The sequence below is a fragment of the Sorex fumeus genome, unplaced genomic scaffold (assembly GCF_029834395.1).
Source record: "Sorex fumeus unplaced genomic scaffold, SorFum_2.1 ptg000043l, whole genome shotgun sequence".
Taxonomy (NCBI): Eukaryota; Metazoa; Chordata; class Mammalia; order Eulipotyphla; family Soricidae; genus Sorex; species Sorex fumeus.
In genome coordinates this window covers 42877220-42948437 of record NW_026606100.1, presented here as the reverse complement: position 1 = coordinate 42948437, position 71218 = coordinate 42877220, and the positions used below count along the sequence as shown (strand labels likewise).

Sequence of the window (71218 nt, the reverse complement as noted above, 5' to 3'; positions counted from 1 at the left end):
GTTTTGCAGAAAACTGGGCATACGTGCATGGAAGGAAGTGGGCCATGAGCACTGAGTTGGCCGGATGCCACTGCGAACCTACTATTGCACATCAGTTCGGGTCTGTGGTCCCAAAGCCCACAGCTTTATTACCTAGACCTGCATTCTCCCCCAATTGTCCTCGATGTGAGCTCCCAAAGGGAGCACCTGCTATCTGCCCTCATCGTGTGACTTACACTCGGTCCTCGTGACATCAGTGGCTCAGGAACAAAGGGTCCTTTCTTTTCTGAGTTCTTCTCAGGTGCCACCCTCAATCTTGATCTGGTCCCTGAGGCATTGACTTCCCCTGCCCTGGGCTGCTGTCAGCAGGACTCACCGCCTTCTGGACACACCGGCTGAGAAACAGGGACACTTCCTCCAGGCTCCTGGGGACCAGGTCATTCACAGCCAACAGGTGATCTCCGTGGAAAAATATGCATCCCAGGTGCGCGGGGCCTTCCCACTGAGCCACACTGCAGAGGACAGAGAAATCCTGCCAGGGGGGAAGCCTTACTCGCTCGCTGGGTGCCCAGGACACCACGGGGACATGCACAGGGGTGCATCTCTCTCTGGCCCACCCCAAGTTTAGGGTCACTGGTTTCTTCAGAGAGCTGCCTTGTTCTATCTAGAACATTCTTTCCTCGATCCCTCCACTGGAGCCTGAGCTTCTGCCAAACCTGTTGCCAACCAGACCATCTCTACAAAGTTCTCCTAAATGTCACTCCCTTCACTTGAAATGAATGTAGTCTGTCTTGCTCAGAGCTTCTGTTGATACATGAGCAGCTCGCTCATTGTGTATTAAAGGAAAACACCTTTTATTTTTACTAGCTTGTGTGACTATTTTTCCCCCACTGAGCTATGATACTCTGGAAACATGCTATCATCTTTAAAGAAATCATAACTAGAAATAAAAGATGCTCAGTAAGTGCTCAGAGAAAGTGAACTACAGAATGACTCTACAAAGAAGAGCAAGTAAATAAATTAATTAACTAATGAGGGCCAAAGACTAGAGCAAAAACTTTGCATGTGGAAGCCCTGGGTTCAGTACAATCCCAGGCACCAGATGGTCTCTGAGTACAGCCGAGAGAGTCCCCAACAAGGAAAAATAAAGAATAAATGAATGAATAAGCAAACTGAGACACAGAAAATTCTATTGTTTCAGCCAAATATTTATATAAACTTATTGAATTGTGAGAAATTTAGGGGGAAAAAAGGAAGGTGTGGTTTGGTTCCTATTAGAGAATTTATTTGTTTATTTATTTATTGCTTTTTTGGGTCACATTCAGCGATGCACAGGGGTTACTCCTGGCTCTGCACTCAGGAATTACTCCTGGCGGTGCTCGACCACATGGGATGCTGGGAATCGAACCCGGGTCGGCCACATGCAAGACAAATTCACTACCCACTGTTCTATCACTCCATACCCGAGAATTTAAAGGACAAATGTGTTTTTGTGTGTGGTTTTGTTTGTTTTGGCTTTGTTTTTGTAAGATCACACCAATGGTACTCAGGGGCAACTCTTGGCTCTGTGCTCAAGGATTTTCCTCAGCAGTGCTTGGGGGACCATGCAATGCTGGGGATGGAATCCAGGTGTCCCACATGTAAATCAGGGGCTCTTCCCACTGAGCTACCTCTCTGACCATGACAAGTATCGTTTGTGCAGCAGTAACTTTTCTAATCTCCTTTGAGAAGTATTTACTTCACATTTAAGGGCTTTCTTTCCTTATAGAACAAAAATATTCTTCTACCAAAATGAATTGCAAAGTCTTTAAAAAAGACTGTAGATGCCAATAACCAGTAACCATCTTCTACATGATCTTTGTGTCCGAGTTCCTGCTGGGCAGTTTTTATTGCTGGGTCTGGAAGTGTATGATCCTCTATGCCTTTTGCTTTGGTATCTTTGATTCTTGGTGCAGGCGCTAACTTCACCAACAACCCATGTGCACTGCTCGGCAGCTGTCTTCTAGCACCATCAGTATTCCCACTTTCCCTCACTTTTAAGACATAAAGGAGCACAGTGCCACCAGCGGATCAACCTGTATCCATGGGGGCAAGTGCATCAGCAGCCTAAGGGTGCCTTCAGACTTTCTGAGAGCCCAAAATTGCTGTTGTGCCTCTGGCTATACCCCCAACAACTTGGGACTGAGTTTCCTGAGAAATTAAACAGCCAAAAGTTTGGTATATGGTTTGTGGTTTGTGGTTTCGGAGCCACAACCGCAAATCACCTCCTGCTCAGCTATATAAGCTTATTATCTACCTTGTTTCAGAAACCTATAAATAAATCTTGAAAGAGTTCAAAAGCTTCAGTTAATCATGAACCCACACGAGACTGAACAGACCAGGGTAAACTGGAGGGGTTGGGTCAACCTGGTGCCCACCGAAGCAGAGCCCCTGGCAGCCACTTGCTCCCACAATCAAAAATTGCCGCCATGCCCTCGGCTGGACTCCACTGTCTCAGGCTGGACCTCACCAAGATATTAACCTGTTGAAAATTCAGGTATGTGGGTTTGGTGACTGAAATCTTCAGGTTTTCTTGGGGTAGGGATGGGCTACCTCCCATCTCCTTGTATTTCCAGAAGCCTTGGCAGTCACAGCCACACCCCAAAGCTGCCACCCAGTTAAAAAAGCTACTCCAGCCTTATCTTCCCAATAAAAATACTGAAGGCCCTGAACAAACACGATGCCCTCTCAGTATTTGTGTTGCAAATCATGAATGCACAAAAGGAGAGAGAAAGAAGGAAAAGTGCCTGCCAGGCTGGGGCATATGGGGGTGTTGGGGGGGGGGGAGGGAGGGAAATAAGGGACATTGGTGGAGGGACGGGTGTTGAACCATTGTATGACTAAAACCCAATCATGAACAGCTTTGTAATGGTTTATGTCATGCATATGCAATTAAAAAATTTTTTTAAAGAAATAGAAAGATAGTTCAGTGGTTAGGGTGTTTGCTTGCCTTGTTACACAACTGACCCAGGTTCAATCTCTGGCAGCCCATTTGGTCCTCCAAAGCCACCAGAAATGATCCCTGAGTGCAGAGCCAAGGAGTAAACCCTGAACACCTCTGAGTGTGGTTAAAAAATAAATACAAAAATAAATAACTGTTTTCTGCATTTTTTGGTCTTCAGTTAGCTACTGCTGACTCTCTCACGTAACAAAACTCTGATTTCTGCTTAGTCAAAAACCTTTTTGGAAAATTGCAACTTAAAGTTTCAAGTTCTCGGGCCAGTCTTGCCATGCCGTTGTTTCAAGACCTAATTATTTTCTCTCTATATGCCAATCCCAAGGACAATCAATAACTCTCAAATCTTCGACCTACCATATCTGTCCTGCAGCTTCGACGAAAGAAAGACAATTGCTGATGTCAGCAATAGAAAGGTACACGTTCAGTTTCTCCACTTTGCTCTCATCGGTGATGTTACTGGGAAGAAGATGGGAATGAAAGTCAGATAGGGAGCTCTCTGGCCCTGAACTGGTGTGTGTGTCTGTGTGTGTGTGTGTGTGTGTGTGGTGTAAATATTTTTATTTAGTAAATATAGACAGAAGGGAAGAGGAGAGGAATGGAGGGGAGGGGAGGGGAGGGGAGGGGAGGGGAGGGGAGAGGAGAGGAGAGGAGAGGAGAGGAGAGGAGAGGAGAGGAGAGGAGAGGAGAGGAGAGGAGAGGAGAGGAGAGGAGAGGAGAGGAGAATAAAGGAAGGGAAGAGGAGATGAAGGAGGAGGGGAGGGGAGGTAGAGGAGGGAAGGAGAGGGAAGACAGGCAAGAGAAAGGCAGGGAAGAGTAGGGGAGAGGATAGGGTAGGGGAAAGAAGAGGAACATAAAAAGAAGGAAGAAAGTTACACATCACACACACAGAGACACACACACGCGTGCGCGCGTGCACATGCACCCCAGCTGGGATACAGGCAATTCCAGAATGGAGAGTTCCCATCAGTTAAAGGGAAAAGAGTGTACACCCAAAGTTCAGGGGTGAGTATAACTCCAAACTCCAAGATGGTGTGAACCTGAACTGCATCTTTCCAGGAGATTATGGCCTCCTGCATCAGAGGTGATATTTTCTAACAAGAAACCATGCAAAGCATTTGGAGAAGAACATGCAATTAAGATACTGAGAAGTCCTCATTCATGTTCTCATCAATCCTCTTGGGAAGTGACAGTGGATGGTGGCCAGTAAGAAGGGAAGGAAATGCGGATTAAGTTGATTATTCTGCTGGGATCATGACGGTATGTACGTTTCTCAACCAGAATGATTCCACAGAAGTGACAGTTAAAAATCAAGAAAATCTCAAGTGTTCTTGGCAGCCCTCCCAACCGAAACATTCCCCACTGGCTTTCCTGGGACTTGCATATCCATATCTGCTTAGGTCAGAGTGGTCAAAACCAGAAAGACAAGCAAATACCTCCCACATCCCTGCGGCAGCTGTGACTCTACTGCTGTCACTGGTCACTGCATCAGAAGGGAGCTGGTCAGATTCTTGGCTTACATGGAAATGTCTAGGAATGGGTTGGTAATGTGAAATCTGAGTAAGACCGGAAGCTTGCTTAGCTCTCTGGGACCATAAAGTTTTAAAAATGAGAACTTTACTTGATCAGTATTGACAACTGCACCACAGTTGGTGGGGCTGGCCCCTTTGTCTCTGCTTCGGGACTGGGAGGGCACAGATGCACATCTCTTCCTGAACCTTCTTCTTGCGGGTGAGATGGCTCAGGTCGAGTCTCTGGAAGGCTCTGGGTCTCCTCTTGGCTGCCAGCAGACTGACGGGCCTCGTCTTGGGAAAAACTAGGGTATAAGAAGTTTAAATAGGCTTTGTTTTAGCCTGTCTTGTTGCCCCATGTGTGTGGGGACAGGATTTAAGGAGCGAAGAGCTGTGTGAGAGCAAATTGTGTCTTGAGGTCTGTGCTGCCATCAGAGTCACAGTCACAGTTAGACTCAACTACAGCTCACTTTCCTGAAAATGGATCTGGAGGAAGTGAGTGTGAGAGATGAAATGCAAATTTGGAAACAATGCCCTCAGGAGACAGAAAATGGTCTAAGGGCTCTCTGCAAGTTTCCCCACCCTTTCTTTCTTTCTTTCTTTCTTTCTTTCTTTCTTTCTTTCTTTCTTCTTGTTATAATTTATTTTCAAATGGAATCATAGTGAGATACACAGTTACAAAGTTGTTTATTATTGGGTTTCAGTCATATAGTGTTCTAATGTCCCCAATGTTCCCAGTCAGTTTTCCTTCCACTCTGCCATGGCCTGTCCCTACCGCTATAGCAGGCACTTTTCTTCTCTGTCTCTCTGTCTCTGTCTCTGTCTCTGTCTCTCCTCCCCCCTCCCTCCCTCCCTCTCTCCTTCCTTCCCTCCCTCCCTCTCTCCCTCCCTCCCCACTTTTTCTTGTTTTGAGGTAACTGAATCATATATAGACTCGGTCTCTGGAAATGCTTTTTATTAATTATAGCCATGAGTTTAGTGAACTGACAAAATTGTTCTATAGCAGTATGTTAGCTAAAATTTGTGTTTGATACATAGCCACATGGGCTGGAGTGATAGCACAGCGGTAGGGCGTTCGCCTTACAAACGGCCAACATGGCCGACCCGAGTTCGATTCCTCCGCCCCTCTCGGAGAGCCCGGCAAGCTACCGAGAGTATCTCACCCGCACGACAGAGCCTGGCAAGCTCCCCGTGTCATATTTGATATGCCAAACACAGTAACAACAAAGTCTCCAATGGAGACGTTACTGGGCCCGCTCGAGCAAATCGACGATCAACGGGAGGGCCTTTACCTTTACCTTTACCTTACATAGCCACATTACTTACCAGGATTTCATTGACATGTAAATTGGTTCAAGTCTCCTTAAGATCTCTGGGCTATCAGGATTAATGGATTTATCAATGTCATTTTCAGCATGTATTTTATCCACCTAGAGACAAAAGGAATAGCATAAATCTGTAGGTCTACCAGTTAGCCAGGTCCCTTCCCTAAGGCTCTGGGTTCTAAAATAATAAGCACATTCACTGTCAGATAAGCAGTGTTTTCATTCAGAACACTGAACCCTAAACCATATACTTTCTAGCTGACTATAAGTCTGTTTTTGCCTCTGGATTCCACACATTCCTGATACAGTTTTTTCTTGTACTAATTTTCTATACACTTTTTAACATTTTATCCTGGAAACTTAAATACATAGGTTCTTTTCCCCCTATGCAGTGCTACTGCAGAATTTTATCACTTGGTTGGGTCAAATACTCAAAGCTGGCCCTGGAATGAGTGATTCTACTCCCAAGCATCTCATTGGTTCCTAGCAGTTGAAAATGTTCTAAAACAGTGCCTTTGGGAAGGTGTCGAAGAGTTTCTTGAAAGTAAAGAAATGTGGGCAATGGGTTACTCAAAAACTTGAAGGTGGGGCTGGAGCGATAGCACAGCCGGTAGGGCGTTTGCCTTGCACGTAGCCGACCTGGGTTCGGTTCCCAGCATCCCATATGGTCCCCTGAGCACCGCCAGGAATAATTCCTGAATGCAGAGCCAGGAGTAACCCCTGTGCATCGCTGGGTGTGATCCAAAAAGCAAAAAAAAAAAAAAAAACCTTAAAGGACTTTCTCACCAATTAATCATTAACCCATCATAGGACTCCTTCACATCAGTCAAGTTAATATTCTAAACTTCCAGCATCAAAGTGTCCCTCGTCCATTCTCATCCAAGCTTCCTCCCCCACTCTTCTGTCTCATGAAGTTATGTTCAGACCTGGCTGAGGTCCTACGTCCTCCTAAGACTGCCTCAGCTCCCACCCTCACTCCACCCCCATCTGTCTTTTCTTTGGAATTCTTCTTCTGTACACTCTTGTACCTGATTTTATCTTGTATCTTCTTCTTTTAGGTTAGTTTTATCTTTCTTTCTAGACTTTGCCTCTTATAAAATACGTAGCAAATGTCAGCATATAGTTAATGCTCAGAGCCTGACTGATTAGCTGAACCTTAATGAAAGAATAGTCATCTAGCCTGTAGGTCTGGAGACGCGAGAATAAAAGAAGATCCTGTGGTCAAGAGCTTGGGAGACACTGTGTCTTGTATGATGCGTGCTAAAGGCTCTGAGAATCAATTCTGAATTAAGAAGTTTATTAAACTTAATGAAACACAGTATTTCCAGAACTTGTGTGATCCCATATACTCCCAGTATCTGTCATTATCTGGTAGAAAACCAGCAATTAGGAAGCACTGTAACCCTCTAGACCCCTCACCATCTCATTCCTTTTGTCATGTTAACTCCATTTTCATTCTAGTTAATCATCCACCTCAAATACAGACCTGGGTAAATATTACTGGGAGATATTCTAAATTTTGCCACTTCTCTCAATTCAGAAGCCATCTTAGTCGCTGTGCGGCCTATAGAATGAAAGTAACTTGGAATGCAAGACCCATCATTCTGACTCCCACTCTTTCCTATTTTCCATCATGTTTAATCTAGTTACAACCAACTGACCTATTTACTGTATACATATCCAGTGCTATTTAGTCTCTAAGTTCTAATTCTCTCCAACAGGAAGAGAAAATTCGTATTTTTACTTTTCCTTCCATTGCTCTGTGACCAATGTTCTTGGTTAGTATTAGCATGTGGCAATAGACAACACTGTGGGCTCTGAAGGTACGTAAGATGTCAGGTCATTTATTATAACTCGCAGGTTAACTATAGCATGGTACCAAGCACACAGAAGGCAGTGGTGGATTTGGCTCCCAATAATCAATAGGTTGGTTAATATGCAGAATAATTGATCACCCAAAGTCCTTGGCTCAGATTATTCTTTCTGCTCATAAATTTGTTGACTCTGGAATTCAAAATTTCTTTGTCAAATAAATTAAAATATAATCTCTGTGGATATTCCCCTGGTTTTCTGTTTGGAAACCTTTCTTGCACTCCAGTTGTCTCATGTGCATGTTATAAGGATCTCTCTTCATCTCAGAACCTTTCAACACCTTGGATCATGGTTGGCTTCTATTCCAACATCAGCACTGGAAAGCACATCCCCTATGTCTGATTCACCTTTGTGTTCGAGCAGACCCCAGACTGGAGTCTCAGCAAGAGGGGATGGGAGGGGTTCAGTAAATATTTGTAGAAGAAAGACGTGATTAAAAAATGGAAGGGGTTACCTCTAAAGGAATGTTTCGAGGAATAGAATAATAATTCTCTTCTTCATTGTCTTGATCGGTCTTTGATAAGAATTCATATATTGGATAATCTTGTCTGGATTCCGGAGGACCTCCAGTTACATGCTAAATAAAAAATAAAAGTAGAGTTAATGTTTGTCTTTTTCTTTGCAAATGAAATTAAACTGTAAACTTTCTGGAAAATTCATAGTAAATGAATTGAATTGAAAAAATCAACGGTTCTCCCATGGTCTCCAAAAAGCCCATGTAATATGAACTTGCCTCTTGAATTTGGGTCATCATGAATACTGTAAAAATGTTTCTATTCCAGACTTTACTTTGGAGACCTGTAACTCTGAAGAAACAGATTTCTCCATTGGGTGGCATTTTAATCCTCGAAGCTTGGCCACAGTTTTTCATGCCATCTTTTTCCTATTTTCACCCTATGTCATCTGAGAAGAAGCCAATTATTCCAGAATCAAGATCCTGTATCTTTCCTCCTTTCATTCAATATTTCTTTTTGAATTTTAATCACTCACCTCTGTCATTTCCATAGCAATACAATTTTGCAGCATGGATCATATGATCATCTAAATTACAGACTTTAAGGTGATCCAGGTCCAACAGATCACTGCTTTCTCCCCCACCCAACAAGTATAAGACACTCTACTTGGGGAGTACTGTTTTTCATGGGAGAAAAATGATCATAATACAATTTAATCCTTCCAAAACAATGCTTTAGAGCAGGGGTTTTTGAAAAGACTCTAGATGTTCTCTAGAAAGCCACTGAAAGGAAGAGATTTGAAAACAGAGATATTGAGGCTGGAGTGATAGTATAGTGAATAGGATATTTGCCTTGCATTTGGGTGACCTGGGTTCAATTCCTGTCATCCCATATGGTACCCTGAACACCAGGAGTAGTTCTTGAGTGCAGAGCCAGGAGTAACCCCTGAGCATCGCTGGGTGTGACCCCAAAAGATAAATAAAAGATAAATAAATAAATAAAATAGATATATTTAAGTGTGTCTATTTTTCTAGCTCTAGACTCTTGGATCCAGGTCATGATGGGGTGAGAAAGGGTTTCCATATTATTCCATCATAACAACAACACCCTAAAGTGAATGGTACTCAAACAAAGCTGATTTTTAAAAAATCACTGAATTGTAATAGGGTATAAGTACAAGAGGACCAAGAGTGTTATGTAAGAGACCAGATCTCATAAGTGAAAAGCCAGAAGCATTTCCTGAAAACATTCATCTTTTCCACTCTGCGTGCTACCACCTTGCCCACAAACACGAAATGAGGTATCTGGCCTGGCATTTGACAGGCTACACAATGCTTTTAAAAGAGTTGGAGAGTTCCCAACTAGATAACACTGAAGGCAACACAGTGTTTAGATGTGTTTGCTATCCAGGGAGAAAGGAAAGCCAATGCTTACGGCTCTAGGGAACAAATAGTATTTGTGAGAGAATAAAAACCACACAGCCCATTTATAGCTAATATCCAAAGTTAAAAGGCTGTAAAACCAAAGAGGACCAAGAGGTGGGGAGTAAAGCTGTCACTCACTTTCAAGGGACAAAGAAGATTTTTTTGTTTTGTTCTGTTTTCTTAAATGTCTCTCTTTGGAAATAAAGATGAAGCCCCCCCCCCCCTCACTCTCATCTTGCTCTCTCTTCTCTCTCTTACACACACACACACACACACACACACACACACACACACTTTACACCGCACAAAGCAAGCTGGGTAAATGTAGGAAATGAATATGAATTCTGCCTTTGCTGGAGGGCCCTAATTGGGGTGTCAGGAAATTTAGTGGTGTCTGGGGAAACCTTTTATAGAGGTCATCTGCGTCCTGCATGTGCAAGAAAGGGAAAGGTTGCCAGACTTCTGTTTCCAGCAGTGAAGTTTGGTCTATCAGCCCAACATTACCAGTTGCATACGGAGGAGAAATCCCAAGATATTTGCTTATATCTGAGGCTAGAACACAAACTAAAAGGTATATCCGTGGTATGGAGAACACAAAATGCTGGATAAACGCTGAGACCACAAATCAGTGAGTAGGAGCCACAGGCTTGAGGAAGGGGCTCAACGTGTTGGTAAGACTTTTGAAGGATTAGCTGGCTCCCAGGCACGGCAACTGGTGAGAGGATGAGGAGGCACTCAGTACCTTGCCTGGAAGGCCACTTCTATACGAGTAGAATTTGGCACTGTCTGTCGAGTTCAAGGGACTTGGAGGGCTGAGAGGGGCTGACAAACACCTGTAGTTATCCATGGAGAATTCCTGCAGGTGAACAGGAAGAGGGAGGTTAGGAGGCCATTGGAGCACTTATCTAGAATGAAGCCACATCCTCAACACTGCTACCTCTAGTCTTACCCAACCAGCACTTTCTCACGACCTTATCTCCTTCCTGTTTCTAAGCAAAACTTTTGGTCTAGCCTTCATAGCCACCCTGAGTTCCTACTCTACTCTCCTCTGCTCTGTACCCCACCAGCTTGGGCTCTACTCTTTAGTCACATCTTGCCTTTTCCTCTCTTCCACCCTCTGCTTTTATGATAGTAAGGACTGGACACCCTAGAAAACCAGTCCAAATGATACCCAAAGACCAAAAGTTTCCTTTACAAACATGTGCCTTCAGAAAGAAGGTGAGATAATTAGCCCAGATTCTTACAAATGCAACCAACAACTTAAACTCCGAGCACTGCCCTTCAAGACACATTATATTGAACGTGGGAGAGAGATGGAAATCATTTTTACAGAACCCACCCTGACTTAGTCACTTGAAAGGTAGCTGTTAAGTACCTTGAATAGCAATAATGGAAAATATTATTTCAGCTACTATTTTTAAAAACTGCTACAGTTCACTTTGATTCCTCCTATCCCAATAATGCAAATCTGAACTAATTGCATTTTAGCTCCCTTGCAAAATACAAAAGTATTTATTCTTATAGTTAGCCACAAAAATAACAAATCTACCATTTCCTCACTTATTGATTACTTATATTCATGCCAATTGCTAAGGGAGGAAAAAGACACCATTGTTTCCTAGTGAAAGCAGGCATTTCTGATTACCCTGCTATTTTACTTGCTATAGTCACCTCTGTATTCTGGACTGCTGCTTTTAATTCCCAGCGGCTCACAGTTGACATGAAGGAGACCCACTCTTTAATCTTCTCCCTATGAAAAGAAATAAATTTTAAGTTGGCATTTGGCAGTCATGGGGCCTGAAAGCTTTTGGAGGCAGAGAAGGATTATTGTAGGAAGATCAAAACAGGTAATGGGAGCAGATACCAAGGAAATCAGATTTTTTTTCTTTTTGTCCTCAGCCAGCTCAAATGACACACTAACTTCTTATCACCTCCACAGTGAGGCATTTGTCCTCATGCCCACTTTGGGAGGAAAGTACCAAGAACTGGGGAGAAAAGAGTCAAAGGAGAAGGGATGTTGGCAGGCTTTGCTGCTTGAGCAGCTTCTTTCCACCTAGAGGTTGATGTGAAACATCAAGTTTCTGCAAGCTCCAGTGTTAGTGTTCACCAGCCCTCCTGTTAAGATTGCTTGCCCAGGTCAGCCTCTGTCCAACAAGCAGGCATCCTGAAGGAATCAATCCACCAGGCACCTGGGCTAACACCTGGAACTCCTCTTAAAGACAGAGGTGTCTTCTCAGATAGGCACAGTTCCTCCTCAGTACAGATGACTGGTGTTCCCGCTTGTCTATTGGATTCCTTCCCATGGAATGTTCTGGGATGATAGTAACTCATGACTTGAATTGCATCCCTCGTCCCTTCTCCCCAATTCATATACTGATCCACTGAGCCCTAGGACCCGAGAATGTGACTTCTATTGAAGTTGAGTGTATTTGTACACTGCAAGCGTAATTGGTTCAGGTGAGGTTACACCAACATAAATGGATTCCCGAATCCACAGGACTATGGACTCTAAGACATTTGGGTGCAGAGGCGCAGACACAGGCAGGATGTCGTGTGAACTCTGGGCTCATGCAGCCGCAAATTATTATGCTGCCAGCAGTTGTTAGAGGGAAGCTGGGAACAACTCTTCCCTAGCACCTGCAGAGAAAGTTGGCCCACTGAAGTAGCCTGAATGCGGACCCCTCATCCCCAGCACTAGGAGATGATGAATTTATTTCTATTCTCAGTCACCACAGGCAGACAGTTTGACTTTGCTATTGGTGGTCCTAGGAAACAAATACCATGACTTTTGAAGCTATTTCAACAACTATGAAGATTGCCAACCTGGTCTTCTAGATTGTGGCCAAGGTGTTCAGTTCATGGCAGTTTTCCTTTCGATAGTCTCAAAGTGGGTGCTTCCTTGTTTTTGTCTTGCATGCAGGACACACCCAGGGCTCCCTTATCACTTACCTGTCGTGGTTAATGAGGAAGTAGTCCCTCTTGGTGGTTCTGATGGACATTACCTCCTCAGGCTGGCAATGGAACATCTTCTGTACAGACTGCAGTTTCTCCTCATTACTTATGCCAACTTCTATAATGGAATTCCTGTTGGACAGAAAGTATTGGACATATGCGAATACAAACTTAGAATAAAAAATTATGAATGCCTTCTATTAGGATTCAGTTGGAATAAAACTAGAACTGTTTTCTCAATATTTTGAAGCTTGTTTTATAATTTTAGAAAATAAGCTACCGAGAGTATTGGATATGCCAGACACAGTAACAACAAAGTCTCCAATGGAGACGTTACTGGGCCCGCTCGAGCAAATCGACGATCAACGGGAGGGCCTTTACCTTTACCTCGAGCAAGTTTAGGGAGGGTTTGTCACTCCTTAGAAAGACTGTGTTCTATCTGAAATTTAAATCAAAAGCTTAAACCTGAATTGAATTCTTGGATCCACAAATTGGGTCTTCCAAGTACTTGGATATCAACTTATTTGGAGAAAGACAAAGGGAGCTAATATAAATGTTCTTAAAATATTTATTGGCTTATGAGTCAGAAATAGAGGGACAGACATAGAAAGATTGCATTCACCTGGGGAACATAAAGTAACAAAATAGGAGACTAATACCCAAGAATAGCCGAGATAAATACCAGGAGGTTTATTCCATGGCTTGGAGGCCAGCCTCACACTCTAGGGGTAAAGGCAGCTCAGATAGAAAAGGGAGCACCAAATAAAGGGTGCTGGGAAGATCCTCCCAGGATGGGAGATGCATGCTGAAAGTATACTATAGACCGAACATGATTGCCACTCAATTTCTCTTGCAAACCACAGCACCCAAAAGGAGAGGAAGAACAAAAGGGAGTGCCCTGCCACAGAGGCAGGGTAGGATGGGGGGGGGGGGTTGGGGGTGGGAGGGATACTGGGATTAGTGGTGGTGGAGAATGGGCACTGGTGGAGGATGGGTACTTGATCATTGTATAACTGAAACCCAAGCACAAAAATCTGTAAGTCTATAACTGTACCTCATGGTGTTTCACTAATAAAAATTTTAAAAAAAGAAAAAAGAAAAAGAATAAAAATAAACAATAACTTTAAAAAGTAAAAAAAAAATTCTTGGCTTTATGTAATGATAATTGCATTTGTTCTATCTCACCCATAAATTATTTTTGCTAACACCCGCAAAATTATGAATAGTCAGAATATGTATTAATTCACAATGTATTGATTATAATTTATATTATGATCTAAGCATTTAACCCTCTTTGTACTACATTTCACTACTATAACTTTTTTTAATCAACACATATTTATAAGTGTGGTCTTTGGACATTTCATTAATGATTTAAACTTCAATTTTCAATATAATTTATTAATACTTGACTTGCTTTTATTTGTTCCAATAGATAAAAGGGTTTCTCTGGTGAATACACACCCATCAATTTCAATCACACCTCGGTGATGATGGTCTTTGTAATAGGAAAGGCTGTAGCTATTACTCCCATTCTTGGACAGGACAAAAAACCGCTTCTTCCATGACGTCTGAAAAATTAAAATGTTTTGTATCTCAGTTAAATTTCAGAGGAAGAGCAAGTATTTAAAAAAAAAACACCAAAACCAAAAACATGAGGCTGGTGGGAGACCTCTTCAATCATGAAGAATACTTACTAAAGAAGTGAGAAGCCCGGGAGGTGGTGATTTAATAAAGAAATCTTGTTTGCAGACTTCATTTTCATTGTAAAATGCAAATTGTTTGCCTAATAAGAGAAAGCGAACAGGACTCAGCTTGCTGTTTGTCGTTTCTGAGAGGAGCAGCTTCACATGAAAGAAACACTGTTTATCTCTGGGAAAAGCTTCAAATTATTCAGCTATGGGAAAGGACAATTCAAATAGAGCAGGAAAAGAAGATGACACTGCCCCAGATGACAGTGGGGGGTTCTTAGTCATCTGCAGCTGGGACCTCCTTTCAGATGCCTCCAAGTGCCATCATTCAGCCCGGTCTGGTTTTTTGTTTCCAGAACAAGGCCTTGGATCTCTCCAGGGAGCAAAAGTTGGTGTCTGTGTCTATTGAAGTATCATACTCAGGAACCAGATGATTCAGCCTTGCTCTTTGGCTTGGCAAACAGAAGTGACACCACCTGCTACTGCAAATGAATTGGCAGAAGTGATTAAAGATTGCTCTCCAAGATGTTAACTGTGTCTCTTTACATCTAGAAATATGGGCAGTTTTGGGACTGGAGCCATAGTGCAGTAGGTAAGGCATTTGCCATGCATGCAGCCCACCTGGGTTCGACCCCCAGCATCCCATCTGGTTCCCCAGCACCAACAAGAGTAATTCCTGAGTGCAGGGAAGTATTAAGACATAGCTTAACCCATAGTCAGATCACTTGCCTTTCATGCAGCCAGTCCAGACTCTATCCCAGGCATCCTGTGTGGTTCCCTGAGCCCACTAGGAGTGATCCCTGAGTGCAGAGCCAGGAGAACCCTGAGCATCACTGGGTGTGGCTCAAAAACTCAAGAGAGAGAGGGGAGGGGGGAGGGAGACAGCATTTGGTCTGGCTTTCACAGTCAAGTTATTCTCCTAGTTTATCTGTGACTTTGGAAAAGATGGCCTTTATCAAAGAACTGGGCCTTCTTGCAGTGAAAATAGAATTAGGATTAGGCAGCACAGCTGAAGGTCATCATGTAGTATCCAGTAAATTCCTAGGTAGCTGTCTTCCGAGTCTCTCTTTCTCTTCTACAACTCTCTCTGCTTTCTGCCCACCCCCTTCTCCCCACCACTCCCGCCAAAAAGAAAAAGGAAAAGAAAACCAGAAGGAACCGACAGAACAAAATTCTAACTCCTTTGCTGAATAGTTATGTTGACTTAGGCAAATTTCTGGATTTATTTCCTGAACAAATACTTCCGCCCAGGTCTGAGAACTCTACCACTTAACAAATCACAGAAGCAGGTATTGAAAGGATCCTGTTCTTCCCAATAAATGTAATGCCACCCCAGAGCAAAGTCTGAGATTTATAGGAATACCAAAGATAGTTTCACCCAGCAATGTGAAGGTCTGCATGGTGACTGTCAATGATTGACAGACAGGTAGAGAGAGGTGACCAAACAAGACATGACGTGGTGAAAAGTCTCAGTCTACCCAAACTGGATTAGATTGGACATAGCTTTTGAGCATTAGTAGAGATGGTCATTAAAACAATCTCTTTGTCTATACATTAAAGAAGGTAGATAGAGATATGAGATATATGTTAAAAATATCCACTTAGATAGAGATGGAAAGAGAATTGATTCTGGGAGTGGGGGGGACTACAAAAGAATACCCCAGGTGAGACCAAGAGCAGTACTCTTGAAAGCCTAGAAAAGGGAACTGTCAAAATAAATGCAGTGACCCAAGCCCAAATCCAAAAGCATTACTAAGGCACCAATGCACAAGGGGATGATTTCAAGAGCTCTAATATCTAAATAATACAAGTCCCTAAGTGAGAGTGGAAGAAACAGAGATTATCTGAAGAAATAATGCTGAAATTGTTATACATTTAAACCAAACCTTAAACTGGGGCCAGAGAGATATGGTAGGGAAGCAAGGCACTCGATTTGTGTATAGTCAACCAGTCTTTTATTCCTGTTGGAAGTGACCACAGAAGTGACAATCACAGAGCTGATAATAGCCTGAGCACTGCTGGGTGTGACCCCTAAATAAATCAATAACAGGGAAAACAGACAACATTCCACCCCACAAAAAAAAACCAACTTAAGATTCAACCCAGTGATCCAAGCTGTTCAGAATCCTCAACTAAAATTCAAAAAGAAAACTATACCTAGGCATATTATAATCAAGTTGCTCATAATCAATGTTCAAGAAAACCCTTAAAAGGAAGCCAGAGGGGGGGGGAAAGACATAATGCCTACAGATGAGAAAGATAAGGGTGAAATAAACAAGGTAATCAAATGCAAACAAAATATAAACAATGCAAACAGAAACCAGGGCAACAACCTACATAAAGTACTGGGGGAGAACTGTCATTCTAGAATTCTATCTAGAATTCTAAATCTCTTTTTAAAAGAAGGCAATTTAAAGACATTTTCAGGTATACCAAAGTGGAAAGAATTCATCAGGAAATGTTCAAGACAGTCTTTCAGGCAGAGAAATGACAGTAGGAGGAAATGTGGGTTTGTCCAACTGTGTGAAGAACCCTGAAGCTGTAGCTGCAAAAACCAGTATGTGAACTGTTATTATTATTACTGAAAGCATTAAAAATTAATTAGCTGGAGATAAATACCAGGAGGTTTACTCCATGGCTTGGAGGCCAGCTTCACACTCTAGGGGTAAAGGCAGCCCAGATGTAGAAGGGAGCACTAAATGGGGGGTATTGGAAGGATCCCCCCAGGATGGGAGAAGCATGCTGAGACTAGACTCTAGACCGAACATGTTGCCACTCGATGCCTCTTTCGCAGGCCACAGCACCCAAAAGGAGAGAGAGAACAAAAGGGAGTACCATGCCACAGAGGCAGGGTGGGATGGGGGGATAAGGGCGGTGGGAGGGGTACTGGGATCAGTGGTGGTGGAAAATGGGCACTGGTGGAGGGATGGGTACTGGATCATTGTACAACGGAAACCCAAGCACAACAACTTGTAAGTCTACAACTGTACCTCATGGTGTTTCACTAGGTAAAGGTAAAGGTAAAGGCCCTCCCGTTGATCGTCGATTTGCTCGAGCGGGCCCAGTAACGTCTCCATTGGAGACTTTGTTGTTACTGTGTCTGGCATATCGAATACTCTCGGTAGCTTGCCGGGCTCTCCGAGAGGGGCGGAGGAATCGAACTCGGGTCGGCCATGTTGGCCGCTTGTAAGGCGAACGCCCTACCCGCTGTGCTATCGCTCCAGCCCTAATAAAAAAAAAAAAATTGGCTGTTTGAGCAAAAATAAAAGCAGTGTATTGTGCAACGTGGCACATATGTGTATGTAAAATGCATTGATGCAGAAATAAGAAAGTCAGGGAGTGGAGGCAGCAGGGAAGGAAATGCATTTTAATACATTTCTTATACTATATGAGGCTCTATATTTGACCCCTGGCATTGCATGACTCTCCAAGTACCTTTTGGCATGTCCATCACCCAGAAAATTCAGAACAGTTAATTGTCTTTTTCCTCAAATTTGTCTTCAAAGTAAAAGAGCATTACTAGTCAGCAGTTAAGAAATATAGGACCATACAAAAACTCATTGTAAATGTTCCTAGCAGCTTTATTTGTAAGAGTCAATGGTTGCGAGCCATCCAGATGTTCAACAAGTATCTGATGTTCAACTTAGTAATTCCTTCCTTGGAATATGACTTGGCAATACTCTTAGAGCATGCAAGTCAATCAATAAATCTTAAAAGAAATATGCTGAGTAAATGCATGCCATTTATGTAAAACTCCGGTGAGAACAATAGAAAGGGAGGAAGCAGGAAAGCTTTATCTTCACTATCAGAAAATTCTGGGGACTGAATCATACGGTCACTCTTATGGGATAGTCCCCAGGCTCATACAAATATTAAACTTCATGAAACTGTACTTCAACGCTACGCTGCTTAAGGTATGTCAGTTACACCACAATAAAAACTATTTTAAGGAAGTATAATGCATGTAAAAAGAAAATCTGGGGGCTGGAGCAATAGCACAGTGGGTAGGGCATTTGCCTTGCACGCGGCCAACCCAGGTTCAATTCCCAGCATCCCATATGGTCCCCTGAGCACCGCCACGGGTAATTCCTGAGCCCAGATCCAGGAGTAACCCCTGTGCATTGCTGGGTGTGACCCCCAGAAAAATTTAAAAAAAGAAAATCTGATCATAGTCCTCCTGTACTGCCATGGGAAATTAAAGTATGGCAATGGGATAGCACAGTACTTCTGTAGCTCTCTCCTCTCCTCTCCTCTCCTCTCCCTTCCCTTCCTTCCCTTCCTTCCCTCCTTCCTTTCCCCTCCACTTTCCACCCTTCCCCTCTCCAGAGCCATACTCCCTTTCTCTAGCTCCTGCCTCTAACCCACGCCATTGCTTCCATTCATGCCTTTTCTTCCAGGAGACTTCTCCATCTCTTTGAAAGTCCCACATGTCCTCTAGGATGGAACTCAAAAGCCTTCCTCACAAATCCCTCAGGATTCCAAACACTTGCATGTTTTATCTCTTTCAGAGACTATGAAATGTTTCTCTACATTCTGTTTCCTCTAACAGTCTGACTGTATGAGCTTATCTTTAGTATCTCAATAAAATGATAAGCTCAAGGAGAACAATAACTCCTGTATTTATCTATGAATCTTCAATAATGTGATGCACAGAGACTCAATGGGAATAGGTGCTCTGAATAAGTATGCAGAAACAATTTGCTTTTGAATTGAATAATTTGATTTCTAAGTGATTTCATCCCCAAACCTTGATACCTCTCGCGACTCAAATGGGCTATGTGAACATGAGCAAAATTATTTCAATAATATGACCCCTAAAATAAGCCCTACTAACAATTTAGGCAGTGAGCTAGTAGGAAAAATTTTACATAAAATTAAGAAAACATTCTCCCATCTTCTCTGGACCAATGTGTTTAATACCATCTCCAAAGAACACATGGAGCATTTGGTCCACGAAAATCGTTAAGTGTCCAATTTCTAGAGAGATGAGAAATAAAAATGAGCAACATTCTCTACAACCCGAGTCTTTTTGTTGTTGTTTGTCTTGTTTTGTTTTGGGGAGGCCAGACCTGGCAACGCTCAGGGTTTACTCTCGGCTCTAGACCCTAGGATCAGTCTTGGCAGGCTCAGGGGATCATCTAGGTTGTCTGGAATCAAACCCAGGTAGGTCGTGAGCAAGGCAAGTGCTCTACCCACTGCACTATCTCTCTGGCCCCCATACCCCAAATCTCTGCCCCAAATGCCACCCATGATCCCCGCTAAGGCCGCTTTCTGTGTCTTGTTTAACTTGATGGGACTGGTCATTTTTAATCAAAGATTTTTCCTGCTACAAGTCTGCCCTGTTACCTGGACTCTTCAGCGGGCTGTGTTCCATGATGAAGGCCTCTTCTTCTCACCTGTCAAAAAGAAGGAGGCATTGGTGAGTCCTCCAACAGCCAGGTGCCTTCACTGGGCATGCTCAATCAGCAGGTGTCAGGGGCACCAAGATAGGAGTCTCTGTCTCCCCCGTTCTGTCTGCTCCTGATGTTGCTGGTAGCCTTGGAGCGTTGAAAGCACCAGGGCTGACGGCACTCACCTGCAGCACTTCTGAGGAGGTGATGCCAGGCTGCTCTTCAATCTCACGACTCCTGCTCCATACATGGGTCTGAGCAGAGAGCTGTAGGCAAGGGTCCCAGGGGAGGAGAGACTGGAGCAGGGCAGAGGGCAGAGGGTGTTGGATCAAAAAGGCAGCCGAGCAAGTAACTGTGGCAAGAGAAAGCCCACAATAAGCCCTTCTTGGGTCCAGGAAGTGGCATTCTCCTGCAGGAACCTTTGGAGCCAGCACCAGGGCACGCCCCTGCTGAGAACTGGCTCAAGGTTACAGGGTACTGGAGGCTGAGTAATGCAGGGAAAGCGTCAGAGAGTCCGAGGCCCTCTAGAGCCGTGAGGGACCCCACAGCGTAAAAAGCCACTGGTGGGGGAGGGGGGGCTAACACCAATTTTCCCCTAAATGAGAGTTAAAATAGAAGGCTGTCTGGGCAAGGGCTGATTAGCACCTTCCTGGTGGATTCATAAGTATCTCCACTATAGGGGGTTCCACCTGCTGCCGCCATTTCTTGGCTCCAGACTTCTCCCAGTGAACCTCACAGCACCCCTCTGATTTGGGCTATTTTCCATGGAAAGTCCAAAGGTGAATACCACAAGTTGTCACCATCTTTTTCTGGTGGTTTGTCAGAAGCACATGGAGCAACTTGGAGCTGGGGGTGTGTGTGTCGGGGGGAGGGGGAGGGGAATTCTCTTGACCTCACACCTTCTCTTGTCAGAGAAAGGTTTGCTCTGTGGAGATGTGGAGCTTTGGTTTGAACCAATGACAAATCAACCCAATGGCTGGGAAGGCCACTCTGTGGTGCTGGGGGGCACACTCTGGAAAAGGGGTGCACTGCCTGACCCGGATGGGAAGGCCCACTCCTGCCCATGTGGGCTGTGATGTCGTGTCCCTGGGAGTCCCTGGAATGGTTTGCTGATCCTTGGGAAGACCAAGTGCATGAGGAAAAAGAAGAAAATCTCCCCCAAACCTTGACCACCCTCCAAAGCATGAGCAAACTAAAAAAAAAAAAAAAAAAAAAGAAAATTCTCTCCCAAGATGTTTGCATCTAAGGGATGACATTTATTCCAATCTCAGGGATTTCACTGTGTGAAGCAAAATCGAGGATGATGGTCTTCAGTGTGTTCCAGCCCTCTCCCATCCATTCCTGTCAGGACAGTCTCCCCACCACTACCCAATGGCTGGGAAGGCCGCTCTGTGGTGCTGGGGGGCACACTCTGGAAAAGGGGTGCACTGCTTAACCCGCATGGGAAGGCCCACTCCTGCCCATGTGGGCTGTGATGTATTCAGACACATTTTATAAATTCAAATAGTCACTCGATCAAGAGTGATAAAAAAGTTTTTGGCCTCTCTCTCTCTCACTGTCTCTTTCAATTGAATCACCATGAGATACAGTTACAAAACTTCCGTGTTTGAGTTTCAGTTATATAATGATTGGACACTCACTCCTCCACCAGTGCACATTTTCCACCACCAATGTTCCTGGTGTTATCTGCCCCAACCTTTCCAACTTTCCACCTGCCTCCATGGCAGAAAAATTTTCCCATATTCTCTCTCTACTTTCAGGCATTATGGTTTGTGTAATACAGATACTGAGAGGCATTGGCATACTGTGTCAGGGTCAGGGTCACAGAACTGTCTTAGGATATGACTTGTTTTACAAGGAGAAACTGCATCTGAGAGAGGAAAAATGAGGTGCCTCAAACCAGGATCCCTGGCAGAGCCCCGCCACAGTCCCACATGAGGCTTGTGAACAGCTTTGGCAGCACTCTGTACACTGAGGGTGAATGCGTTTCGGGGACAGAGATAGACTTCAACATCTGGTAAAGGCCCCAGAGTCACAAGGAAGGGCTCTTGCTCTTTCTTTTTCTATCCTGGTTAGATGAGGAGACAGATGAGGCCACTGGAGCAGTGATTTGGATAACTACAATCTGGAGCAAGTTTCAACTCTAGCGGGATTGAGAGATGACTTTATCCAAGAGAAGAGGTGCATGAAAACACCTCCTTTCACCTCTGTTTCTTCACCTGTACAATGAAATTGGTACATTACCGCCCTCCTAGATTTGCTGCAGTTTCCCTTGATGACCAGCTTTCAGTATCTGATCATATAGGTGCTCCACAAATACTTTGTATGAGGTCATTTTCAGCTCAGTGAGTCTATGATTCTATGACTGTGTGCTTCTATTTATTCTGTGACTAGTATTTACTGAGTACCTTCTATACTCAAGGTAACTCGAAGCAAAAATGTTCATAATAGATTTCATACCTATGTATGTGTGAGTTTCAAAGAAAAGTGCAGGACTTGAGCGTTTGGTGGCTGCGTGTCGTTCCCCTGGCCAGCCCACTGCAATGGATAGACTAAGGACTGGGAAATGGAGAAACAGGGCCACAGGCTGGCTGGTAGTCTGTTTATTTCTCTCTCCTCCCCAGTGTAGTTCAATCTCTCCCCTTACAGCACAATTGTAGTCGTCTTTTTGGTCATGGTCCCAGTCATCATAGTTCCCTCACCCTTGTCTCCTTATAGTCTTCCTAGTCCTTGTCTAGTCTTTGTCCGGTCCCTTCATCGGGACCTTCCTTTAAGAGGTGTTAGGATTAAATACAAGCTGTGTTGCAGAGGCAAACCCACAGGAAGTTCCTGATTACTTCCTTGGCATGATTTTACTCTTGCCCCAAGATGAAATGGAAGGGGTAGTCTCAGGAAAGTCCTGGGCTTTCCTTCATCTTGGGACTCGGCAAAGAACCGCCTTCAGCATTCAGGTGTGTAGCGACGACTAAAAAACTTTAAAATAAAAAATATGTTTTAAAGCAAACAAGTGAAAAGCAATCCTGCAAGACTTTTGACCTAGTCCCTTTGAAGCCGGTGGGTGGCTTATGTGAGTCAGAGAAGAGAGACAGTCACTTTCTCCCGATCTGCCTCTGACACCCCAGGACTGGCTGGGAAGGTTAGGACTGATAAAGTCTGTGATACGCCCCTGCACGCACATCACAGGCCAGAGTCCTGCCAGCTCTACTATACCTGACATCCTCTTGGTCTTCTCTGCATGGGAGTTGATTGCTACCACCTGATTTCTCGGGGAGCTTTGGATTCTAGCTGGAGCAAGGAATTGCTCTTTGCAGGAAAGAAAAGTCAGCCCTAGGTCTTACCCAGGTTTTTCAGGTTTTTGCTCTATATCACAGAAAAGAATTTCAGGAGTAGACAAGCAGTGAAGTGAAAACAGATTTTATTTGGAGGATTTGAGGAAGGTGAAGGAGTAAGAGTAACGCCTTCCAAAGAGAATGTGGGCTTCTCTAAAGATGAAGAGAGTCTCAGTACACATCCTGAGAGGGGAGATGTGGGAGCCGCATGTGCTTGGCCACGTGGACACAAGCAGCACAGGGGCTCGGGCAACAAATGTGCACACTTCCTTTGTTTAAGATGGCTTTTATGGATTTTTTTTCCTTATATGCCCCACGTGGGGCTTTCTAGCTAGGTAAGAGTCCTTTGTTAGGGTGGTTGCCAAGGGGGTAGTGTTGGGAGTGATTGATGGAAATTCCTTTCCTGGCTTTTGTTTTTGCTGGAGCTTCTCTTGGGGAGTGGGTGGGGTTCAGCCTTCTCTGTGTCTCTTGGCACCAGGTTAAGGTCTTATCAGTCCTTAGTTCTTGTGCTCACAACGCGGGTTCTGATGGCCTTAGGACTAGGTGGTCTTACTACTCCCTAGGAATTCCATTGTCACGAGGGCCTTTTTCTGTCTACCTGACTGCCTGCATCACCTTGACTCCTACTGAGAACAGACAGCACCAGCCTAGCCTGAACAATTCCTTTACTCCCACCAGTCAATAGCCCTGCAATGTCCTCCTGGGACGGTGGGAGAGATCTCTTTGTGTCAGACAAAGAAACAGACGTCTAGTTTCTTCAACATGTTTGCATGTGCCAAGGGGATCCGGGAAAATTGCTGGTTTATCTATAATGGAGCTGTCACGAGGGTGGCATGAGACTGACTATTTGGCACAGCCACCCAACTCTTAAAAACAGACAGAACCTTGGGAATGACCATTCTTAGATCAAACTGGGAGGCATCTGACCATTTTTCATTTCTATTACAAATTGAGGGGAGAAAGAGGAAGTAGCTGATGGTTTTGATTTATTCTCTTACCTTCACCTTGACAACTCAGTTGGGCTTTATCAGGGATTGATTGGCTGTGGCTGGTTTTGTGAGTTCTCTGAGTCCTATTTTTTCTCTGCAAAATGAGAAGATCATGCTTTTCTCAGGGACTTTTTTTTATAAGATTGCAAATATTAAAAGTGCATACCAAAATGCTCGGAACATGGCAAGCATTTTATAAAGGTCATTTCTTCTGTTTGTATCCAAGGAGATGACAGGTTGAGGTTCCTTTATTTGGTAGGTCTTACTAGACTGCAGACATGCGGAAATGATGGCATTTTACTTCCCAAACAGGACAGGTTTTGCTTGATTTAGAAGAAATAAATTTTTGGAATGTATTTCCTTGAATGCTTCTTTAGTTCATCTTTTGACTTCACTTTGGGCCAATATTAGTAATATAGGCAGATGTCTCTATTGTAATAACTGGTATTTCTAAAAAAATCTGTGCTGATCACTATTGATCTAGGGACTATAATGTCATAGATAACCCCATCATCATAACTCAGACAATTAACCAAAAAGATGAAGAGAGCAAATTATATTCTGTATTTCTTTGGAAGAGATCTCTGAAGGATTTTTGGAAGGAATCTCTGATTCCTGTACTGAGGGATTTTTAAATTTATCCCCCTCAGTTAATCCACCATCAATATGATGTAGGCAGGTAGGTAGACAAGGAAGGGCCCCATGGCAATGAAATTTTTAGGCAGAATAAAATCAATAGCACAAAGACTGCAAACACTAGAACCAAGGCTTGATAAGACCTTAACCTGGCGCTAAGAGACCCAGAGAAGGCTGGACCCCTTCCCTCACCCCCTACCCCCCCTAAAAGAAGCTCCAGCAGGAATCAAAGGCCAAGGAATGGAATTTCAAAGTTATTGACCACTCCCAACTCTACCCCCTTGGCAACCACCCCAGCAAAAGATTCTTACCTAGCTAGAAAGCCCCATGTGGTCTTAAAGACACTTTAAACAAAGGAAGTATGTACATATGCTTCCTGAGCCCATGTGCTGCTTGTGCCCAAGTGGCCAAGCACATGTGATGCCTGAGCACGTGTCACATGTATCTTCCCTCTTGAGATATATGCTGGGGCTTTCTCTGTCTCTGGAGAAATCCGTGTTCTCTCTTAAAAGCATTACTCTTTCTCTCCTTGGCTCTCCCTTCTTCCCTTTCCTAAAAGCTTCCAAGTAAAATCTGTTTTTACTTCACTGCCTGTCTACTCCTGAGGTTCCTTTCTGTGAATAGAACAGAACCTGAAAAAACTAGGTAAGGCCTAGGGCAGCTTCTCTCTCCTGCAAAGAACAATTCCTTACTCCAGCCTGAGTCCCTGGCTCCTGAGAAATCAGGTGGTGGAGATACTCCCATGCTGAGAAGGCCAAGGGGATGTCAAGCGTGGCTTGACCATCACCTAATAGAGCTAGCGAGGCTCTGGCCTGTAGCGTGCAGTGGCTTATTGCAGACTACAACAGTCCTCACCTTCCCAGTTGGTCCTGGGGTGGCAGAGGCGGATCAGGAAGAAGTGACTACTTCCTCTCTGTCTCACATAAGCCACCAGTGAGAACACACTGACTTCTTATCCATCACATATTTGGATTTCTATTCAATACTTGCCCATTCTCTCCCATCTTGTTCTAGGATTTGGGAGATAATATGGTATATTTTTCCAATAATATCACAAAACTCTTTGAGAAAGAATATAATATATCCTAAAGATTACTTGGACAACTCTTTCTATTATAGATGACACTATCATATAAAAATCTTTCAAGCAATCCAAAATTCACACAAACATGCACTGAACTTATGAAAACACTCCTTTGAAATGCAACCACTTTCCTTTATTGCCTCCAGCAACTTATAAACAAGGTATCGGTGGTGACATGCCTTTCATCAAAATTAATGAGCTAGTTATTTGAAATATCAAATTGGCTATTTCATGATTTTGCTATCATGAGAGTTCCTTTATCTCTGCTGCGTTTTAACTAAAACACGACTTCACAGCGCATATTGTAGTCTAAGATTGCCCAAGAACAAAATCAACAAGAAACCCTTTAGATTGCATTGTTGGCACAAGAGTCAATCTATTTCCTATCACCTATTTCATAATCTGAATCATCTGAAGCTTATAAAGAGAATGAACTTAAATAGCAGCTTATGTGATTGTATACGATTCTCTCCTGTTGCTTAATTTGAAAATCAATATATAGTTAGGATTTCTTTTGGCTTCACGTGGAAGGAACACTCAGCAGTAGTGGCTCATAATTCATAATACAGTAAGGTGTCAGGAGTGAAGCAGATCTAAAACTGGTTTGATGACTCAGTGCTATTAGAACATTTGTGTTTTTGTATCTGATTGCCTCTTGGTCTTTTCTGTAAGGTCATTCATTGAGAGGTGCCAAAGACAACAGTGCTTTTGTAAAACAGTCCCTGGAGTAACAGGAAAGGCTGTGAGAAAAGGGGGCAGTGGTTCTCTTTAATTATCTTCTGCTTCAGAAGATGCTTTTAACTTTAAGGACACTTTTAACATAAAGGTCTGAAGAATGTTTCTTATATATAACTGACAAATAAAGTGTGTGTCCCTGGAAAATCAACACTGGCCAAGAGGAAATGAGATTTCCTGGACTGGTTCAGGTCATTCACATTCATTTTTCTGGCCAGTTGAACAAAACCAGGGTACCATTAGGTAGGAAGTAGGGAGTTATCTGTGGCAGGTAGATGTCACCATCTGGCTCCTACCTGCCCCCATGATCATCTCTCCAAACTCTTGGCACACTGGGCACTCTGGCTATTGGATACATCCTTTTTCTTCCTTCTCTCTGGTTCACTCTTCTCTCACTTCATCTAGCTAACTTACCCACTGTCATTCAATATCACTTCTCAGTCAATGCCAGGGTCTCTTATAAAACATTATCTTGGTGCTGGGTTGATTTTAGAGCTCATTTTTCCATTAATACTTTTACGCTTATCTGACTAATTGGTTAACTCTATCTCTTCCACAAGATTGTAAATTCTTTCAGGATTGATACTATAATCTTAATTATATTAATTCTGTTAACCTTCGTACCTCTGGCAACTGACTTAAATGCTTATTTCATTATTTATGTATGTATGCTTACCATATGTAAAATGTTATAGCACTGTCCTCCCCCTGTTCATCGATTTGCTCCAGCGGGCCCAGTAACTTCTCCATTGTGACACTTGTTGTTACTGTGTTTGGCATATCGAATATGTCACGGGTAGCTTGCCAGGCTTTGCCGTGTGGGTGAGATACTCTCGGTAGATTGCCAGGCTCTCCAAGACAGGCAGAGGAATTGAACCCAGCTTGGCCGGGCTGGCTGCACACAAGGCAAACACCCTACTGCTGTGCTGTAAAATGTTATATGTGTCACGGTCACGGTCCTCCTGCTGTTCATCAATTTGCTCAAGCGGGCCCAGTAACAGCTCCATCGTGAGACTTGTTGTTACTGTGTTTGGCATATTGAATATGCCACGGGTAGCTTGCCAGGCTCTGCCGTGCGGGCGAGATACTCTTGGTAGCTTGCCGGGCTCTCCGAGAAGGGCAGAGGAATCAAACTTGGGTCGGCCACATTGGCTGTGTGCAAGGCAAACGCCCTACCCGCTGTGCTTTTGCTCCAGCCCCGTAATATGTGCATATTACAGCAAATCCATAATTGAGAGATAATTATTTTCTAAGAGTTAATATTTGGCCCGGGAGACCTGGAGACAAGGGGTCTTAAGATTTTTCAATGGTAAGCACTTCTACTTAGTTTTCTAACTCATACCCAGAGCCACAATTTGTACCCAGTAATAAATCCATCCCACTTTGTCTCTGCTAACTTTTTTATTTGGTGTGTGGATTGTAATCAGTTTTGTATGGAGCTGAAGGCCAGGAGAGCAAGGACACCGAGTTTATGCCCTTCTTTAGTTCAGCTTCTGGAAGATCTTGGGCTTGTTCTTTTCCCCCCTGGGGTAGATGCGTGGGTCCAGATGACATCCAGAACTAAAACAGACCACCTACTTAGGACTCATAAGAATCCTTCTTTCACTGATTTCTGCTGTTGAACATTTACATTTGTGCTCTGTTTCTTTCTGCTCTCACACAATTCTTGTGTGGGAGGCTTGGAAGGTATTATTTTCCCTTATCACAACCAAGAACAAAAGCCAGCTGGTAAGAAGTTGGTGTCTGGTAAGTTTCCACTGAAAGTAGCCAGAGCTAACGGTCATGGCACCAGAGCACATGGAACTAATCCAGAGCCCAGCAGCTTATGGCAGAAATGTGAATGGACTATGCGTTAAACTCTGGTGCCGTGCCCTCCCCCCACCCCTGGGAGGGAAAGGGTGCCTGTCTCTTCTACCTCCTTCCCCCCCACACACACCTCCCTGGCAGCACAGTGGCTGCCCGCCTCAGAGCTTATTGGAAAGCCAGGTATGAGCCAGCGGTGATGGGGCAACTGAAGCCACATGGGAAGGGGGGGTGGAACCAGCTCGTCCTTCATGCCCAACTGAGGCCATGAGTTGCCCCCCAACTAGTGGCTCTCCGGCATAGTCATGGCACCAGAAGCACAAAAACCAATCTCATAATTATCCGGGTCTTGGCAGAAATCCCTTCAGACATAATTAATAAAGTATCAGAAATCCCAAATTGCGTGGCTGCAATAGGCATCATAGGGTTTTCATAGGCAGCAATAGAAAACAAATTATTTCACAATGCCTTTTCAGCAGTTCTGATTGTTGGGGGGAAATTCCAAACAATAATGGCGCATCTTTTGTTGAAATAATGAATGTATTCAAAGTAGAAAGAGAGTTAAGTAGAAATCATCTGCCTCGTAGGAATCAGGAGGAGTGGAAGGGGGGTATATTTGGGTTCTTGATGGTGAAAAATAATTACTGGTGAGGGGACGGGTGTTTGATCATTGCATGACTGAGACTTAAACCTGAACGGTTTGTAACTTTTCTCACGGTGATTCAATAAATAAATAATAAATAAATAAATAAAGATGTCAGAATATTCACACACAAAAAAGTAGCCAGAACTAAATTCAACTGGAAAACTCTATGGTAGAGTTAATCCATCCAAGGGTAAGAGAGATGTGGTATTTATACACCATTTCCTGCCACCCATCTGGCAACTTATATTTTTCATACTTCTGCTGTGTCTTCCACACCAGGGGCTGAAGAGGGGTCTCAGGAGGCCAGAAGGACCCTCAAGCAAAGTCACGTGGGTGCTGGAACTTGGCAGAAGGCAGTGCATGGAAGTGACCAGTGTGAGGGAGTATATTTGAGTGGCCATCCCCAGCAGCTACTCAAATCTCCTTGGACTAGATGTTCTTGTCACTTTCACCTGCAAACAAGTCTGTGGAATGTAGTGTTCCAGGTAAGATTCTGCTACTTGGACCTCAGTCAAGATTTGAAGATATGGTGGTAAAAATATGGCTAGTGAAACAATGCCCAAGCACCCAACCCCACCCAACCACCCAACCCCACCCCTGGCCAAAAAACCCCAAAAAAGACATTCACATCTTGATCCCTGAAATGCATGACTGTGTTACCTCACAGTCACAGGAACAAAGAACTTTGCAGGTGTGAACAAGTACACAGATGTTTCCATGAGAAGATTATCCTGGTTTATCCGGGAGGGTCTGATGTAATTACAAGGGACCTAATTAAAGAGCACAGGAAGTCAGAAGAGAACAAAGACATTATGCAGCTAACTTAGAAGAGGGAAGAAGGGGCCAAGGGCCAAAGGATGTAGGCTACCTGTAGAAATCAGAAAAGGCAAGAACATAGATTCTGCCCAGAGTGTCCAGAAGGAATGCCACCATATCAACACCCTGCTTTAGATGTCTAATCACCCCAGCACTAAGAAAACAGATTCAATAAGCTTACTAACTTGGTGACCATCTATTTCGGCAGTGATTGAAAACTAACACAAAGAGATTGGGTGTTGGATAGGTGAATGTCAGGGTCTCTGGCAAATGTCTATGAGGCAGCTCAACTTGTGCAAAAAAAATCTTGAATGTTCTCCCCTTTCCAATCTCAGGAATTGGAAAAGCAAGCCACTTCCCAATCTCAGGAATCAGCATCAGTTTTTTACCAGCTTGGGCATAATGCTTGGAGTCAGCCTCACCCGCTAACCTTTTCACTCTGGCTATGAATTCTGCTGTCTCTGCCGACGAGCTCAAGGACCAAATCCAAACCCATCTCAAAGTGTCTGCAGCCCCTCTAGTCTCCTTCACTCACTCCCCCCACTCAACACTAGCTTCTTAAACTATGGGTCTCTAAATGTGTGTGTGCGCACATGCGTGAGTGCATGCGTGCATGTGAGTGTGTGTGTGAGTGCGAGTATAGATGAGTGTGTGTATGTATGTATGTGAGTGAGTGTGAATGTGTGTGTATGTATGTGAGTGTGTGTAAATGTGTGCATGTGTGTGTGTGCATATGTGTGTGTATGTTGCTGTGTGTGTGAGAGAGTTCGTGTGTATGTGTATGTGGAAGGGCCACAAAAAAAACAGGAACAGTCAAAGGTCTCTTTTTACTGCAATGACACACGCAATGACAAAACTTAATTCGAAATCATCACGAATCCCAGGTGCCTCTGGCAACATGCACCTAGAGCATAAAGGGTTGTAAATGAAAAGCAAAAGCCCTGCCTGAGACCTTCCTGCCATAACTACCTACCTGGGCTCCATGCTTGGGTTCTCTCTCTATCCATCTCCAGAGTATCTTTCACCATTGTTCACTCAGGTCTGTGGCCTGGCAGCTTGAATTTGGATTTCCATTGAGAGCTAATGAGATCTCAGGAGTTTGTTAGTGATGGTGGCGACAGGGCCTGCCTGGCCCTCACTTTCCTCCTTCCCCCAGCGTCCTGCACCATAGTACCAGCTTCTTCATCTTTCTCAAACATGCCCGAGTTTCGGGCTGCTGCTGTGGGGCCTTTGTATTTGCAGCTTCTATCTAGAATCTTTCTGCTTACAGAGCCCTCTCCCTCACTTGACTTAAGTTTCTTCTCAGCTAAAGCCTTGCCCAGCCATTCTGCTGCACTTAACCTGCCTCTCCCTCCCGTCCCTTTTCTGAACTCATATCTTGCTTTCTCTTTCTTTCCATAATGCTTCTCACTAAATGGAATCGGATTATTCATCCTCTCCACTAAAATAAAAACTCCACTAAGACTCATATTTTTTGATACTTGCTCTATTCCCAGTGTCAACTGCACAGTCCAATTAATTAATATTTGTTGGTTAAAAAAATATATGCAGATGCTTACATATTACAACATATAAAAAGGAAATCTACAAAAAAAATATATGTTTGAATTAATACTGATCCATACATGGTTAATTTCTCTTCAGGCTGTATCCCAGGTTGTCAAGACATGCTATGGCTTCTCACGTAGGTGTACTTTAACCAGAACACAAATGAGTGCACTTTGCATCACCACCCACGGATTCTCTGTCTTTACGGAGACAAATTGGCCTCCAGCTCCCACGATTCCTGGCATACATTAGAAGAGTCTTTGTGAAGTGAAGCGACTATGATTTCACTGACAAGACCATCCTCCATGGTTGCTCTTTCACTCACAAACAGATCGCTTCACCTCCAAAGAGAGTGACCCCATTCCCCTTGGGAATGTAGCTGTCAGGTGCTGGATGCTTATTGGAAATTCTTACCTGCAATCCACGCCACACACACTGTTCTAAGCTCCTACCTTCACCTCCTGAGTTTTGTGGGATTTCATTGGTTACACCCAGCAGTGCTCAGGGATCATTCCTGGTGATGTTGGTCCCCTTGCCCCCCATATGTGGCTCTGGGGATCAAACTTGCCACATGCAAGGCAAGTGCCTTAGCCCTATGCTATCTCTCTAGTTCCAGCCTCCTGACTTTTAAAATAACCATCCTGTGGATGGGAGACAGTACGTGGTTGGCACGAGCCTAGCCCGGGGTTTCATCCCTGGTTCCACATGATCTCCCAAGCACTGCTGGGTCCTGAAGCCCTCTGAGAACCACCCAGGGTGACCTTGGAGCTTTCAGCACCATCGTGGAGGCCCAGGTAATGCCTGGCACCATAGGCTCTGGCAACATCACACCCTTAGACCCTTGCTGTAACCACCAGCCTGTTTGGGCAAGAATCACCAGTGGATTCTGCTGAGCATCACATGAGACAGCCTCTGCCCAAAGACAAAGTAAGACCGCCATCCTCCCTTGATCTTGGGGTTCACAGATGCTTTTAAGGTGCTTTTACATAGCTGGCTATACCTGTCTTTGCAAAGTTTTCTCCTTTTTCCTTTTCTCCTTATGCTCATCTCGCTATGGAGTGTACCTGGCCCTTAGGGCCTTCTCTAGGCTCTGACCTCCTAATATGCTCCACTTACCCATGGTCAGGAACCTTCTACCACCATTTCCTCACCTGCCACACACTGCAACCATATGGAGAGGCATAGCCCTCAGTTTCCTCAGAAGCCCCGATGGAATGGACTGACCACAACCTGGCCATTAGGTGGGCAAAGCTCTCCAGAAACCTGCAGGTGTCCCTGAACGGGATGATCGGGGCCGACACCACATTCAGGCCTCACATGAGGTTCTTTAAAAACCCCCTTATAAGTATTTTGGAAGGTGCCTCAGAATTTTCTGTGCATATTCTTAAATTCACAAAGAGCAGCGTTCACTTTACGAATCCAAGTTTGGCATAACACTTTTTTATTTTTAATTGACTTCAGAGTCCTTTGGAGTTGGCAGGTCCCTTCACATCCCATCCTTGTCCCTCTGTACCCTTTGAGGGGCCCAATGCGGGCATAGACTCAGCTGAGGGCTGAAGGTATGGTCTTAAGAACTGGTGGAAAACAAACAAAAACAAAGCAGTAACAAATAAAACAAGAGCAAACAAATGACCCTACAAAAACAGCCTGCAATGTTCAATTAAAATTCTAGGTAAACAAATCCCCTAAAGTCTAAGATGTACCTTGTGATATTGGGGACATATTTAACCTAAAAAAGCTGTAACTGGGCCTTTGCATTGAACTGGACACCTGTATTTCAGCTGAGCCCCCAGAAGTTCTGCTCTTTCCTTGCCTTCCCAGGAGCTGGGCAGGTCAGCTCCTGGACACAGCCATGTTCTCCCTCTCCTCTCGATGGAAAACCATTTCCTCTGAGTCTATCCTGTAGATTAGAATCCACCTACTCTTTTGTTACCTACCTTCCCAATATCCTTTCTGCAGTCGGAAATATTTGCTATGTCAAACTGGTTTGAAAAACACAATCCAAACTTTACTCTGGGATTCTGTGTGCCAGGCATTTGCTAGTAGCTTGGCTCTCTCTTACTTGTGCTTCTCAAGACCCTTGGAGCTAGAACCATTGTGTAGGTACCAGTCAGTGTAGGGCTCTTTCCATTTTAAGATGGAGAGATAGAGGATTTGGGAGTGTGACAGATTTCTCAGATCCTACAACTTAGAAGCACCCATGCTGGGTTCAGAATGGGGCAGCTTGCTCTGGAAATTTAAAATTTTGGGGGTCACACCTGGCGATGCTCAGGGTTACTCCTGGCTCTGCACTCAGGAATTATTCTTGGCAGTGCTCAGAGGACCATATGGGGATTGAACCCTGGTCGGCTTTGTACAAGGCAAATGCCCTACCCGCATTACCATCACTCCGGCCCAGCTCTGGGGACACTTTGCTTTTCATTACAAAATCTTTGTTTACAACTAGCTTGCTAGGAAAACAAGACAGTGTTCAGCCTCATGGCACTGTTATTTGAATTTTCCAACTTTTTTCCATTTAGAATTTTTCACTGTCGCCCACTTACTCCTGAAGTGTCTGGGGCTGGAAGCACCCTTGAATAAACTTTTGCCATGCCATCTGGGTGGCCCAAGAGATTGAAAGTGTTGACATACAGTAATCCATACGATGCAGGCTTATTTTTGGAAACTTTATTTTTAACCCTGAAAAAAAAATTTAAAAAAAGATGTCGCTTACAAGACTCTTGAAGAAAGACTTCAGCAGCTCATACCAGCAAAGTAAACACCAAATCAACCCACGGACAATGTTCCTCAAATATGTTTGCTGAGGCTAAGGGGCAAATAGTTTGTGCTGAATCTGAACAACCCCCACCAATGTAATGTGTCGAAGAGGCTTTTTCCCCCCCAAGTGTTTCATATCTTTTTGGGTATAAACGATCCCCATGCCTTAGCAATTTATAAATATTTGTGCAATTAATATATGCTGCAAATGTCTCCAGAGGAAAGCAGGCTTGATAACGCCAAGCAAAATTGTAATTAGCAGCACCAAAGAAAAAGAATTTGTCTCTTTCATCTCCGTGCTTAAAAACTGTCAGCACTTCAGACAGCTGGAAACTTCAGAGGAGATAATTTGCAGAAGCTGATTTTGCTAAGCTTTTAAGAGATGGCCCTAGACCCTAGTATAAAAAAACATCTTGACTTGGGAATGAGTTTTCCTTCCCTGTTTCATATCCATTTAGTTCCCTGGAATTATGAAAGGTGCCATAGAATTCCTTTATAGGATGTCTGCAGCACTGCTAAAGGAAACGTTTTCCATAGCAGGACCTGCCGAGTACTGAGAGAGCAGGAGGACAGGATTGTGCCATACTTGTCTCGAAATGATTGTTTGAGTTATTCCAGAGGAAGGCAGAAGCCTTGGGCCTGCTGACGGCAGTTAGAGAAGTGGGTGCACCTGGCCCTTCACGGCCAGCTCTTTGCTGATCTGTACTGCCCCCAACACTTCCCAGCCATCCTCAAAGAGGTACCCTGCACTGGAAGTTCCGGATTCAGCATCTTCAAGTGCCAGAACATGAGTTTTTTAGCTTTGAGCATATCTGTACCTTATTAATATGGGAGGTAGGAAGGCTAGTTAATATGGGGGCAGGAAGGCTAATCAGGTATGGTGGTCTGAATATTGGTGTTCCCCTGCACTTCCAAGTTCATTTGTTGAGAGATTGGGAGGGAGTATTTGCGTTTAGGGATCATACCCCGTGTTACTCAGGATTCAATCTCAGAAGTTCTGGGGGCCATGGGGGTTCCAGGGATTGAGTTCAACCTCCAGCATGAACTCCAGCCTATTGAATGGTCTCTCTGGGTGCCTGTGTTAGCTTAACCACCAAATGGGGTGATATTAGCAGGTAGGGCCTTTGAGGGGGCAAGTAGGTCATGAGAATGACGCCCTCAGGAAGAATTCATGTCTTATGACAGGGACCCCCTGCTTTTGCTTGCCATTTCCCATCTCAGGATACTCAATGGCCATCTAGAAACCATGATATGAACCCTCAGCAGACTTGAAACCCACCTTGGGCTTTTACCTTGGACTTCCCAGCTTGGGAGACATCAGTGTAGACTATGAGATTTCCCAGTCCATGGTGATTTGTTCTAGGATTCCAAGGGGGTTAGGATCCCAGGTGGACCTGCAGGAGAGGATGGGGCTGACTGCGAATGGTCCTTCCCAGCTCTCTGACGCAGACTTACTCCTCGGGCTTCTCTGAAGGGCCCTTACTAAGAGTGAGAGCAGGTTTCCCAGCACTCTGTAGTCAGGTTTGATCAGCATGTAGATTCCTAGTCTCTACCTGAACATGCTACACTATAAGAGGGGTAGGGATGCAGGAATCTGCTTCATGAACAGACCGCCAAGAATTCTTTTTTTTAAAAAAAAAATTATGAATCACCATGAGATACAGTTACAGACTTAAGAACTTTTGTGATTACATTTTAGTCATACAATGATTGAGTAACCATCCCTCCATCAGTGTCCATTCTCTACCACCAATATTCCCAGTATCCCTCCCACCACCCTCCCTATTCTTCCCTGCCTCTGTGGCAGGCACATTCCCTTTTACTCTCTCTCTCTCTCTCTCTCTCTCTCTCTCTCTCTCTCCTTTTGGGTGTTATGGTTTGCAATACAGGTACTAAGTGGCCATCATGTTCAGTCCATAGTCTCCTTTCAGCACACATCTCCCATCCTGAGCGAGCCCTCTAAGTATTATTTACTTGGTGATTCCTTCTCTATCTCAGCTGCATTTTCCCCCAGTATGTGAGGCTGGCTTTCAAGCCATAGAGCGATCCTCCTGGCCCTTATCTCTACTATCCTTGCCCAGAATTCTTAACACACCCTAAATCTTGAACATCCCCCAAGGAACTATGAAATGAGCTTCATTTCCCCTTCTCTGCTGTCTCCTCTCATTCTAACTTGGCTGTTGAAATGAAAGAGAAGTGGGTAGTTCCTCTGAAAACCACTCAAGAAGAGCGATGGCCCCTTATCCTAGAAGCAGCCCTGTTCCTTAACTAGAGTGGTTTGTCTTCTTACTCTGGGGTAAGGCCTCACTCCCCTTCTTGCACCACACCTGACACATAGGACTCATGTTTTTCTTTTTCATTTTTATTTGTTTGGGGGCCACACCCAGCAGTACTAATGGGTTACTTCTGGTTTCACACTCAGGACTTAGTCCTGGCAGTGCTTGGTGGACCGTTTGGGATTCCAGGGTCTGAACCCAGTCAGCTAAGTGTAAGGCAAACACCCTACCTGTTGTACCATTGCTCTGGCCCCTGTGTGGTTGGCTGCATAAAGTTGATCTTTAGGGTGATGTAGGATAACATTGGTTTGTTGTTTCTCCCTGGCAGCAGGGAGATTAGGTTTATTGGGTTACACCCATCACAGTGTTCCTGAGGCACTCCCATTCCTGTGTGTTTATCTTTAACCTTTTCTCTGTGCTCTGCTTCCCCAACTGGTCAATCACTTTTATTCCCAAATCAGACTGCTAATTTGTATTTGTAATTGGAATACTGCTTTTCTCCTTCCCTTATGTTCTTTTGTGTAGTTTACTTCAGAGCAATGTCCTTTTTGTATAGACACAGGAAGACAGTGCTACGCTTTTGTAACTTGGGAATTAATTGACTCTGAATAATACTCATTCCTGGGCATCTGTTTTCTCGATTTAAGCCTCATTTACCCTTCGTACCTAGCACTCCAAAAGCAGGTTCCTGACGAGGGGCTGGATGGACGCAGGGCAAGCTGTGAGCTACCCTGGCAGCGAAACAGGCCAGGTCAAGTACCATAATACTTAACTATAAGTTAAGAGCATGGTCATGGACAAATTCTGTCATGATCCGAAGAGTAACAACTGCATTAGGACCCTGCTAGTGTTAGGAAAGACTAATCTGGCCTGAGCACTGTAGGCTGGGATCCATAGTGAGATGTCCCCAGGAGCGTCACCCTACAAGCTTAATGTACCTCTTACTGTGTCCATACAAAATGACTAATATTAAGAAGTAGAATTAAGATGAATGTTTAAATGGTTGTTGGACTAAGGGAAGGAAAAACACACCCTTAGACAGTATTTGACCCTTGAATGAATCTCCTGGCTGCAGGGGATCTTTAGAAAAGCTTACCCGGAAGGAAGAGCCTTTACATATGTTGATTGTGCTGCCTCACCTGTGTGGTTGCTTCTCCCAATGCTTGGAGGTTGGGGTGAGACAGAGACTGCAAGATGGAGCAAGGAGAGACTAGCATGGGGGACAGGAGAGATGGGAATGAGGGGCAGTGTGAGACTGGCATGGGGAACTCAGTGAGACTGGAACAGGCGCGTGGGGAGAATGGAATAAACGGCAACTGATCACCAACCACTTTGGTGACTCTGCTCCCTCCTTCATGCGTCTGTTGGTGGCAGTCGCAGGCCTGGGTGAGGGAAACGGCTCATGGCCACCAACCACACATGGTGGGTGAGAGAGACACTACTTCTGCCTGCTGTCCTCATTTATTTTGTGACTACACAGGTAAGTCCTGAACTTCTGGGAGACTTCACTTTGAAAGACAGACCTAGGAGACAGACCTGTTCCTTGAGGTAGAGTGAGTGGAGAGTCCAAGGGTGCACCTCCATTCTACCATCACCGCCACCATTACCAATTCTCATCATCACGGTGACTCCACTTTCTCCTCCTTATAATCATCATAATCTTTGATGAGCAACCCTTTACTGTTTTGTGTCACAGGTTGTGAGAAGTACTTCACAAACGTGTTCTCATCTTGTCTTCAGACTACTATCTTCATGTTGAGATAAGAAAACTGAACAATAGGCTAAGGTTACCTGAGTATTCAATAGTTTACCGGTGGGACATTGGTTAGAACTCAGAGCCAAATTTATAAATACTGATTATTCAAAGCACCGTCTTCCTATCCTGGATCCTGAAAAAAAAAAAGATTGATGTGCTGATTGCAATATGCCTTAAACAATGCTTAATATAGAACTAGCAATTCAGATCAAGCCTGGCAGATTGTTGACACGTCCCTCTTCCAAATCCATACTAAACCTCATGTCATCTACACTGGGTTAGATCATCAAAACTCTAGTGTTTGACCTTCTATATCTGCACTCATAAATCCATATGCCACCCACATGTAAATGCTTTGACATAGCTTGGTTTTAAATGCTTAGAGACAATATATCAGAAAACTGTAGTGTGCCATAAATATTTATAGTGTCCTATAAACCAAAACTTATGCAAAGTCTATTCCTCACATTTGGCTTTGCGCTTTCAAATGTTGATCGTGTATTTTCAGAGGGCTATTCAGGCATGAACCTCCCAGCTAATGGAGTTTCCATGTCCACATTAGCACTGTGGTGGTGCCTGGGACTTCCAAACAAGCCTCTGGTGTCTTTGTGTTAATAATTCTTAAATCAAAAAGACTTCTTTGCCATGTGACCCCAAAGACCGGAGCTCAAAGACCCTGAGCTCTATCGAAGACTGTTTAATGGGCCTGAGGATACCTTGGCCGAGAAAGGGAATCATTTCTCTTGATGTCCTCTGGGTCTGTGGACAGGTGGAGAGATACGTTCTGTGGCTTTAACGCAAAACAGCTGCCAATACAAACATACAAGGACTGGTTCCTTTAATCCTGCTCTGTTTATGAGGATGTTTTAAAGGCTGCGATTCCTATTTGCTGACACTTGGAGAACATAAAACAATCATATCATCTCACTCGGCACAAAGCTCATTTAAAATGTAGAGGACCAAAACTCCTGGTACTAATCTCGGTCACTCTTGGGTGTTAGTCTCATATTTTGTTACTTTGTGTTCCCCAGATGAATGCAATCTTTCTATGTCTATCCCTCTCTTTCTGACTTATTTCGCTTAACACGATACTTTCCATGTAGTACCACTTGTATGTAAATTTCATGATTTAGTCTTTTCTAACAGCTACATAGTACTCCATTGTGTAGATGTACCAAAGTTTCTTTAACCAGTTATCTGTTCTCGGGCACTCAGTTTTTTTCCAGATTCTGGCTATTGTAAAGAGTGCTACAATGAACAAACAAGTGCAGATGTCACTTCGACTATACTTTTTTGCCTCTCTGGGATATATTCCCAGGAGTGGTATTGCTGGGTCAAATGGGAGCTCAGTTTCTAATTTTTTGATAATCGTTCATACTGTTTTCCAAAAGGGCTGAACCAGTCGGCATTCCCACCAGCAGTGAAGGAGGGTCCCTTTCTCACCACATCTGCTCCAGCACCGGTTGCTTTTGTTCTTGTGGATGTGGGCCAGTCTCTGTGGTATGAAATGATATCTCATTGTGGTTTAGATCTGCATCTCCCTGGTGATTAATGATGTGGAGCATTTTCTCGTGTGCCTTTTAGCCATTCGGATTTCTTCTTTGAGAAAGTTTCTGTTTTTTTCATCGCCCCATTTTTTTGATGGGGTTGGATGTTTTCTTCTTGTGGAGTTCAACAAGTACTTTGTATATCCTTGATATCAACCCCTTGTCATTCTTTCGCTAACTTTTTCAGTATCTACTACATGGTCTGACCTATGTTCAGAGTCAATGAGAAGATGAACATGTAAGCAATTGGCCCTAGGGTCAGAGATACAGTACAATGGGAAACACACACACACACACACACACACACACACACACACACACACACACTCTGGGAGACTGACATGGCCTGAGGATACCTTGCATGTGGCTGATCCTGGTTTGATCCCTGGCACCACATGGTACCCTGAGTACTGCCAGATGTGGGCTGGGTCATCCCTGTCACTGCAGGAACTGAGCAGAATCATATCTTTGGGCCCTCACATTGAGCAGGGCCCCAATTAGCTATTAATTGACAGGTGAAGTTTCCTGAAACTGCTTGGGAGTGCCCCCATGTCCACTCTCCCCGCTAAATCCAATTGGTCTTGACCCTCCACAGCGAGATAAACTTATAATGTGCCCATCGACTCCTCTGCAGATAAAGTTCAATTGCAAATGCAAATTCTTTCCTTTTTTTTGGGGGGGGGGGTCACACCGGCCATGCTCAGGAGTTATTTCCGGCTCTGACCTCAGGAATTACTCTCGGTGCTCAGGGAATCATATGTGAATCCGGGGATGGAACCCAGGTTGGCCACAGCAAGGAAAAAGACTGACCCACTGTACTATACCGCCCTGCGCCTCAAGTGTGGATTTTTATCAAGTGGTTTTGGGTGGGGATTGAGATTCTGCATTTCTGAGAAGCACCCAGGAGAGGCCAGGATGCCTGTGCTCACTCACTGGACTATGATACAGGGAACTTTTGGGTCTGGGGGCCACATTGCTTCAGAAGTTATTGAGCCCAGATCTTAGAACCCTTGTCAAGTCAAAGGCACAGGTGAATTCTGCTATTAGCACGTGACCACAGTGCCTCCCCCTGGCCTGCTGTGGGCCAGAGAAGCACTGCAAGAGGAAAATAGAGGAGGAAAATTGTGTTCCTCAGAAGACAGGATGCAATCTCTAGTTACCTTGTTGAGGAAGAGGCCACAGAACATTCCAGATGTAGAGCTGCAAGACAGGATGGATCAGAGACCTGAACACTAATGCCCAGTCCTTGCAGAGCACCCTGCCCTTTCACTTCCTGCAGGTTTAAAGCAGGAGCATACACAGAGCCCCACATCTCTGGAGATCTGTTTGAGGTCTGTGTAAACATCCTAGAGCAGGAGGATTTATGGAAATTCAGCACAAGACCAAGTTCCAGTCAGGATCTACAGCTGTAAAGGGATTGATTCACAGCCAACACTCCAAACGGGCGAGAGGTCTGGGAGAAAAAAGCTGGAGAGAAACTACAGTGCAGGGGCCAGGAAAAAGTCTCCCGGAGTTTGGACGAACAAAGGTCAAAAAGCTGAAGCTTACAGGAGGGAGCAGGCACATGCTGGCTTGGAATAGATTTCAGAGCAAGGCAGTGCAAGGATAAGTGTGTGTGTGTGTGTGTGTGTGTGTGTGTGTGTGTGTGTCTTTTTCCCCAGCCACACCTGGTGCTCAGGGCTGACTTGTGGCTCTGTTCTCAGGAATCACTCCCGGTGAGGCTTGGAGGCCATATGAGACATCTTGGACTGGTCAAAGGTTGGCAGTGTGCAAGCCAATCACCATTGCTCTCGCCCCGGGCTGGGGCTCTCGTTAACCGTGATGAGTATTTCTGCCCTAAGGGACATCAGGAAATACTTGTTATTGTAAGTGAATATGATTCTCTGAGGCACTGCTCAGAGAATCAGAAAACCCAATCCTGATACATGGGGATCCTTTCTCACTTGAAGGAAGCTTACGAGGCCAATAACTCAAGGACGATTATTTCCAACAATCACGATCACGCAGGCACGTTTATCTCTTAGGTAAGAGACCTGTTTTCCAGGGAACAGCCTGTGAATTCTGGGAGTAGAAGAGATGTGTGTTGATTCTTGATTCATGTTCACCACTTAAAATTGTGAACATTTAGTGCATTTCAGATGGCAGGAAACCAGAGACAAGTCTAAGAAACTGGTCCTAAATTCATCTTATCGAAAAATACTTGCAAATACTTGCATGCTCTCTAGTTTTGTTGTCTAATTAATGATGTTTTTAGAAAAAGGTCCAATCACAACCTGTTTTCTTTATGTAAGCTCCACTTTCTCATGAGGCTTTTTTTTTTTTGGCTCTGTTTTTTGGGCCATACCCAGTTGTGCTCAGGGCTTACTCCTGGCTCTGCGCTCAGGAATCACTCAAGTCAGTGCTCAGGAGACTATATGGGATGCCGGGAACTTAAACCTGGGTTGGCAGTATGCAAGGCATGCGTCCTGCTTGCTGTACTATCTCTCTAGCCCTCCAAGGGACATTTCAAAAATCAGTGTTCCAGCTTCAAAAGCAACATGCATTACGTTTAGAGCAAATCAGGAAGATCAATTCTTATCCTGTTTTCTCATTTTCCCGTTATCATAAAAAGAATTTTGAAAGAAAGGCAAACAGAGGGCTTCATGCGTTAAAATTAAACAACCACCTTTTAATTTTAAAGTATAAATATTTTATACACCAGTTACTGGGGAAAAAAAATAAAGTAGCGATTTATCCAGATTTCAAATACCCACCTTGAAAACGAAGCACAAATTTTTTTGCCATATACACTTTCCCCCACGTATGGAATCAGAGGTAACGGAGTTTTTATTCAGAATAAGGCTTGGAATAATTTTTAAGGCTCCTGGTATTTTTAAAAATTTGGTAAGACATTATTTTGCATGTAGAAGGCCAAGTGTAGAGTCCCTGACAGCTCCATGAATAAACGACAGAATGGATGAATAACGGTCAAGGGGAGTAGCACCATGCAGATTCACATTATTATTTACATTCCATCCATCTCTCCCCAGCCCCTGCCTCTCAAGCCTTTGCTCTGCTCTGCACCGCGGGAAGCCACATGTCCCCGGGGTCTTGCCCTCTGCCAGGTGGTTCTAGACAATGAGGTACCACGGGGAGCTTGAGGGCCAGAAGCAGCGATTCCTCCCCAACTGCCTAACCTGCACAGTTAGGCAACAGTTCTGTCCAGCTCCTGCACCCAGGGAACCACACTCCAGAGCAACACCAGGTGCTAAGGGTTGCCTGTTATTGGGTGTTTCATTCCCCGTGTTAAGGCAAGTCGCTCTATTCAATCTCCTCCACTGAAACACCGAGAATGGTTTCTTCTGCAGTCCTGGTTGATCTTCCACGACTCACTGATTCCCTACTGACACCCCCTCCGCCCCTCCATCTTATTGAGTTTTCATGCACAGGAATCTGCCCTCAGCCAATGACCAACCATTCAAAGTTCACGCAATAGTCACCTTCAGGCAGATGAAGGCCACTTTTTATTAAGCCCTGAATACTCTTTGTCAGGTGCAGATCAGACTCTGCCTGTAAACCAGCAAGAGCACTGTTGGTAGTGAACACGGCCAAGAGTCATCTACAGAGGTCATGTATGTTGTATGTGCTAAGCAGGACATCAAGGAGAAAGAAACACACTGGAAATGAGTTTGAGAAGAACACCAGAAAGGTGTCACGTGGATTACAGTATAAGGAAATAAGAATCTCTGAAAAACCAAAGGCAGCACCAGAAAGTTTCTTTCCTGTTGAACCAGCACAGTCCCAGAAACTAAAATTAAATTAAAGGCTCTTAAATTCCTAGAAGGTTTCCTAGCATTCCAAAACAGCCCCCCAAGGATCTGATTCGTCAACAACGGATCCCTCCACAGCGTGCCGGTTTTAAGGTGCCTTCCCGAAGTAGAGCTCCTTAGTGAGCATGGAGACCACCGAGGGAATCTGCTTCTTCTCGTCGTAGTACGGGTTGCTGTTCCTAGACTCGAAGTTCCTGGCCACCATGTTGTTGACTCTGGTGAGGATCTGCATGATCTCCAGTTTCTTCCCATACTCCTGCAGGATGGTGCAGAGGGCCTGCACGAACCAGGAGCCCTGGCCTGGGTTCCGCCATGAGTAGTAGCCTTCAGCGGGGGAGAAAGGAGAGCACCGTCAGCTGGCCTGGCTGCTAGGAAACGGGTCGGGGCTGTCTCAGACCGTCTCACTGAGGACTGCTGGCCAGCTCCCAGGGAATGTCGCACAGGAAGGGAGGGAAGGCGGGAGAGTGGGGGAGAGAGAGTGGGGGAGAGAGATGGGGAGGGAGAGGAAGGGCAAGAGAGAGGGGTTAGGGAGAAAGTGGGAAGGGAGGAAGAAAGAGGGGAAGAGCAGAGAGGAGGAGGAGGGAGAGGGAAGGTGGGAGAGAGAGGGGAGTGGAGACAGAATGGGGGGCAGAGAGGAAGGGGGCACTGCAGGGGAAGGGGAAGGCGCTCTGTGCTCAGGGGTCACTTTCCAAAACTGGCCACCAACAAGGCCAAGCGCCTGAACCCCTGCATTGCCTCTGCAGCCGGGAGTGGAGGCTTTGGTGGAGGTCATCAACTTTCGATAAGGCCACAGGGTGGGGCCTGATCCCAAGTTCCTAGTGTTCTTCGAAGGGAAACGTCAGGCTTTCCTTGAGGACAGCGGGCAAGGGGCTGGGCCACAAGGCCAAGACACAGACCCTCGCCCAGAACCAGAGCAGAAGCACCGTGACCTTGGGCTTCCCAACGCCCAGCACCACGAGACACACACACACACACACACACACACACACACACACACACACACACACACGTCTGTCCCCAGTCGGTGGCCCTGTGAGAGCAGCCAGAGCTGGGCTGTGCCCTGGGAACACGGCCCATGTTTACACACCTGTTTCATGCGGAGCAGAGAGCTTCCGGTGTGGGAGTGCTCCCTCTCACAAAATCCAACATCCACCCAGAGCTCTGTGTGTGTGTGTGTGTGTGTGTGTGTGTGTGTGTGTGTGTGTGTGTTCCCAAACACAGCAACCTGTTCATGGACATCAATACCTTCGACATCAATCCCCGAGGATCACTGACAGGAGAGGAGTCTCAGCTAAGGAAGGGCTTTCCCCAGAACTGACTCAGACCAGAAGTGACGGACAGGTTGGCTCAAGGCTGGCTTACTGGGGAAGTGGGTTCCAGGGTACAGGTTGCTGTGTGAAGGGACCCTGCTCTGAGCTATAACTCAGTTGTGGACAGAAATGTGACCTTGGGCACGGCACTCGAGTTGGAAAAAAATAATTGCATTTTTCCATGTATAACATAACAGGCTGGAGCAATAGCCCAGCGGGTAAGGCGTTTGCCTTGCACGTGGCCGACATGGCTGACCAGGGTTCGATTCCTCCACCCGTCTCAGAGAGGCCCGCAATACTACCGAGAGTATTCAATATGCCAAAAATCGTAACAACAAGCCTCACAATTTGTTGTGAGATGTTACTGGTGCCCGCTCGAGCAAATCAATGAACAATGGGAGGACAGTGCTACAGTGCTAACATAGCAGGGTAGCAGGAACACCTCTCTCCCTACACAACTGCTGAAAGGACAGTGAAACAAGGCAAAGACACAGACACACACGCATGCACGCACACACTTAGACACGCACACGTACACATGCACACACTCACACATGCACACTAATACATTCACACACATGTACACGTGCACACGCACACACACACATTCTCTCTCTCACACATACACACACACACACACACACACACACTCCCAATTATAAAGTGTCATAGAAATATCTGTTCTTACAATTCTCAATAATAACAGTACTCAGGAATGAGAGAACTCTGCTTTCGCAGGTCCAATCTTATTCTAAGAGCCCTAGAAAGAGCAGTGTCCATGCCCCAAGCGGAATCACAGACAGAGATGTTAGCCCAGGAGAGGGGTCAGGCGTTGAGGCCTGCCGTGAAAGGAGGGGACCAGAGCCCAGGAAGGCAGAGTCAGTCCTGACATTCTGGAAAGAGCCAGTACCGAAGCACAGTGCCCCGCTCCCCAGAGGAAAGATACTCCCAGCCCGGATGGGAACCTGTCCTCCGGAAGTGGGATAAGACTTGGGCCAGGGTATGCCGCTCCCCCTACCCTGCAAACCAGAGTGGGAAGACCAAGAAGGAGAAACTGCAGACAGGGAAAGGTCTAGAATTTTCCCGGCCGGACCCACTTGACACTGCAGCAACAGCAAACGGACACAGCCCACTCCCGCCCCTGGCTGGTCCCCCACCCAATTGTCTCCACACCTGGCACTGTGGAGTAGGCGTAGAGGAAGTCGGCCTCCAGGGGCAGCCGGCACCGGGGCGTCGGTTCTTCATAGACAGTTCCCGAGTCAGGCTGGATCCCATCATCAAGCTCTGTGCCCCGGCAGGCCTAGGGAGAGGGGCAGGGAAATGAGGGGGCGCTCGCACGGCAGTTGGCAGTCGCCGGCGACTCAGAGATAACGGGGGACTCCGGGAGTGGATGAATCTCACGTGAAACGAGCAAGCCCTGCATCTCCGAGTGTTAGGATGTCTTAAAAACGCCCCCGTACCTGGGACCCATTGCAGATCTCCGAGGCTGTGCAGCGATGAGTTGGAAACCCTAGGCCTGCCCGTCTCCGCCTTCAAACAACGGGCACGGAGACCCTTCCGCCCCCCACTTGTGATCGACTGCAGTGGCTCGGGGGGAGGGAGTACCTGAATGAAGAAAAGTTTGGGCTTCTCCACAAGTGTCCTGCACCTGTCTCCTCTGAAACAGGATGTCAGCTCCTTGATGGGGATCTTGTCATCGGTCCCAAAAATGATGTTCTCTTCTCCGTGGCTGAGGAAGATGCAGGCGAAGCAGGCTGAATTCCTGTGGTCCTCTCCGGCCACTGCAGGAAAGCAACGGGACCAGGGGGAAGTCAGGGGCCTGTCCTGTGGGGCTTCAGCGGCCTGACACTCCAGCCCCGCTGCTCACACTGACCAATAGGAAGATGGGGGGGCAGTAGAAGTAGAACGGCCACTCCTTCCACCCCACAACGGGCCAGAGACGGGAGATGAGGAGAGAGAAACTACAGACGGGGAGAAGTCTGGAATCTTCACTCCGTCTGCCTCCAGAACGGGGCTCCCTCAAAAGGAAAAAGAGCCCCAAGTGGGAAAGGGTTCCAGCAACTTCTTGGGGGTGACAGCAGTCCATGCCGGGGGCCGAGGGGTGTGGGCCCCACTGTCTGTTAGATGGGTGACCCAGGGTCAGTTCTTGGGACCTGCTTGTGTCCGGGCTTCCTGCCTGTAAATGGGCGAGAATGCCCTGCACGGAGCCAGAATCCGGGCACACTCAGGGAAGCCAGGGCTGAAAGGACTGCTCAGTGGCTGGAAGCTACCAGAAGCGTGTGGCCGTGGAGGGCAGGTGAGACGGAGAAGGGACCAGGAGGGCAGTAATAGTTGGAAAAGATCACGCTGGACAAGAACAGAGTGTTAAAATTAGGTAAAGGAATACACATGATAATTTTTCAGTATCCGTATTGCAAACCACAGTGCCCAAAAACGGGGGTGGTGGGGGAGAGAGAGTCAGTCCCTACCACAGAGGCAGGCAGGGGGTGGTTTGTGGGGTGGAGGGGGGCAATGAAGGGGACCTGGGGATACTGGTGCTGGGAAATATGCACTGGTGGAAGGATGGGTGTCAGAATTCTGTATGACTAAAACCTAATCACGAAGAGCTTTGTAAGGGTCTATCTCACAGTGATTCATTTAAAAAAAAACTATTTAAAAAAAAATATCGCTGGAGCGATAGCACAGCGGTAGGGCATTTGCCTTACAAGCAGCCAACATGGCCAACCCAATTTCGATTCTTCCGCCCCTCTCGGAGAGCCGGGCAAGCTACTGAGAGTATCTCGCCAGCACGGCAGAGCCTGGCAAGCTCCCCGTGATGTATTTGATAACGCCAAACACAGTAACAACAAGTCTCATGATGGAGACGTTACTGGACCCGCTCGAAAAAATTGATGAACAACGGGAGGACCGTGATCACCGTGAAAAAAAAAAAAAATCTGGGCAGAGGCCACAGGACAAGCACAGGAGGTGATCTATTTGAGCAAGGCTGCCACGTGAAGGAAGGAAGACAGCAAGGGAGTCCACTCGAGGTCGGTACCCGGAGCAGTCAGGCACCAGAGACCGAGAGCAGAAGGGATGAGGCCAGGGGCTGGAGGAAAGGGGAAGGGGGAAGAGGCGAGTGACCAACAGGGCTGAGAGGTCAGTTCTGGTGGGTGAAAGAGCCTCTGAGGAAGGACGTGGGACGTGGGGGGGGGGGAATAGCATGACACGGATGTGCCTCACGCCTCTCAGCGGACCACTGGCGTGTGGCCGAGAGGGTCAATTTTGAGTTTCAGGATTTTCCCATCACCTACAAAACTTATAGGGGGTCAGGAGAGTGTCACGGTGAGGGCACACTGCCCAGGATGCTGCCCCTGTTCTGGGCACCACTCTCGGGGTTAGCTGGTCAACGCGGGCTGAAGAGGAAGGATTCGAATGTTCCGAGCACCTGCTCTGTGCCAACAGCGATGCAGACACCTGCTGTGAGTTGACCTGCTTGGTCCCTATCCACGGGCCTCTATCTTTATTTCATCAATAAAGGGAGTCTGGGGAGCGGGGATGGGCGCTGGCTTGACCCGGGGAGGCGTCACCTGTGGGTGCGGCAGAAACTGGCTCCCAGCCCAGGTGCCAGGGAGACCCTGGCTCCTCACCCGAGATAGCCCAGGTGGGGGCGCCCCGTTCCAGCTGCCGTGACGTCTTAGGATCTGCAGCGGTTTTGTGTTTGCTTTGGAAACAGGAAGAAGACGGGGGCATTAGTTTTCTTCCTCATCTTACCTTGCCCTCCGTCTCGTGACCAGGAGGACTATTTATGGGTGGATCTTTTGATAAGAGGCGTCACAGGATGGGTCTCACCCCACCACCGTCTGCCTGGATTAAGTGCGAGTCGGAGATGGGACTTTGCCCTCGCTGGAATCTATTCCACAGGCAAGCAAAACCATCCCTTTGCTAACGCAAGTGGACCAGAAAAGGAAAAAAAAAAAATCTGTGTCCCTGGCCTGCTCAGGGCTCGACAGAACCACAGAAACCAGAGCTGGGCCAAGCTCTGGCATCTTCAGAGCAAACCTGTCCCTCTTGTGGTTAATCCTCACCCCATCTTCCAGAAACAAAGGCTGGGACCTTTCAGGAAAGCCCCCAAGCAGCTGTCCTGCCCAGAGGACCCAGTTTTTAGGCCACGGATGAGATCCCAAAATCAGACTGAAAAGTTCCAGTCTGCTCTGCCATGTGGCTGATATAGGTACAGCTTTTAAGATCCACATTTAAAAAAAAAAAAAAAAACCTTGGAAAAAATGTCCAGTTCTTAAGGAAAAAAAAAGGCGAGGGGTCGGGGGGAGATTCTCTCCTTTATTTAAAAAAAAGTCTCTCTTAAATAGTATAGCAGGTAGGGGCCTTGCTTTGCATGCAGCCAACCAGGGTTCAATGTCTGTCACCAATATGGTCCCCTGAGTTTGCCAAGAGTGATCCCTGCATGCAGAGCCAGGAGTAAGCCCTGACGTAGGCATGTTCCTTCCCCGCCCCCCCCCCAAAAAAAAAGTCCTGTCCTGTCCTGTCCTCCCCATTGTTCTATCGTGCTTGAGCGGGCCCAGTAACGTCTCCATCGTGAGACTTGTTACTGTGTTTGGCAACTCGAATACATCACGGGTAACTTGCCAGGCTTTGCCATGTGGACGAGATACTCTCGGTAGCTTGCAGGGCTCTCCAAGAGGGGCGGAGGAATCGAACTTGGGTTGCCATGTTGGCTGTGCGCAAGGCAAACGCCCTACCACTGTGCTATCGCTCCAGCCCCCCACAAAAGTATCTCTTAAATATTTTTATCTTTAAAATGTGGGGTTTTTTTTTTTTGGCAGGGATGGGGGGGATACTATCAACAGTGCCACAGCGGTCACCCAGTGCTGGAGATCAAACCCGGAACCCTGTGCTGGCTTTAGAACGACCTCTCTCCCTCTGGTCTGTGGTTCTTTTTCTCCTTTCGCTGCGAAACTAGGGAAGGTAACAGAGCAATTTGAACGGGTTGCTGACGACACCAGGGCGACTGTGTGAATAGGGGTCACTGTCAAACGCCTGCCTGAAACGCCTCTTCTCGCCAGAGTGGCGTAAACACCGTGACACCAAGACCACGGCCACATCTGAGGGTCCCCTCAGGTCCCTTCCACCCCCAATCCACTCTGTCCCGTTTTTATGAATGGGCTCGACCGCACCGAACGGCCTTGTCTCACTGGGCTACAGAGGACAAAGGCACAGGAAGTATACAGGGATGGCTGGTTTCCATCTGCCCCCCCGAGAAACAGCAATACAAACGCCTTCTGGGGCTGGAGTGAGAGCACAACAGGTAGGGCGTTTGCCTTGCAAGCGGCTGACCCAGGTTCAACTCCCAGCATTCCATATGGCCATATGGTCCCCTGAGCACCGCCAAGAGTAATTCCTGAATGCATGAGCCAGGAGTAACCAACCCCTGTGCATTGCTGGGCGTGACCCAAAAAGTTAAAAAAAAAAAAAAAGCCTTCCAGACAGAAAGGACAGAGGTGTGACCTCTGGAGGAATCAGCCTGCGGAATGGAGACATGGAAGCCATCCCACTGGAAGTGAGGTGAGGTGATAGAGACTCTACCCCAGAGACAGGTTGTGAGGTGGGGAGGGACAGAGAACCCCCGGGGAGACCCCTCTGTCCCTGGGAACTGTCCTGAGGCCTTCGCCCTCCCGGGGGCAGGAAGAGAAAAGGGACAGATACCTTTCTGAAGCAGATCCACCATTCCTTGGCAAGTGAGGTCGTTCTTGATGATCACCTCGAAACCCAGGTTGGTGAAGCAGTCATGAAGGGCCTTGGCATCTCTGTCTGTCCCCGTCCGGATGTCCATGCCTGTGGGAATTGAGCAGGTGGTGGCCGGCATTAGTGAGTCTGGGATGGGGGCCGTGGGGTGGCACCATCAGGCTAGGAGCGGCGGCTGTCTAAATGCCATCTAATGGTCACGATTCAGGAGAACAACTGCGACCAGATGCAAACCCAAAGGAGAAGGTCACTAGGCCCATACAAGGGGGAACCTTCTCAGGGTGTGTCTTAGCTCCGCCCAAGGCCACCTCGTGCCCCTGCATTCTTCACCCCGAGGTCCACCACCCACATCAGATAATGCACACGGCAGCCTCTTAAGACTGAAGGCTCCTGGCCTCATGAGCGAGGGGAGAAGGCAGCTGGGATAGAGAAGGGATCACTAAGTCAGTGATGGCTGGAGGGATCGCTCGGGATGGGAGATGTGTGCTGAACGTAGACTAAGGACCAGACATAATGGTCTCGCGCAGCATCTGTACTGCAAACCATAACACCCAAAAGTAGAGAGAGAGTAAGACGGGAATTGGCTGCCATAAGAGGTGGGGGTGGGGTTGAGTGGGGATGCCAGGGGAGATACTGGGGACACTGGTGGTGGAAAATGTACACTTGTAGAGGGATGGGTGTTCGATCATTTTATGGCTGAAACTCTATCATGAAAGTTTTGTAACTGCATCTCACGGTGATTCAATTAAAAAAAAAACAACTGAAGTCTCCCAATTCCCCCACATCACTTTCTCCTGGATGCCTGAGGACCACCTGTGGAGGGTTCAGGTGCCACAGCAGACGGGCCCAGCCAGTTCTTGGGCGAATCTCTAACTCACGTCAACAACCGCAGCAGGAAAGGTGGCAGGTCCCGTGGCACTCACCTGTGTTTTTATCAAAGTTCTTGTTGTTGATGATGATGCACTTGCCCAACTTCTCAAAATTCATGTTATACCGAAATGAAGCATCTGGGTCCGAGTTATCTTTCTCTGACTCCTTCTGGGCATTTTTCTTCTTCTTACTGGGGAGAACAGAAAGTCAGTCCAGCATGGTGTGAGACAATGGGACAAAAATGTCCTTCTTTTTTTAAAAAATGTACTACATTTACATTTTTTTGTGTGTGTATGAAAACTGTTGTAGCACTGTAGCACTGTCATCCCGTAGTTCATCAATTTTGCTCGAGTGGGCACCAGTAACGTCTCCATTTGTCCCTGTCTCATGCTAGTGTAGCCTAATGGCATCTGCTCATTCCAGAAACACAAAGTGAGACTTGTTACAGTTTTTAGCATATCGAATACGCCACGGGGAGCTTGCCAGGCTCTGCCGTGTGGACAGGATACTCTCAGTAGCTTGCCGGGCTCTCCGAGAGGGACGGAGGAATAGAACCTGGGTTGGCCGCGTGCAAGGCAAACGCTCTACCCACTGTGCTATCGCTAGAGCCCGTGAAATACAATTACAGACTGACAAACTTTCATGCTTACGTTTCAATCATACAATGATCGAGCACCCCTCCCTCCACCAGTGCCCATTCTCTACCACCAATGGTCCCAGTATCCCTCCTGCCACCCCCATCCTATCCCCCCCACCCCAATATGTGTGGCAGGCACGTTCCCTTTTACTCTCTCTCTCCCTCTGGGTAAAAACCATCCATTTGATGGTACTCTGAGTGTGAGCGACGTGCGCATGAGATCGGCCCTATCTGTGAGGAAAACGCCGGGGGTGAACGCAGGGCCCCGCCTGATGGTCCAGTCTGAAAGGACCCGTGGACGCCGAAAAGGACAAATGCACACTGACAGTCAGAGCAGTGCTCCTGCCAATAGCCAAGGGGTAGGACACAGCCCAGTGCCCGGCAACCCCTCAATGGACACCTCATCTGCCGTGAGATGTGGTACACATACACCAGGGACCACTCCTGGCTGGGAGGGAAAGAGAGAGACAGACAGACAGAACTTGTGCAACAACGTGGATGGAATGGGAGCGGGACCCAGAAAGCTAGAGAGTCAAAATGCCAATGACTGGGTACTCTCACTAACGCATGGGATCCAGAGAAACGAAACAAAGGAAGAGACAAAATCCCCCCGTGGGATCCAGAATGCAGTGCTGAGGTCTGTGGGGAGGAGGAAGCGGAAAGAAAGGGGGTCCCAGTGTTTGGGTGGGTGGGCAGGCATCGGTGGCAAGGCTTGAACAAGTGTGGCAAAGCACTCCTGAAACACAGGTAGGAAAGGAAATCATTTCAGCTAATGACAAAAACAAAAGCCAGGAGCAGGGGGCAGTGAATGTCCTGGGTTCAAAAGCCACCCTCGCCCTCTGCACAGGAACCCTCCCCCACAGAAATTGGATGTGCACCTTGCTTTCATTCAATCACCCTGAAAGGCGAGCTAAAGTTAAATGGTGAGATGCAGAAACTTGCACAGAACTATCGCAATGAGCTGCGATCCACCCTCAGCGCCCGAGTGATCACACCCGTGTGTGCTCACTGGAGAACTGGCAGAACCCACGAGCACCGAACAGAAGCACCCCCGGGTGTACAGAGCAAAAGAGAGTAGGCATACCTACTGGAAGAGAGATCCCCCGCCCCCACCCCCACACACACATCTGCAGAGTGGGACTCTTTACGGAAAGCCCTAGCAGAAAATAAACCAACGTTTACTGACCAGAGCATGGAAACACGCTTTCTGATCACATCATGCAGTGCCATAAAACCCTAAGGCTGGACCGGCCACCGTCACGCAGATGAATCATAACACGCTTGTCACCAGGTGCGAGAATCCCGGGGCTAAGGGGAGGTCCTGTCCCACAGCTCCATTCCCATAAAGTCATATGAAACCAAATGCCAATATAATATAAAATATAAAGTCAATATAAAACCGAAACCCAAATGCTCCGTATTAGATTCCAGAGGTGGCTTGGCCTCTGCTAGAGGAGGGTGTGGAAGAAAATGAAAGGTTTCTTTTGAGTGGGAACTGGTCGTATTTGGCTTTGTGATTGGGGTGCTGGTTTCGTTGGGGGGGTCAGTAAGTGCTCACCCCTGAGAAGTCAGTAGCCTTCTATGGGTAGTGACATCCAAAGAGCAAAGGGAACTGCAGGTTACAAGGAAGAGAGTCCCTGCCCCACCTCTAAATGCTGCAGGTGACCCAATGTCCGGCCTAAAGACACTGAGGCTAGAATGAGGGGTATTGCCCAGTAGGCAGAGAAACAAAGGACCAGTGAGAATCAGGCTTGCTGACATCCCTCACAGGTGGGCTCCATGAAAGAGAGTTATCTGTTCCTCGTGCTAAGTGAAAATGAGTCAGAAAGAGAGGGACAGACATAGAAGGACTGCTCTCACTTGTGGAATATAAAATAGCATGAGACTGACATCCAAAGATAGTAGACACAAGGGCCAGGAATATTGCCCCAGAGTTGGAAGCTGTCTCATAAGCTGAGGGAGAAGGGAGCTGGAATAGAGAAGGGATCACTAAGTCAATGAGGTTGGAGGAATTGTTTGGGATGGGAGATGTGTGCTGAAAGTTGAAAAAGGGCCAAACGTGATGGCCTCTCAGCATCTGTATTGCAAAACATAATGCCCCAAAGTAGAGAGAGAGTATATGGGGGAAATTGTCTGCCATAGAAGCAGAGGGAGGTTGGAAAGGGGGGGGGTATACTTGGGACATTGGTGGCAGAGAATGTGCACTGGTGGAGGGATGGATGTTTGATCATTGTATGACTAAAACTCAAACATGAAAGTTTTGTAACTGTATCTCACAGTGATTCAATTAAAAAAAAAATGAAAAAGAAAGAAAGAAACCCTCACGGGTTTCCCATTCCCCAAAGCAATGAATGCCTAGAACAAGCAAAACCATGGACCAAGAGCCCTTATGAAGACAGACATCAAAGTCCTTAATAAAATAATAACAAGCCAGACCCAGACATCTATAAATAAGATTATATAGTATGACCAATTACTAATTGTAATTACAGACCAGTGACTGATTACAGGAATACAAGTGCTGTTAAAAAATAAAAAGAAAGAAAGAAAGAAAGAAAGAAAACCCAAATCAATGAATGTAATCTATAATATTAATAGAATAAAGGATAAAAGTCTAATGATCAACCCAAGGGATGCAGGACAAGCATGTTGAGAATATCCAGCCGCCTGTCAGGGCGACGAGACTCAGTGAACGTACATGGATTGCAGTGGAGTGAGGAACCCCAAGGGGCATCTGGGAAAGACCCATGAATTAGTAGCAAGAGCCTTCCCAGACGCTACCCCCCTCCCCCACATGAAAGAAAACCGTGCGGGAAGCACAGCTGGACGGCCACATTCTCTTGCCTGTTGTCCCTACCTCTCGGTCCAGGGTGAACCTCACCCGCAGGCCTGTTCATTCCATTCGTCACTGCACCTGTCGCAACCAGCAGGATAGACACCAAGTCCAGTCTGGCCTCTGCCTCCTGGGCCGCCAAAAGGGAAGGCTCCGTCAGAAGCTCACCAGGTGGCAGGGACGAAGCTCTCTGTCCGGCCAGGAGGGAGCAGGATGAACCCAAGGAAGAAGCAGAGTGGTGGCTCCCCCCACCCCCGGGGAAATCTACCTCCTCTCACTGCCCCGTGTCTGACGACGATGCTTACGGGAGGCCTGACAGACGCACTCCTGAGTGCATCACTGCTGACACAGTAGTTCAGCATCACTGCTGACACAGCACAAGTAAACCTTGTGCATCGCCGGGTATGACCCTCCCCCCCCCGCAAAAAAAAGAAAAAAAAGAGGTGGGGCCCATTTGAAGAATTCTGGTTTTATATTTTGTTTCGTGTCAGCAGTCGGGAGGGGTCCCTGGAGACTCTGCTTCTCTGTTTGAACACTGCTTCCACCCTCACCCTAATCTCAGGAGCTTTCCAACCTCTCTCTAATCTCTGCAGCAGTAACGGCAGTAAACACAGTCCTAGTAAATACCTCTTCCGGTCACTGGCTGCTGTGCACATACTGTCTCCTGTCATCTGTACGACTGTGAGACGTTGGCTCCCGCGTCACGGAGAAAGAGGAAACGAGTGTTTCCAGAATCGTGAAGCCAGTTCAGGCTTCTTGGTGGCCCCAGACCAATAACCTTTCCCAGCCTCTCTGAGTCTCTTCAAGCCCAAGTCCTGGTTTTTTCCTGGAGTTTGGAGCCCTCTGGAGGCCTGTGTGTCCACTGCCCGGACACTCTCAGCCATTGGGTGGGGAGCATTGATCACTGTCCACCCCCCCAGCCGCTACCCCAAGGCCCTGCCTGGCTGTCCCCACACCCTGCAGGGGGATGCCACCAGTTACCCTCATCGAAGTCACAGCCTGCTCTCCACTGGAGGCGGGGAGGGGCGTCTTTGGAGCCCCGACTCACAGACAGCAGGCTGGCTTGCAGCTCCACAAGCTTCTGGAAGATGACGGAGATGTACGGCCCTCCCCGGATGCTCTCAGGTCTCGGCCCTGCTGTTCAGTTGAAAATGCCTTAATTGCACCACCGGGAGGTGGGTCAGTCCCCTCTGCACCGCCAGGCCAGGCACATTCCTCCTGGGGGTGGCGAGTCCCCAGCTGGTCTGGCTGGTCACTGACTCCCCATCAGCACCGGCAGGGGAGGTCAAGTGGGCCCTGGCAGGGTCAGTAGCTAAGGAAGTGAGTCTCCTGGGAATCAGCGGCTGCAGCCAGGCAGGTCGTCAGATACACAGCAGCTCCTGGCCGGGCCAGGGCTGGGGGCTCAGAGGATGGTCGCCCCTGGGCTCAGCACCGCGGGTGTCCTCAGGGTGGCCAGGAGGAAAGAAGGCGGGTGCCCATCCCCAGGGAGGTTCTAAAGGGGCTTTCCCAGCATCCCTGGGGTGGGCTTTGCCTAGAAGGTGCTGGAACCCTGTGAACTGTAGCAACACAGGACTTGGCACAGAGGTGCCCAGGGTTAGTCCTCAACCCGCGAGGTAGCCGAGCACCACAGCCCTCGAGCCCTGGCGGGCAGGAAACACGCACACACAGAGCCTGCCTGCTTCCCACAGCAGGAGGCACCTCAGGGAACCCCGACGTCGGCTCTGTCCTCGCCTATCAGCCCTGCAGACCTGCTCCGAGCTCCTTCTGCAGGGGTTCCACCAAGAGGATGCCCAGCAGCGGGAGAGGAAGCGCATCTCCCGGCCCCACTTCCGCTGGGAGGCTTCATTCGGAGCCAGAGCTCCGGTTGCCCGGGAGGCCTTGTCTAAACACTGGGGGATGGTCCGTTCATGGCTCTGACAACTCAACGGAGGCACCCCCAGGAGTGCCCACTCAAGGACCCAGGCATGGCAGAGGAGCAGGACAGGGGGAAGGTGGTACCTTGTGTCTGCCTCCATCAGCGAACACCCCCGTCTGCGTCAGGACTGGGCTCCAGTCCTGTCCCGTGACGGCAGAAACACTCTACTCTGAAACATGAACAGGGGACAGGCAGGCGCAGCCCGCGGGCCCTCGGGCTGACTCAGCAGTGAGTAGGAGCCGGATTTTTCTATAGACCCATTCACACAGCGGCCAGACACGAGGCCTCCCGGTGACTGCTGACGGGTACAAAGGCCCGGCTCAGGGTCCCGGCCTCCTCTCCCTGTGCAGAGAGTTCAAGAGCAAAAAACTAAACACGCAACCAAATGCTACTAGGTTGTAGCTGGCAACATCCTGTAAGCATGGCCAAGTGTCAGCCAGAGAGCATCAAATAATACACGGTGGTTTTTCTTTTTCTTTTGTCTTTGATCTCAGGCCCGGATTCGATCCCTGGGGGTGTCCCATATGGTTCTGAACCCAGCCCACCAGGAGGAATTCCTGAGTGCAGAGCCAGGAACAAGCGCTGGGTATTGCGGGGTGGGGACCAAAAGCAACCAACCAATCAACCAAACAACCCAAAGAGAAAAAAAAACCCAAAAAACAAAAAAGCGAGATCCTGGGGCTCATCTTCGGCCTGAGCCTGGGCTGACCTTGAGCACCGAACACTTCGACACACCAGTCATGTCCCTCACTGCCGCTTACTGTCACTGTCACTGGCTGTGGCTGCTGTCACAGATGTCACTGATCTACACACCCACCTGCAGTCCTGGGGGAGGCATCTCCTCTGGGAAAGAAAATACCCCAGGGCTGTTTCCCGGTTCCCCAAGTGCCAGTGTGGGCCCGGGCTCTGGCCTCCACCTGGGCACCCTGGCCTGGCCGTGGCCTAAGAAGCAGGATCTTCCTGTCCCCTCTTTGGACCCTCCTCATCCTTCCTTTCTCCGGCACCACCTCCTCAGCACCCCAGGAGCTACTGACTGTAGCTGTTAAAACACCTGGGGTGGGGACCACAGCACCTGGTGGCAAGGGCTGTGTGTGTGTGTGTGTGTGTGTGTGTGTGTGTGTGTGTGTGTGTGTGTGTGTGTGTTGGGGAGCTCCAATCTCCAGCACACTTGGGGGGCACCTGCCTCTGCCCCCAGGCCCCACGGGGTCTCCAAACCTCTGGGTTCAGTAACTCAAACACAAGGTTTCACGCCCCCTGCCCCATCCTGGCACATTTATGTCTCCCTCCAGACCGCCTCTCTCCAATCACCAGAAAGGTGGAACACAAAGCCAGTTCTGAGACGCCAAAGCAAGGACCGAGGCCCCAGGGCATGGCGCTAGGAACAGTGCTGTGCTGCCACCTAGTGGTGACGAGGTGGAAAAGCCCAGGCAGATGGGTAGGGTGGGTGGCTCTCCCCAGCCCAGGCTTTGTGGAGCAAAGGAGACCCCTACAGGCGTCTGCCACAGGGAAGGCTGCCCTCCAGATGCTGGAAATCCTGGGCAGTGTGGGCACTGCAGCTGGGACAGGATGGGTGGCGGCAGGGCTGGGGGCAGCTACACCAGGTCTGAAGGAAACCACCCACCTCTCGGGTCAGGTTGAGGCCACCCCAAATCGCTCAATCAAGCAGAACCAATGGTCCCACGTGACAACTCGGGGCTTGGAAACAAAACCGCAGACGTCCACGTGCCAGCCGTGATGACCCTCCGCTTCATGCCACGGCCCCATCACACTGCCCGGCGCCTGCCACCACTGATAGCCAAATCCCAGAAACCGGTTTGCCGCGAGGTCTCTGCAGTGTGGTACCCTGGACTCCAGTTGCTCCCCTCCACCTGCCCCGTGTCTACCCACCCCCCACCTAGCCCCCCGCACCCCACCCACTCTCACCGGAGAACATCAACAGCCCCCAAATTCAATCCCGATCTGAGCATTCCCGTCTGCAGCTTCTCTCTGGGAGTCACTCGTCGCCCATCTAACGAGTCACAGATTCTTCATGTCACACCCAGTTTTGCCCCGGGCTGGAGACAGTACAGGGACTGAGGAGTGAGTCGCTTGCCCTGGACCTGGCCAAATGTCCTCGGATCCCCAGCACCACAAAGGTCCCCGGAGCACTGTTGGGAGTGATCCCTGAGCACAGAGCTGTGTGCACCCCGAGCTGTGGCCCACCTCCCTCTAGGCCCCAAAGTTTACAGAGTCTAAGATTAAACAGCATTTCCCCCACCAAGTCCAGTGAGTGCAAGAAAACACACAGCACGTCACACATCTGGCCAGGGGCTAATATCCAAGTTACATACTGAGCTAAAAAAATTCAAGCCGTGACAAAAACGCCATCGAGACCTGGAGACATAAGAGGAGCTGGGCAGACACTTCTCCAAAGGGGAGAGGCAGGGACAGGGTGATGCTCATTGCTGAGAAGTAGCTGAGTCCAATAAACTGAGAAGCATCGCCTCAGCCTTATGAGAATGTCCTCTCCCCAAACAGCCAGAAACACGAGAGAAGGATGCACCCAACATGGTGGGGATGCAGATTGTGGCTTCTGTGTGAAAGAGCACGAACACAGTGCAAGGTCAAAAAAGGAATTTCCATTCTCTCTGCAGTTTCCCGGCTAGCTGTAAATCAGCACAGGCACGCTGATTTGAAGGGATGCGGGCATGCCTCTGTTTTCATGATTAGCTCCGTTTACAGAAAAGGAGTGGGTACAGGAGATATGACATAGATCCACAGTGGAATACTAGGCAGCTCTGAGCGAGGAAGTTCTGTTTTCTGTCACAACCTGGATAGAACCAGGCAGATCACGCTGAGCAACCTAAGTCAGAAGGTGAATGACAAACAACTAGGACCTCACCCTCATGTGGTGCATAAAGGAACAAAAGCAGGGAACACAGTGTCCGGTGAAACCACCCCTATGGTCAGAGCGTGGTTGAGAACATCAAGGGATAGGGATGGGTGCGAGGGTCCTGTGTATTACTGGGGAGAGACAGTGGCACTTTGGTGGGGGACCTGATAATGGCAACACCATGCCCCCCAAAATATTAGGACTGAATCTCTTTTAAACCAACATGACCATGATTAAAGTTTGAAAATTATCACTGTATCACTGTCATCCTGTTGTTCATCGATTACCTCGAGCAGGCCCCAATAACGTCTCCTTCATCCTAGCCCTGAGATTTTAAAAAGTGCCATATTCGAGGCTCTTTCAGGGTCAGGAGAATGAGACCCATCTTTGTTACTGGTTTTTGGCATATTGAATACACCACAGGGAGTTTGCCAGACTCTGCTGTGCAGGCAGGATACTTTTGGTAGCCTGCCAGGTTCTCCAGACTAAGAACTAGATAATAAGATGTGACGTGGCCACAAATGTGGCCGCGCACTTCTGGGAGGAGGGTTTTATAGCCTCTGGGTCTTGGCTGTTAATAGGATTACACGATGCCAGAGGCAGCTGGTGGGTGTAACGCCTACATACTGGAAGATGAGAATATTACCAAAAAATAAAAGGCATTGACCCAAACTAATTTTCATTATTATTGTCTGGGGGCCACACCTGACAGTGCTCAGGCCTTACTCCTGGCTATATGGGAGACTGTATGTGGTGTCTTGGATGGAATCTAGACTGACCACACACAAGGCAGGTGCCCTACCAGCTGTACTATCTCTCCGGCCCCTTGTTTTGTCTCTCAGGCTTCTGGAGCTTACCACATTGCCTCCATGGAGAAGAACAGGCTTAAGTAACAGTGCTTGGAGAAGTTTTGAGAATGCTTTCTTGGTGTACCTTTCAGAACTGGAAAACCATGGATTTGAGTAATGATTCCCTTTGTAAGACAGGTGATGTTCAGTTCTTTACTTCAATCCACTTGAAGCAGGACCTCACTGAGCTGCCATTTCTGATGGCCAAAGGTATCAAAGAATTAACTGCTGTGATTAAAACAGAACTCCTGTCAGCCCCACATTGACTCATGGTTTCTCTGTGATTTTAGCTGTGAAGAGGGAAAAAAGGAGATCCCGAACTTGTTCTTTTCCCAGCAACAAGTCTTATGTGTCCGTTGAATAATGAACTAACCTTGGGGGATGTGGTGCCGCCAGCAGGTCAACCCTGTACCTGTGGGATGAGTGCATCAGCAGCTTGATCGTGACTTCCGGCTTCCCGATACCCCAAAGTTGCCGCTGTGCCTCTGGCTATACCTCAACAACTTGGGACCAAGTTTCCCCAAAAATTAAGTAGCCCAAAGTCAGCTATGTGGGAGCCCACAAACCACCTCTGGCTAAACTAAACAAGTTCATTTACCGGCCTTGCTCCAGAGATCCAAAAACAAATCTCAAAATAGGTCAAAACCCACAGTTAAAGGGGGTATGATGCCGCCAGCAGGTTAATCTGTACCTGTGAGGCGAGTGCATCAGCAGCCTGATGGCACCGTCAGACTTTCAGATACCCCAAAATTGCTGCTCTGCCTTTGGCCAGACCCCAAAAACTTGGGGCAAAGTTTACCAAGAAAGTCACAGATCACAGATCATCCTGTTATTCGTCGATTGCCTCGAGCAGGCCCCAGTAACGTCTCCTTCATCCTAGCCCTGAGATTATATTCAAGGCTCTTTAGGAGAATGAGACCCATAATGTAGCCTGCCCACACGGCAGAGTCTGGCAAACTCCCCGTGGCGTACCCAATATGCCAAATACCAGTAACCAAGAAAGTAAACGGCCAAAAGTTAGGTAAGTGGGAGACACAACCACAAACCACCTCTGGCTCAGCTATATAATTGGAGGCATGGCCTCTCTGGTTCCTAATCGAACTCTTTAACGGCCATGATCCCAGAGACTCAGAAACAAATCTAGAAACCCAATGGCTTTTGACAGAAATGCATCCGGTCCCTGCAGTAGGTTACTGGCACCGGGCCACCCCAGCTGGGAACAGGTTTCGTGCCTTGGCCTGTTCCCCTTGGTGGCCCGGTGACCACCATCCTCCAGAGGCCACTGGACAGTCAGGTTTGGGCCTGCAGTGACGAGACACGGGGGGCCTCACCAGATGGTGGTGGAACCGGCCCTTTCCTCCCCATCCCAGCAAGACCCCGAGTCGCCGCCTACAAACGGCCTCTCTGGATCCTGATCAAGCTGATTAATGGCCATGATACCGGAGACTCAGAAACAAATCTTGAAACCCAGCAGCTTTTGGTAGAAATGCATCTGGACCACATACAAGGTGGCCGCCGCCTCAGAGCTTATTGGACAGCCAGGTATGAGCCGGCGGTGACGGGGCAACTGCAGTCTCATGGGAAGGGGGATGGTACCGGCTCATCCTTCATGCCCTACCGAGGTCACGAGTTGCTCTCTGGCACGAGCAGCTCTCTGGCACGGCCATGGCTCCAGAGGCAAAAAGACTTAATCCGGAGCCTGGCAGCTTGCGGCAGAAAAGTGAATGGACCATGCGTCAAACTACGTGCCATGCTTCCCCAGGAGGGAAAGGGTGTTGTTCCTTTCCGCCTTCCCCCTCCCCCCCCCCCCCCCCCCCCCCGCCAGCAGAAAGGTGGCCGCTGCCTCAGAGCTTATAGGAAAGCCAGGTATGAGCTGGCGGTGACGGGGCAACTGCAGTCTCATGGGAAGGGGGGCAGTACCGGCTAGTCCTTCACACCCTACTGAGGTCACGAGTTGCCCCCCACGAGCGGGTCTCCAGCACAGCCATAACACCAGATGCACAGAAACCAATCTCTTAATTATCTGGCTCTTTGCAGAAATCCAAAATCATTATATGATTATATGATTCTCAAAACCAGCTATAGAAAACAAAGTATTTCACAATGCCTTTTCAGCAATTCTGATTGTTGGGGGGAGCGGGGGAATTCTAAACAATAATGGTGCATCTTTTGTCGAAATAATGAATGTAATCAGTGTAGAGAAGAGTTAAGTGGAAATCATCTGCCTCACAGGCGTTGGGAGGGGTGGGAAGGGGGGGTATATTGGGGTTCTTGGTGGTGAAAAATGAGTACTGGTGAAGGGAGAGGTATTTGATCATTGTATGACCGAGACTTAAACCTGAAAGCTTAGTGACTTTTCCCACAGTGATTCAATAAATAAATGAGAAGAAAAAAGTAAACAAAACTATGAAAAAAAAAGTAAGGTGGAGTTCATGACCAATTCAATCAGCTAATCAGTGGCTGAATAAATAGCAGTACTCCTACATAAAAAAAAAGAATCCACAGTTAATCTAGGACCCATGCAAGGCTGAACAGACACAGGGGACGGGGTGGGGGTGGGGAGGGGGTGTGTAAAGCAGAGCCCCAGAGGCCACTTGCTTCCACAATTCCAAAGCACTGCCATACCGCGGGCCGGACTCTCCTGTCTCAGGATAGACCTCACCGAGATAGAATAATCTGTTGAAAATTTGTATATATATATATATATATATATATATATATATATATATGCATTTTGTGACTGAAATGTCCAGGCTTTCTCGGGCCGGGATGGGCTACCTCATTCCTCCACCTCCCCGACTCCCAGAAGCCTCGGCAGTCACGGCCACGCCCCAAAGCTGCCACCCAGTTAAAAAGCTACTCCAGCATTACCTTCCCAATAAAAATACGGAACTCCCTTAACAAATACGATGACCTCTTAGTACCTATATTGTCACTGTCACTGTCCTCCCGTTGTTCATCGATTTGTTCGAGTGGGCCCAGTAATATTGTGGGACTTGTTACTATGTTTGGCATATCGAATATGTCATGGGTAGCTTGCCAGGCTTTGCCGTGCGGGCGAGATACTCTCGGTAGCTGGCTGGGCTCTCCGAGAGGGGTGGAGGAATCGAACTCGGGCAGGCCATGTTGGCTGCGTGCAAGGCAAAAGCCCTACCCGCTGTGCTATTGCTCCAGCCCTATATTGCAAACCATAATACACAAAAGGAAAAGGAGAGAGAGAAAGAAGAAAAGTGCCTCCCATAGAGGTAGGCTGGGGGTAAGGGGTAAGGGGTAGGGTGTTGGGGGTGTTGGGAGGGAAACAGGAGACACTGGTGGTGAGAAATGTGCACTGGTGGGGGGATGAGTGTTGGACCACTCTAAGACTGAAACCCAACCATGAACAGCTTTGTAATGGTCTATCTAACAGGTATTCAATAAAAAGTTAAAAAAAAAAAAGTAAAAAGTAATGTGGAGTTCATGGCTGCCTTAGCTATATTAATCAGTGGCTGAATAAATATCATACTCCTATATTAAAATCATGATCACGATCATCCTTTTGTTCGTTGATTGCCTTGAGCAGGTCCCAGTAACGTCTATTTGTCCTAGCCCTGAGATTTCAAAAAATGCCATATTCAAGGCTCTTTCAGGATTAGGAGAATGAGACCCATCACTGTTATTAGTATTTGGCATATTGGGTACGCCAAGGGGAGTTTGCCAGACTCTGCCGTGTGGGCAGGTTACATTCAGTAGCCTGCCAGGTTGTCCAAAGTAGGAATGAGATAGTAAGATGCTGGGTTTTAGTCTCTGGATCTTAGCCGTTGATGGGATTATATGGTGCTGGGGGTCAGATGGTGGGTGTGATTGTGACCCCGCCTACTGGAAGATGGAGGATCTGGGTGGAGGATGCTCAGCCCCGATCCAGGCAGGCTTGGAGATCTCGAAATAAATATCGCACTCCTACATTAAAATAAATTTAAAAAATTTGAACTCACCTTGTGAAGCCCATCCTTCCTATTGTGATTTATAATTTCAATGTAATTTTTGCTTCATGACTTTTTTTTCTTTTGAGGGTAGGGGGGAAATGTCATACCCAGGGATGCTCAGGAATTACCCTAGTTCTGCACTCAGGAATCACTCCTAGTGGTGCTCAGAGGGGACCATATGGGATGCCAGAGATCAAACCCAGTTAGGAAGCATGTAAGGCAAATGGCTTATCTGCTGTACTATCACTCTGGCCCCTTTATGATTAATTTGATGAATCACAATAGGATAACACAAATGATTTATCCATAGTTATTTGCTTAGATCAAATGAGAATTTTTAGTAATCAAAGCACTAACTAATTTTAGGAAAGAAGAACAGTAACGTACTGTAGAATACCCCTATCTTAAAAAACGTCTCAAAACTTACGAGATACATTCTAGGGAGGTGTAAGATGAGATCAGGTAAGTTGTTCAACAAACAATCACATTGAGGAAAATGTGCAAGGGAACAGAAATTAAAAAATAGAGTTCAGAAAGGAAAGAAACACCACCTACATTGTATCTGTGAGAAAGGTCCACACCTCTTATGAATGGATAGAGGAGGTCATTAACTCACTGTGCACTTTGCAGATTTCACAGGGCACATTTAAAGACATTATTCAGGGGCCAAAGTCCCAGGATAGGTGGCCGGGTCTTGCCCTGCACAGCCTGGTCACCACGTATGATCACTGAGCCCTGCAGGAGTGATCCGTGTGCAGAACCAGAACAAACACCTTGAGCACCACCAGAAATGGCAACCCCCAGAAGAAAAGAAAAAATAGAAATGATTTGACAATGTCAAATATTTACAACACACTCTTCACTTTCTTAATTTCTGGTTGGGACACCAAAGGGCTGGTCTCCCCAGACTTATGAAATGACTACTGAAAGATTCCATTGCTCGTTTGCTCAGACTCTGGTGCTCTGATTAACCCAGATACCCTGGGAGCCGGGAAGTGGGAGCTGTCACCACAACTGGGACAGCTCCCTGGTAGGAGGGAGAATGCTGTCTGACAACTCACTGGGGCAGTCGAGCAAACCCGTGTTCTCAGGGGCTGGGGGTGAATCCCCAGCACTAAACGGCCAGTCGGTACAACACCCAATGCAGAGGACTTTGGATGCAGGATGAGTGGTTGTCCCCCATCCTATCTGACACGACCCCTGCTGTCCCTGGGGGGCCGTGGCGGGTACCACGGGCGGCTCAGCACCCGTTCTCAGGAGCATAGTGGGGTGCCTCTCCCCGTCTCCTGCACCTCCCAGCGGGGCTGGCTTTGGAGACTCAAGTCTGGACCCAAGAACTGCCCCCACCTCCAGCCAGAAAGGCTCTGAAGCCCCTCAAACCCCAGCGAGGGAAAAGCGGGACCCCTTCCTCAACGGCAGGCCCACGAAAGGGGGGTCCCGCCCAGGTCCAAAGCTCCACGCTGCCACACGGCACCTGCTGTCGGAGACGAGCTGTACAGCCTCTTCCTGCCTCTGTTTCCCCACTTGTCAAAGGTCACTGACTCACACCTCCTCCTGGCTGACGGGTGGGGAGTGGCCAAGGAGCCAAGAGTTGAATCAGTGAAACGAAAACAAATACAAGGAAAGGGACGAGCCAGACCTTGAAGGGGGGTGAGGTGAGGGCCTCAAGAAAGGGAAACGGTGGGGGGGCTCAGCCAACAGGATGCGTCTGTGCTAGGGAACCGCAGTGCGACCATGCGCAGGGCGGCAGGAAGACCCCAGGTCTGTGTGTGGGCACCGTGGGGGCCCCGTCTGAGAGCTCCCGGAGGCAGGCGTGGGGGGGCCCCATGGAAGGAGGAGACTTACTTGAAAAATGACGCTACGAAAGAGGAGCGGTCTGGCCTCGCGTCTGTCGTGTCTTCGTCTGTGCTCTCTGCGTCCCCGGCTCCCTCGTCCACAGGGAGGTCCTGGTCATCGGCCATCTGCAAGGAGGCAAGGACCCCGGGAGGTCAGCGCCAGCGGCACCTCGGCCAGATGCTCTTGTCAGAACATACCCGGTGGGGCTCGGGGCTGACTCCTGACTCTGTGCTCGGGGATCACTCCAGGCCCACCTAGGGGCTGGGGGAGTGGACGGACGCGATGCCATGCTGGGTACCAGGCAAGAGCCTCACCTGCTGTGGTACGGTCTTTCCGTATCCCCACGCACTAATTTATTTTCTTTGTGGCTTTCGGGGGTCACACCTGGCGAGGCTTAAGGGTTATTCCAGGGATCACTCCTGCTGGTGCTCAGGTGACAATATGGAATGTGGGGAATCAAATCTGGGTCGGCTGCGTGCAAGGCAAACGCCCTTCCTGCTGTCCGATAATTTTTGATGCTAATCACAAGGGGACGCAGTTTCTCTCTGTCTACAGACGAGCAGGCTTGTCAGTGCAGCCGCCAAACTGTACCATCCAGACAAAGGCGGCAGGGCGGAGTCCCTGTCCCCATGCCAGAGCACAGGACAGCAAGGGAACAAGCCAGAGGCCTCAGGGGCCCCAACACCTCTCGGGGGAGCAATGCAGGGTCATTGTGGCCCGGAAAATGGGACAGGTCCTGACTCCCTGCTCATCCTACTACTGGCCCTCACTCCAGCCCAGATCCGAGATGGTGGTCACCCACGGTCTCAAGCATCTTCCATTTCAGGTGACCGCATGCGAAGTTGGATTTCCGTCCCGTTATTTTGCTACTCGGTACATTCCTGATTCCACAAGAACCAGGAGGCGCCTCCGAGTTTCATGAATCCTGGGATTCTCTGGGGCCCCGTCAGCAGGGACAGCAGACTGTGGCTGGCCGGCCGGCCGCCGCCCAACACAGGAAGTCAGGCATCTGTGCCGTGTCCCACCACTGATCTCTGCCAGGACCAGAATGGGGTGACCGTGACGGACACAAAACCTAAAATACGGACACTACAGCACTTGCCGGAGATGGGCTCGGCCCGGCTCCAGAACTGGCCACCCACGGGCCCTTCCCTGCCCGCCTGCGACTCCCTTTCCCTTAAGCAGGTGAAGGGCAGGAACAGAAACCACCTGATGGGAAAGATCGCTGAGTGGCGCTGTTACTTCACCTTATCTTCTCCAGGCTATCACTATTATAATCGTCCTTATGGGCGAGACAGCCCCGCCCTCCCGCCCTGCCTTTTTCCAGAAAAGGAGTCGGGGCTGAACTAGGCTGATATGTGTCCCGGTCACACAGTCAGGAAGTAGACTTGGATCTGTCCAGCACTGCAAAGGCCCCACAGCCCTGCCCCCCTTGGATCCCAGCAACCTTCCCAGAGCCTCTGGGCAACCCCACGCCCACCTTTGCTCCAGGGAACTGCCCTCACCTCTGCAGGGAGGGGCTCCCGGACTTCTCTCTCACTTCCTACTTCTCACCTCCACTCTGCCCTCTCGGCGGCTGGCATCTGCTGACTGCTCAGGGCATGCCCACAAGGACGCCTGGGACAGGGGACGCCCGGAGGCAGCACTGTGGTCAGCAGGCCCAGGATACATTCCTGGGCACACAAGGCTGTCCACAGCCCTTGACCCCGTTGCATCGAACTACACACACGGCTGGTTTAGAATCTCCAGTGGGGCCCCTCAAGTATGGCCAGTCCTGCACACCCTACACACACACACACACACACACACACACACACACACACACACACACACGAAAGAATTCAACAGTGAACAAGGAAACAAACAACCCAAAGGAAGCCGGACAGCTGAAGGCCAAGCCGCTGCCCAGCCCCTTCTCTGATGTCCAGCTTCACTTCCGTCCCCGGAAGGAGCTGCCAAGGGAACCCTCTGAGACCCCGAATCTGGAGGTTCTCATCTCTGAGCAAGTGAAGAGCGGGTCACTGTTGGAAGAGAGGATCCGCAGCCTGGAGGCTCACCCGGGGATGCCCCCACACCCACCTGTCCACGTGGGGTGCAGGGAGACGTGGAGCCGGACAGACACGAGATACTGACTGATGTAGGCAGGTAGATGAGGGAAGGTCCCGCGCCACACACACACACACACACACACACACACACACACACACACACACGATGGCAATGAAGTTCCCGGGAAGTAGTAAAGTCACCAGTCCCAAGTCTAACCCACCTGGCAGATACAGAAAGCAAAACCTGGTAAGACCTTCTCTAACAGCCGACTCTGAGGAGACTGGACCCCTCCCTACAGAAAGGCCCTGAAGGAAATGACTGAGAACCGTCAATTCCCTCCTTTAATCCGCTGAACCCTCAGCTAGACCCACCCTCCAGGAAAAAGGTCAAGAAAAGGCTGTTCAAAGAACGCCTTGGAAACAACCTTTGCCACAGACTTTTTTTTTTCTTTGTGGGTCACACCCAGCAATGCTCAGGGTTTACTCCCAGCTCAGCACTCCGGAATTACTCCTGGAGGTGCTGGGGGGGGGGGGGGGAGGGCATATGAGATGCTGGGAATCAAACCCAGGTTGGCCACGTGCAAGGCAAACGCCCTACCGGCTGTGCTATCGCTCCAGCCCCAGTAACAGCCTCTTACCTAGCCAGAAAGTCCCACCTGGGGAAGCTTGGGAAAACCCTATAAAGGCCACCTTGAGCAAAGGAAGGGCACGCATATGCTGCCAGAGCCCATGTACTGCTTGTGCCCATGTGGCTGAGCACATGTGTCGCCTGCATCTCCCCTCGAGATGTGGACTTTCATGCTTCCACATCTAATGCTGGGATATACATAGGGACTGGGGTGCAGAGAGCAGTCTTCAGAGGGCCAGGAGACAGCACAACGGGGCCTCACATCCTCAGCCCATCTCTCTTCACGTCTCGGGTGACTCGGGGTGCGAGCCACGCCACGTGCTCCCCACCTCCAGGGGCTGGAACGTGCTAAGTCCACAGCAGTCCACAGAACCGTGTCCTGTTCCACGACCCACAGGTGCCTGAACAAAGTGCCGAGAAGGGCAGTGGAAGGCGCCCCCAGAGAACCCAGGAGGCGAGGGGTCTCGGTCACCACCACACCACCACCACCACCAACACTGGCAGGGTTCTGTTTGGGTTTGAGTCACTTCCGGCATGAGCTGGAAGCACAGTTTCCTCATGTGGGAAACGTGAAAACCCGGAGGTGGCTGAGGATGGAGCAAGAGACCCAGGCCACGCTGCCTTTGGAGTGCCCCCAGGACAGGCCCTGAACTCAGGAAAGGAACTTTCAAATACTTGCCTTCCCTGGTGTTGTTTTATGTTATGGGGTTGGAGCGATAGCGCAGTGGGTAGGGCATTTGCCTTGCACGCGGCCAACCTGGCTGACCCAGGTTCGATTCCTCTGCCTGTCTCGGAGAGCCCGGCAAGCTACTGAGAGTATCTCGCCCGCACAGCAAAGCCTGGCAAGCTCCCCGTGATGTATTTGATATGCCAAACACAGTAACAAGTGTCACAACGGAGACGTTACTGGGCCCGCTAGAGCAAATCGATGAACAACGGGAGGACAGTGACAGTAACCGAGGGGGGGGCGGTGCAGAGGGGCTCGGGCTTACTCCCTGCTGTGTGCTGGGGGCTTTCTTCCTGGTGATGCTCAGGGGGCCACAGTGAGTGTAGTCTCACCTCCTGAGACCCCTCTCAGCCCTCCCCCCGCAATTCTGAAATCTTATCTCTATTTCAAACAGCTCAAGCAGCAGCCTGAGAAAAAACTGGGGTGTGATTATCTAATAAACACACACACTAAGCCTGTGCAGGGTTGGGGCGAAGGGCAACTGGAGGAGAAAAACCATTTCCGGCTATTGTCTGAGGTTGGTTCTCCCACCCCCCTCCCCCGTGGGGATGTAAGGGGGGCATGAATCACCGCAGCTGTGTCCCCCAACCCCAAAGGCACAATGCAGTGGGGAACCCCGTCTCCTCCGAAACAGTCTCCCTCGGGGGCTCTGAGACACCCTCAGCACCGGAATGAGTGGGGCTGGGCTGTCCACTCAGCTGCCCCTCTACTGGGGTGGGGGTGGGGGGTCGGGTGGAGTTTCAGGGCACATTCTGGGCTTCTTGGAAGAGGCTGAGGCTACGCTTCAAGCCAAACAGCTCCCGGAAGGCACAGGCGGCGGGTAACCCCGGGCCTGCTTGCGGGTACTGGGGCGGAAGGCCGGGGTGCAGGACCCCCAAGCCCACCTGGCAATAATGCTCAGAGTCACCTACAAGGGCTCCTATATCCCCCCCCCCAAAAAAGGGTAGGGCTGAATCTAACGGGATCCTAGTAGTTAGAGAGTGGTCCCCGCCCGTCACTTCCTAGGTGGGTCGAAAGGGCCCTGGACCCCGGTGCCCCGGCGGTGCCCACGGCGCTGCTCGCCACGTCCCCTCCTTCGCGTGGCCGGAGCATCCCCGGGACAGAGCGAGGAGACTGACTGGTGCTGCAGCAGGGTGTCAGCACCCCCTACGGCAAATTTCCTCTTCCCGCTGATTCCTCCCGCCCGCCGGCCGGCCGGCCGGGCAGCGCGGCCAGGGGGCGTGGAGAACCTTCTCGACGTAGCCGCCCCCGGCGGGCCCGGGGCCCAGCATCCCCGGGAGGGAGGGTGGGATCGGAGGGGGCAGGGCCCGAGTTACCGTTCCCGGGGGGTCCTGGCAGTTGGAGGGGGCGAGCAGGTCCGCGCAGCGGCGCCGTCCGACGGTCACTCTGCGCCGTGTCGAAGCGAAAGTAAAAGGGCCCCGGGCAGGGGGCGGAGCCGCCTCCGACGGACGCCGAAGGGGCGGGGGCGGGCGCGGCGTGGGGGCGGCCCAGTGGGCCCCGCCTCCAGGGGGCGCCCTGCACCCGGTGGGCCGCGGGCACAGCCTCCGGGGGGCGCCCTCGGGGGGTGGGCCGCGGGCATCACGTCCCGGGGGTCGCCCCCTGCGGGGTAGGCCCCGGGGCCCTGACTCCTGGGGGTCGCCCTGCAAACGGGTGGGCCGCGGTCCC

The 71218-nt window shown here is 48.1% G+C and overlaps 2 protein-coding genes across 2 annotated transcripts in view; both read right to left on the bottom strand.

The window, feature by feature from the left end:
- The window catches only part of PLEKHS1 (pleckstrin homology domain containing S1), a 21631-nt gene extending 2053 nt beyond the window's left edge, over positions 1-19578 (bottom strand). The window contains exons 1-11 of the mRNA XM_056120323.1: positions 19551-19578; positions 14211-14299; positions 13978-14084; positions 12511-12645; positions 11233-11311; positions 10304-10417; positions 8137-8259; positions 5812-5915; positions 4596-4790; positions 3332-3433; positions 356-491 (exon numbers count right to left, since the gene is read on the bottom strand). Of these exons, the coding sequence (XP_055976298.1) occupies positions 356-491; positions 3332-3433; positions 4596-4790; positions 5812-5915; positions 8137-8259; positions 10304-10417; positions 11233-11311; positions 12511-12645; positions 13978-14084; positions 14211-14299; positions 19551-19578 (1212 nt within the window). The remainder of the gene's footprint in view (positions 1-355; positions 492-3331; positions 3434-4595; positions 4791-5811; positions 5916-8136; positions 8260-10303; positions 10418-11232; positions 11312-12510; positions 12646-13977; positions 14085-14210; positions 14300-19550) is intronic.
- Positions 19579-42176: 22598 nt separating this feature from the next.
- Positions 42177-70960, bottom strand: CASP7 (caspase 7). Its single transcript, XM_056120779.1, has 7 exons — positions 70870-70960; positions 66160-66275; positions 51301-51437; positions 50339-50467; positions 46241-46416; positions 45809-45935; positions 42177-43649 (listed from the first exon to the last, which is right to left on the bottom strand). The coding sequence occupies exons 2-7, from the start codon at positions 66273-66275 to the stop codon at positions 43414-43416; spliced, it is 921 nt and encodes a 306-aa protein (XP_055976754.1). The 5' UTR covers positions 70870-70960; the 3' UTR covers positions 42177-43413.
- Positions 70961-71218: the final 258 nt, after the last annotated feature.

Bases quoted from the DNA above. Each gene is read 5' to 3' on its own strand.
- CASP7 (XM_056120779.1), bottom strand. From the start codon at position 66,275: ATGGCCGATGACCAGGACCTCCCTGTGGACGAGGGAGCCGGGGACGCA. The intron at 51,438-66,159 runs GTAAGTCTCCTC...TGTTCTCCCCAG, and splicing joins TTCGTAGCGTCATTTTTCAA to TAAGAAGAAGAAAAATGCCC. The intron at 45,936-46,240 runs GTACTCCCTCCC...CCCTCTCCCTAG, and splicing joins CCAAACTTTTCTTCATTCAG to GCCTGCCGGGGCACAGAGCT.